This window comes from Solanum lycopersicum, chromosome 4 (genome assembly GCF_036512215.1).
Source record: "Solanum lycopersicum chromosome 4, SLM_r2.1".
Taxonomy (NCBI): Eukaryota; Viridiplantae; Streptophyta; class Magnoliopsida; order Solanales; family Solanaceae; genus Solanum; species Solanum lycopersicum.
In genome coordinates, this window is record NC_090803.1 from 4526697 (window position 1) to 4585116 (window position 58420).

General features: G+C 31.4%; 7 protein-coding genes, 1 long non-coding RNA gene and 1 other non-coding gene across 10 annotated transcripts in view; 8 read left to right on the top strand and 1 right to left on the bottom strand.

Moving 5' to 3' along the window:
* Positions 1-670: 670 nt before the first annotated feature.
* LOC101261218 (uncharacterized) lies at positions 671-5693 on the top strand. The gene is made up of 2 exons (XR_182625.5): positions 671-1087; positions 5356-5693. It is a non-coding gene; the product is annotated as an uncharacterized lncRNA (long non-coding RNA).
* A 640-nt stretch (positions 5694-6333) lies between these two features.
* Positions 6334-9981, top strand: actin. The gene is made up of 5 exons (NM_001330119.1): positions 6334-6469; positions 8235-8306; positions 8428-8821; positions 9026-9639; positions 9752-9981. The coding sequence occupies exons 2-5, from the start codon at positions 8247-8249 to the stop codon at positions 9815-9817; spliced, it is 1134 nt and encodes a 377-aa protein (NP_001317048.1). The 5' UTR covers positions 6334-6469; positions 8235-8246; the 3' UTR covers positions 9818-9981.
* Positions 9982-10398: 417 nt separating this feature from the next.
* TRNAK-CUU (transfer RNA lysine (anticodon CUU)) lies at positions 10399-10471 on the top strand. Its single transcript has one exon. It is a non-coding gene; the product is annotated as a tRNA-Lys (tRNA).
* A 3779-nt stretch (positions 10472-14250) lies between these two features.
* On the top strand, positions 14251-18927 carry LOC101260332 (triosephosphate isomerase, cytosolic). The gene is made up of 9 exons (XM_004236698.4): positions 14251-14479; positions 15223-15298; positions 15979-16102; positions 16386-16470; positions 16588-16720; positions 17474-17568; positions 17955-18033; positions 18474-18556; positions 18669-18927. The coding sequence occupies exons 1-9, from the start codon at positions 14441-14443 to the stop codon at positions 18717-18719; spliced, it is 765 nt and encodes a 254-aa protein (XP_004236746.1). The 5' UTR covers positions 14251-14440; the 3' UTR covers positions 18720-18927.
* A 7443-nt stretch (positions 18928-26370) lies between these two features.
* LOC101260038 (probable serine/threonine-protein kinase PBL9) lies at positions 26371-30139 on the top strand. The gene is made up of 6 exons (XM_004236697.5): positions 26371-26650; positions 27635-27933; positions 28101-28236; positions 28435-28577; positions 28667-28790; positions 29309-30139. The coding sequence occupies exons 1-6, from the start codon at positions 26599-26601 to the stop codon at positions 29737-29739; spliced, it is 1185 nt and encodes a 394-aa protein (XP_004236745.1). The 5' UTR covers positions 26371-26598; the 3' UTR covers positions 29740-30139.
* A 1239-nt stretch (positions 30140-31378) lies between these two features.
* Positions 31379-38470, top strand: LOC101260924 (uncharacterized). Its single transcript, XM_004236700.5, has 4 exons — positions 31379-31555; positions 32337-32474; positions 36792-36979; positions 37868-38470. Exons 1-4 carry the CDS (start codon positions 31509-31511, stop codon positions 38062-38064), a joined length of 570 nt encoding a protein of 189 aa, XP_004236748.1. The 5' UTR covers positions 31379-31508; the 3' UTR covers positions 38065-38470.
* Positions 38471-41728: 3258 nt separating this feature from the next.
* On the top strand, positions 41729-44640 carry LOC101259736 (16 kDa phloem protein 1). 2 transcript variants are annotated; one of them, XM_004236696.5, is made up of 5 exons: positions 41729-42012; positions 42564-42632; positions 43051-43189; positions 43566-43701; positions 44315-44640. In XM_004236696.5, the coding sequence occupies exons 1-5, from the start codon at positions 41940-41942 to the stop codon at positions 44375-44377; spliced, it is 480 nt and encodes a 159-aa protein (XP_004236744.1). In that variant the 5' UTR covers positions 41729-41939; the 3' UTR covers positions 44378-44640. The 2 variants fall into 2 exon arrangements, with proteins under 2 accessions (XP_004236744.1, XP_010319255.1); XM_010320953.4 differs by having other exon boundaries at positions 41743-42012; positions 43048-43189.
* Positions 44641-51530: 6890 nt separating this feature from the next.
* On the top strand, positions 51531-53908 carry LOC138347856 (uncharacterized). Its single transcript, XM_069296436.1, has 3 exons — positions 51531-51801; positions 52422-52590; positions 53326-53908. Exons 2-3 carry the CDS (start codon positions 52462-52464, stop codon positions 53728-53730), a joined length of 534 nt encoding a protein of 177 aa, XP_069152537.1. The 5' UTR covers positions 51531-51801; positions 52422-52461; the 3' UTR covers positions 53731-53908.
* Positions 53909-54311: 403 nt separating this feature from the next.
* LOC101258549 (UBP1-associated protein 2B-like) overlaps positions 54312-58420 on the bottom strand; it is a 4910-nt gene continuing 801 nt past the window's right edge. Inside the window, exons 1-2 of the mRNA XM_004236691.5 lie at positions 57643-58420; positions 54312-55666 (exon numbers count right to left, since the gene is read on the bottom strand). The exon at positions 57643-58420 is cut by the window's right edge and continues 801 nt beyond it. Coding sequence (XP_004236739.1) covers positions 55663-55666; positions 57643-58420 — 782 coding nt within the window. The 3' untranslated portion in view covers positions 54312-55662. The remainder of the gene's footprint in view (positions 55667-57642) is intronic.

Genomic DNA, 58420 nt, shown 5'->3' on the forward strand with positions numbered 1-58420 from the left:
AATAATATTAAGAATTAATTTAATAAGTGTTTGTTTATTACATTGGTTTGTGATTTCAATGTCAAATTTAAAATATGAAATTTGAAAACAATATATATAAGTTTTTGAGTGAAATGAGAACATGATATACGAGTTTTTAAGTGAGTGCTGAAATCTCAAATTATTTATGTGATTGTTATTTGGCCTAATTTATATAGTTTTAGAACAAAATCATCTCCATGAGTTAATTGGTGAGATTGAGTTACACCTAAAATTCATTTCTTTGCGAGTGTTAATATAGTCTTGCATAGTCTCTCTTCATAAGCTAAAATTTGAATAAGTTAGACTCAAGATCTATTGATTTATCAGTGTAAAGAAAACACATGACAACAATTTTTTTCTGATGTCTGATTTTGGACAATTCTCCACTCGTGAGCTAGTTTTCGAATAAATTAGACTCAACATCCATTTCTTTATCGATATAAAAGAAAAACATAACAACAATATTCTACACTCATGAGCTAGTTTCCGGATAAATTAGACTCAACATCCATTTCTTTATCGATATAAAAAAAAAAAAACATAACAACAATCCTCCTTTCGTAAATTAATTTTAGACAATTTTATTCTCTCCTCATGAACTAACTTCTGAAATTGAGTTAGACTCAACATCTATTTCTTCATCCATGTAAACAAAATCACAACAACTAATTTGAAACGAGCACAATTTTCTTAAAAGTCTCTAAATAGTTATTTACTTTAAAAAAAAAAGCTAAAATAGTAATTTCATTTTTTCATTAACGAGTAAAAAAAACTTTTAATAATTAATTTTGTTAAATAATTTTGTTCACTCAGATTTTTTATTATTATTATTTTGCTATCACTGTTGATTCTTCTTCTTCTATACACTCTATAGTTGCAGAACTCCATTTTCATCTTCGTTAACCGGAGAATTTTTGATTGATAAAAGAAAAAAAAAATGAACAGAAAATTCGGTGGTGGGAAGCCGCCAACAGGAACTCCATCAATGGCTTGGTCGACTGTAGTTGTTGTTGTTTCTCTCCTTGCTGGTGCCTCCGTTGTGCACAACTTTTTCAAACCTGATCTGGTAATCTCTGTTTCTCAATTTCGTTTTTACGTTTAGAAAATCCCCAAAAATTGATTGATTATTGAAGTGATATGGACTCAAATGAAGTGATTCGGTATTGAGAATTTGTACGGCTTGTAACAATCGTTGAAAACTTACATAGCTGATCCAGCTTGTTTGAATATAGATATGATAATATGCTCATGAGGTCAGCAAGTTTGTTATGTGGAGTGTTACCTGTTTGATAAAATGTCTCTATGAAATTACAGATATGTAATCACTGGTGCTAGTTTAACAACATATTTGTGCCATCTTTGAACTAGGCTTAGTTATAAAATTGGATTTATTATAACGTATAGTATGTATGAGTGTAGAAGTTTCCTATAGTTTAGAACTTTAGATGTATTAATTTGCATGTTTTCTAGCAAGTGTGAAAAGTCTGTGGTCTTTTTTCCTATGTCTTTTACTTGTTAGATATAATGTCCCTGTTGAGTTTATGGCCATCTTATTATCTATGTTGATCTGACTATTCAAAAATGTCACCAGGGTGTATCGAATCCTTCAAATGTAGTGTGAGCAACGTTTTTGTAGAGTGTGAGCAACTTAATTATAAATGATCCTAGTTGGGAAATGTTAAACTACTAATAAATGGGTTGCATCTCTAGATGCGCACAAGCTGACTTCCTTTGTAAAGCCAGCAAAGAACTTTTGGGTATATGATGTACAGCGTCCAGAACTTTTTCAAACCTGATCTGGTTACTCCCCCTTGACTTTTTCCCTTTACACTTTGGCTTCAGTTTTACAAACCCATAATTTGTCCTGCAAAAAGAAAAAAATGATATAAGAATGATATGGGCCCAAATGAAGTGGATTCAATATTGAGAATTCATATGGTTTGTACCAACTGGTGAGAATTTATTTAGCTGAATTATTTTGGTATTGAGACTTCGTAAGTGAAGATTTTGATGCTTATGCTGTCGAAAGTATGTTTAAGTTGGTGTTTGATGTATAACAACATTAGTATTTGGACATTTAGTCGTGTTATTAGTGATATGATTATCTGGCAAGGGTGGACGATCTGGCTGTTCTTCTATTTCACTTACCTGTTTGAGTGAATGCCCTTTTGAAAATCTGGTTATTCAATAAATGGTGCTGGTTTAAGACAAATTGTGCCATATCTGGACTATATTTAGCTATAAAAGTGAAAACTTTGTGGGGTATAGTATAATGTATGAGTACACATTTTTTCCTATGCTTGACTGCTCATTTGTAATTAAAATGTAAATGCAGGATGCAAAATGAGACTGGCATTGTAGTCAGCATTATTAAAGTACCTATTGAAATTTAGGTGTATTGCATGGTAGTATTTTCTACTAAGCGAGGAGTGTGGCCTTGTCCTGCGTCTTTTACCTGGATGATATAATGCTCCTTTGAATGTGGCTTTCTAATGAATAGTGCCAGTCGGGAAATGTTAACTATAAGAAGCGTGTTGCGTCTATAGATGTGCACAACCTGACCTCTTTCATAAGGCAACTAAAAGTTGAAAAATTCTTTGGGTATGTGATGTCTACGAACAAAACAAATTCTATGTGATACCGCAGTTTTACTTTCAAAATGGTCACCCTCCTCCAAATGAATTGAAGGAATGCTGCTTGTTTCGGATAAATCAGTTTTTCTTATGGTCACACAGATGGAATGCAAACGAACAATAAGTTGTAGTTTACAAATTGATTTCTACTAAGGAATTTGAGATGATTGTGGGTATGTTAGCGACCTTTTGATTTGAGGCTTCTTTGTTCTAGATTTTATCCACTTTAACTGTTTTCTTTTGCAAAAAAGAGAACAAGAAAAAGAGGGGGTGGGTGATCTGTGTTGGGATTTTATTCACTGAACAGCATCAACTAATTGCTAGTTCCATACAAAATTGGTAAAAATGACCTGTCTCCCTTTTAACTGAAGTTCATCATAGTATATAGTGCTTTGTGTTCCAAACTTTTTAGTATTTAGTGCTTCAATTCTTCCTTCAGAGCAGCTGTGAATCCTTTCTTTTTTTGAAGATTAGTAATGTTGTATTCTTCAGCATTGGGAATGCTGGCCACCTTCAGAAACAAGTTACAAAGGAAATAGACTCTAGCCTTGCAAAGCTCCTAGAAATTCTACTATACAGTTCTGTTTACACCAAAAAAATAAAGTCTCCAGGCAGTTCCATTTCACATCATGTACTGATCTGATTTTGTCTTCAAAACACCTTCCATTCCTCTCCCTCCATACTGACCACCATATGCAAGAGAGGCTTATCCTCCACCATTTTTTCTGACTTTTACTTCCCTCTCTTTTCATCCAACAACTCATTAGATCGGCTGTATGTTCAGGCATTGTCCACACCGTCTTTGTGAGACTGAAAAACATGTTCTGCAATTGGGCAGTGAATTTACAGTGTAGGAACAAGTGAATTCTTTCTTCCGTACCCTTCTACTAGATACACAATTTTATTCCAAAAGTTTTATGGACCTCCACAAGAATTAGTTGCAGCAACATTTGTGCTAGAAGATGTGGTAGACACATTCTATGGACCACCACCTTTGACAATCTTAAGCCAAAATTTCACTTGCATGTGGAGAAAATAAATAATTTCTGTTTAACATCCATTTAGAATAACAATAATGAAGTAAGAGAAGGAATAAAGTGCACCAGGCAGGGTTTTGGACTAGTACAGGATTATATAAAGCACTATGCATAGCATTATGATGAGATAAACAAACTCACCAATTAAGTACCTCTTTATACCTATATATTTATATTACTCCACCCTCAAAATACAAATTAACTTAAGTTGGAAAAAGTAAAAACGTGTGCCTTGTGGGTGGAATGAAAAAAAAAAGTATCCTTCCCACTAAGCTTATGAGGGTATCTTTCAATGTTCATAACCACTAAACTCCAAACAGGTTAAGAAATATGTTTCAGTGATGTGAAACATGAGGTAGGCGTAGAAGAGAGACTTGACATACAAGTTGTCCCCAAGAGAGATACATTTAAGAGACCCTTTGGGGTCTCTGATCCATGGAAATGGTGAGATTGATGATGATGTCACACATCGTATTAGCATGGATGAAGTGGAGGCTTGCATCCAGCGTGTTTTGTGACATGGATGTACCACCAAAACTAAATGTATGTTTTACCAAGTGGTGGTTAGACCGGCTTTGTAATATGGGATTACGTGTTAACTAGTCAAGAACTCACAGGTTTAGAAGATGCAAGTGGTAGGAATGAGGATGTTAAGATAGATATGCGGGCATACTAGGAGTGATAGGATTAAGAATGTGGGTATCCGAGATAAAGTAGGAGTGGCCTCCGTGGATGACAAGATGAGGAGGGGAGACTGAGGTGGTTTGAGCATATGATGAGGCGCGGATGCCCCGGTGAGGAGATGTGAGAGGTTGCGGTTGGCCGAAGAAGTATTGGGAGAGGTGATTAGAAAAGATATAGTGCTTTTTTTCAGCTTACCGAGGACATGACCTTGGATGGAAAGATATGGAGATCGTGGATAAGGGTAGACAGTTAGTAGGTAGTTAGGGGTTGTCGTATTACTAGCCTTTTCATATAGTCTTTGGTTTGTTGTACCTGTTATCACCTGGTATTATTGTAGTTCTTAATTTTGATATTTCGCAGCACCGTCAGTTGATTACTGTTTTCAATTATCGCACTATTTTATTGGTTCACCGTGGTCGTTCCTATATTTTCTATGCTATTTTCTTCTGCTTTATTCTTGGATTTACCGCGCACTCGATTGAGGGTTTTTCCAAAACAACCTCTCTATCTCTACGAGGTAGTGGTAAGATCTGGGTGCACACTATCCTCCCCAAACTCTAGTTGTGGGATTCCAGTGGATATGTTGTTGTAGTGTCACTGGGGTGGGCATGAAGGATGAATAGTTGATATTGACACTACAGTCTGCACTATATAGATATCTAGCCCTACATGAACTTGTTGAATCTTGGCAACGAATTGCAAGAAAAATACTCTCTAATACAAGGTGTTTGATGTTTTTTGGTGACATTATTCCAAATTGAAACATCGCTCATCCTTATTGCGAATATTGAGAGCATATCATTATTCGGAAGATTGGTTTGTTAGATGAATTGAGTGTTTTTCATTTGAAATATATTGGTTTTAGTTATACGTTTCTAGGAAATCTTCATCTTGTATTTATCTATATACCATCTATTTACAAGCTCATACTTCTTCCTCTTGGTTCATATTATAATATTTGCTCTATCGTTGAATTGCAGACTCTGCCTCCTATAGAAAGCATAGATGGAATCAAGCAGAAAGATGCAGAGAATCAATAATCTTTTATTTCCATTCAATTAAGTTTTGATAAATTTTATGAAATTGTTGTTCTTCCCTTTGTATTTGACAGATTTTTCTTTTGTAGCAGCAACACAGAAACCAAATTTAGTTTTTTATGTTTTATACTAGGTTGTGCTTTGTGCATGTACCCCTTCTATTTTGTCCATAGTCGATATTGATGCACTAAGCTTTTGCTATACGAAAGTCTATTTCAGAAAAGGTAGGACTACAAGGGTTAAGTGTACACAACTTTTAGTAAGAAGAAAGTTACTCATAATTATGATTATGTTTTCTATTGATGTTACTGCGAATGTCTTACAAGTTACAACTATAAAGTACACGATGTTGGATCCAAGTATCAAACTTAAGTGAGTCCAAAGGGCCCGAACCATCACCCATCTGGTGAACTTACAGACTTTCTATATGTTAAATTTCGATTGAGTGGTTCGTTCATTCTAATCTATCATTGCGTAAAAGGTTAATATGACTCATTTATTATACAAAATAAAATATTTTGTAACCTATTTATACTCAAACTACCTCATTTCTAAGATCATATCATTGATCAAAAACATAGTGTCAAATACTATTTAATCATTTCCCCTAATACTTTTTCGATCCACCTCTATCTTTTTTCAATACTTTTTTCCTTTTATTTCTGATTCTAAAAATTTCATTTTTTGATTTAATATTAGTACTTATTTAGCAAAATTTTTTTTAAAAAAAAAATGAAGGAAAAAGCGATAGAATAGGGAAATGCCAGTGTGTGACAACCACTAATGAGTAATGAGGTAATGATAGCTTCCCACGACGTGTTATGCTGACTGTCACTCATATCATTTCATCACAGATCCAACGGCTCACATTTCTTCTCAAATCTTCAATATATACTCTTCCTGTTTTCTCATTTTTCTCTTAGAGAAGGTTAGAATAGAGAAGAAGAAGAAGAAGAAAGAGAGCTTTTCCACATTTTGCATTCCCTGACTGTTTGCTAGTGTGTGCCCCCCCCTCTCTCTCTCCTCATCTCTCTACCAATTTTCTCTCCGAAAAAAGGTACGTTTCATCTGCATTTCATTACAATTTCAATCGATTTTTTTCGCATTTTTTTTCATATTGAGGTGTAATTGATCGATTTTCGTAGTAATTATTGTGTTTTCGATCCGTAGATCCGTTCATCGGTATTTTTCGCATTTTTATGGTAATAATGTTTGATATTGAGTTGTAATTGATCCATTTTTGTAGTAATTATAATGTTTTCGATCCATAGATCTGTTCATCGGAATATTTTGGTGTTAATTGTTTGTTGATATGTGGAAAATAGTATCAGAATTGAATGAGCTAGCATATTTATGGATTTTGTATATATGGCATAGATATTGTTTATCCATGGAAACTGAATTATTTTTCTCCTTTTTTTTTATATATTGAGGTGTGATTGATCGATTTTTGTAGTAATTATTATGTTTTTGATCCATAGATCTGTTAATCGGAATATTCAGGTATTGGTTGTTAGCTGATATATGGAAAATAGTATTAAAATTGAATTAGCTAGCACATATGGCATTAGATATTGTTATCCATGATAGGATAATTGTTTTTTTTCTTTCCTTTTTTTCTCTTAACACGGTTTTCTCTTTGATTCCTAGTTCCGAGAAAAAGTTATAATGCATCTGCATTTTACAATTTCAATAGCCTTTTCTCGCTTTTTTGATCTTTATATATATGATATTGAGGTGTAATTGATCCATTTTTGTAGTAATTATGTTTTTGATCCATAGATCCATTCGTATTAATCTTCCCTTGTTGATTATATGGAAAATAGTATCTAAGTTGGATGAGCTTAGAACATGATTTTGCAGTATGGCATAGATACAAGTATCCATGAAAACAGAGTTGTTCTTTCTTTTACTAGGATTTTGTTGGATCTGCTGAGTACTTTTTGAGAGTTTATGTACTATTGAATTAATGTGATGTAACTTTGTGTGTTAACTGATGATGTCGTAGAGTTCTGGAATTGCTCAGCAGAAGCAAATCTAATAGTGATATTTGTTTCAATTTGATCTGATGATCCTAGGGAAATAGAACATTACAGATGCCTTTGATGATTATCCCGTTTATTCTAATGATTATAACGCACTGGATTTGGGGGAATATGGAATCTGAATAATGTGGTTTATTTGAGTCTCATTGTAGCTTTTGTGTGAAATAGAAGCTATTGAGTTTTATGTGGGTAAATTTTATGAAACTTGAAGTGCATTATGTATTATGGATCGTGTGCAGTTATAAGGCTTGCAAAAAGCTGTACACTGTACCTATTCAACCTAATAAATGTAAAATCCACCAAAAACTGGTGATGGTTATATCAGTTATCCATTATCCATGGCAAACCAACTTTGTTAGTGTATCTCGTGAGCTGATTTAATATGCCCAAAATCTCTGATGCTGTGAAACATAATTCTACTTATTTGTTGATGCACTGATTTATCGATAGCTATAATAATATCTGTAATTGTTAACATACTATTATTCAATTTATGTGCGGAGCCTTTACTTTGTCATCCGTGCAAAGAGAGAATATATTTCTCGGAAGACTGAAAAAATAGAGGTTCGAAGTAATAGGAACCTTTGACTGAAGGAATAGTATATGAACATCTCATAAGGTGTATTCTAATATGTGGGACTTTCTGTGTTCAGCTTATTTAAACTTGTTTGTTATTTACAAATAGCGAAAACTCGTATAAGGAATAAAGATATCAGTATCAGATGATAATTTTTTGGACATATACATTTCTTACTGTGGTTTCGTTTTTCAATGCAGGAATAGCATAAGATGGCAGACGGAGAGGATATTCAGCCCCTTGTCTGTGACAATGGAACTGGAATGGTCAAGGTAAGCTCCAGTGTTTTGTACTACAGCAGAGTTGACCTGCCATTTTTTTACTGATGCTTATTACCTTTTGGCCCATTCTGTTTAGAAAATTAAGAGATTCTTATATTGGTTTATTATCTAGGCTGGGTTCGCAGGAGATGATGCTCCACGAGCTGTATTTCCTAGTATTGTTGGCCGCCCCCGCCATACTGGTGTGATGGTGGGTATGGGTCAAAAAGACGCCTATGTGGGAGATGAAGCTCAATCGAAGAGAGGTATTTTAACTCTTAAATACCCAATTGAGCACGGAATTGTCAGCAATTGGGATGATATGGAGAAGATATGGCATCATACTTTCTACAATGAGCTTCGTGTTGCCCCTGAGGAGCATCCTGTCCTCCTAACTGAAGCCCCTCTTAACCCAAAGGCTAATCGTGAAAAGATGACCCAGATTATGTTTGAGACTTTCAATACCCCAGCTATGTATGTTGCTATTCAGGCTGTACTCTCACTGTATGCCAGTGGTCGTACCACCGGTAAGAAAATTTTCATTCTTTATTAGCATAATTACTTTATATGACTGACATCTCTCAACTTTCTTGATGCTTCTACCTTGTAAAGATCTTGCACTTATATGATGCTTTGTGGATATATTTACTTATTATAAGTTACAACCTTCTAATTTTGACATGATTGTTATCAATTGAGTTATTACTTCTAATTCTTTTTCTTCTCCACAGGTATTGTGTTGGACTCTGGTGATGGTGTCAGCCACACTGTCCCAATTTATGAAGGGTATGCCCTTCCACATGCCATTCTCCGTCTTGACTTGGCAGGACGTGACCTCACTGATAGTTTGATGAAGATCCTGACCGAGCGTGGTTACTCGTTCACCACCTCAGCTGAGCGAGAAATTGTCAGGGACGTGAAAGAAAAGCTCGCTTACATAGCTCTTGACTATGAACAGGAACTCGAGACTTCAAAGACCAGCTCTTCTGTTGAGAAGAGCTATGAGCTCCCAGATGGGCAGGTGATCACCATTGGTGCTGAGCGTTTCCGGTGTCCTGAGGTCCTTTTCCAACCTTCAATGATTGGAATGGAAGCTGCAGGAATCCACGAGACTACATACAACTCTATCATGAAATGTGACGTGGATATTAGGAAAGATCTTTATGGAAACATTGTGCTCAGTGGTGGTACTACCATGTTCCCAGGTATTGCTGATAGAATGAGCAAAGAAATTACTGCATTGGCTCCTAGCAGCATGAAGATTAAGGTGGTCGCTCCACCAGAGAGGAAATACAGTGTCTGGATTGGAGGCTCTATCTTGGCTTCCCTCAGCACCTTCCAGCAGGTTTGCATTGTCCCTTCTGCCTATTATAACTTTGCTGTTATTTTGGGTGTCTATCCTACTTAGAAGTTTGACAGTTACTGACGGTGTTTTCTGCTTCTCTTATTTTCTGTAGATGTGGATTGCAAAGGCAGAGTATGACGAATCTGGTCCCTCTATTGTCCACAGGAAGTGCTTCTAATTTTTCCAAGATTGACAATGTTGGTGAAAGGAAAAGACTTCTTATTTCCTACTGGACCAGAGATGCAATTGTAGTGTTATATTCTGGCTTTATTTTCTGTATTTTTGTTCTCATGTTGGATTGATGATATTGAGAGGGCAAAGGAGTTAATTGTTGGGTTATGTTAATTCTTTTATTTCTAATGACTTTCTACTCTTTGTTATATTTCTTCCTTTTTGTGTTCCCCTCCCAAACCCCATTTTTGAGGTAATTGAAGGTTGGTAAAAACTTACTCACATCGTGTGTTTATATACATGATCATCAATTAATTTACGCATATTTACACTTCATTAAATCATTTCAGTATGATAAAAATAAATGTGTTGGGGTGTAGACACCAGTTGGTATAAGTATTTAAAACTGAAAATGCCCTGACTAGGCAAGAATCTTGTTAATGGTTTATTATATATCTGTTGACTAGTGGATCAATGCGTGTTAATTGTGATGGGTGCAAAGATTCATCATATGAAGTCACTTGATTCTTAACGAGCTCAAATTCTTTATTGGTTATAACAAATTGTACAAGATCATAAAAAACAAAAGCCCGTCTAGCTCAGTTGGTAGAGCGCAAGGCTCTTAACCTTGTGGTCGTGGGTTCGAGCCCCACGGTGGGCGGTTAATTTTGTTTTAATATTTTTTGTAGGTTTTTTAAGTGGCAAAAAATTACATTGTATATTTAAGGTATTTTAAAGAATTTTTATATTTATATATTGATTTTGAACCTCCTGAATATAAGATTAGTGGTTGGTTTAGAGGTTCAAATCACCACTGTTTCAACATCTCAAAATAATTAATATTTTTATGAAGTTATATATTTCAATTATTGATATATAAAAAAAGGAAAAACTATTTAGACATACTTTCGTACCATAGATACATATAATCCTACTGCTTCAAAAATATTACAAATACTACCATTTTTAACAAATATACCATATTTTTTTATAAAAAAATAGATACACAATCACATTAAATATGGTAATTAATAATCATTATGACATTATGTTTCCTTAATTATGAAGACTTTTTTTAATTCAAGTTAATTTATCTCTTTTCAACACCACCGTTTTCCTCCCAAATCACACGTTATTATCATTCATCTTCCATTACCACTTATTCTCAACGAACTCAATGCATATTTGGATATACAAATTTCATACTCAACTCTACAGAAACAACATTATATATATATAGGTGTAATTATTCATTTTTTTCGATTGATGTATTTTTATTTGATACCATTTTCATGTATCTATTCACAGACATAGAGAATTTTGATTTTTTTTAAAACTTTTTTTTGAATTAATGATAATACAAATACTCCACAATCGTGATTTGTTTCTAAACTCATTTGTTTCAATTACATTTCATATTTAGATATACATAATTATATGTGTGTTTATTATGTAACTGAAATACATGCTTTTGAATATAATATATAAAATTGATGTTTGATACATCGAATTAATAATAGATACATAAAATTAAAATTATATCATATAAAAAGATACATGAAATTAATATTATATCATATAAATATATACATGACATTAATAATAGATACTTTTATGGTACATATGAATCTATTTGTATGGTACTCATATATCTAAGTGTTCTGTTAGGCGGATACAACATATATTGTTAATAGATACATCAAAAATTAATAAATTTTATTATTTTAAAATTAATAAAATGAAATTCATAAAATTGCATGATCAAAATGTACATGTTTTTGTCTTTTATAAATAATATTAACGATTTTATTATTTCTTATAATAATAAAATGAAATTAATTAAACATAGATACACTCCTTGACTTCCGCCTTACATTAAGAAAATTGGTTACAATCAATTAATTTAAACAAATAAAATATGTATTTTGATTTTCAAATTCGACAGATACATGTATCTATTGAGTTTAAACTCATGTATCCTAAGTATGAAATATAATAAAGAAAATAGTATTTAAAACTATCGAAAATCTGAGTAATTAAGATTTATGCTATAGTGAAATTTATATAGTTTGCCCTATAAAAAATGTCTCAATTATTGTTGTATAAAAAAGGTAGAATGTTTATGTATATTGACTATGGTCGATATAACGTTTTATTCTCTCGAATGGTCAGAAGCAATTAATTAATGTCATAAAAGAATAAACAATGTGATTCACAATGCTTCATGCTTAGCTGCCGCCTGCTTGCAAAATTGTCAACTGTGGCACAAATCATAAGTTGTTAAATACTAGTAATAAATTGAATAATTAGACCACATATGCAAAATGAAATTAGTATAAAGATATACAAATTTAAAACAAAATAGATAAAATAAAATTAATACGATATAATTTTACATTTGTATAACTGATAAATAATCGAAGACATTACTAAGTTATATCAATTCGATATCATATATAAATAATTGAATCAGATAATAATATAAAATAAATGACGATACAAATTTATGCAAATCTAACATATTTTGCAAATAATACAACAAGATAGATAAGATGAAAATTTGATAGACTCGTATCGATACTAAATGATTTGTAAATAATATAACGAGATAGATAAAATGAAAATAGTAACAAATCATATTAGTCCGTAAACAACATAACTAAAAAAGGTGAAATAAAAATAGTATCTAATCATATGAATCCAACATGATATTTGATTTCGATCGTCAACTTTAGATATATCCAAATTAACACATAAAAAAAAAAAAAACAAGTGAAAGCAAAACATCTCAATATGATATAATATACATAGGACGCAATGTACAAGGCGAATTGTCACATAATGTTTACTTGTTCAATTCATAAAAAAATAAATATCTATTCATACAAACTCAAAGTTGAAATACAGAAAAATAAATTGAGTCTAAATTAAAAACACGTTTAAGTAAAATATCGTTTCAAATTGTAAGTTTTTTTTTTGGTTTCCTTATCCGGTACCCACATGAAACCTGACTAAATTTGAATTTGCATCGAAAAATCCCAGTAAAATACTCTCCAACAAAGCAATTTCATACTCAAGGGAACTCGAACTCGAACTCGAAATCTCTTGATTAAGGAGAAAAGTATGATTTTTTTAATTTAAAAAAAAAGCAATATTTGTAATAATAAAAATAAAATAAAAAACATAAAAAAAATCTTGTGGATGCAATCTGCTGGTGTCCACCCACTTTTTGTGATGCCTTAGGATTTCTGTGTACCCTAAAAACTATGAGCTCCTTTAGCACAAGGTTAGAAAAATAAAAAGGTTCACCAGATTTCGAAATGACTAATATAACCCTGGATAAATATATGCTTTTCGAATATTCACCTTTAATAATTTTGTTTCAAATACTTTTTCTTTGAAAATGTTCTATTATAAAATTTGTGTTTCAATGTTTTTTTTTTTTTTAAAGAAAACATAAAACGGAGGGATGAAAATACAAAGAGTGTAACTACTTATTGAGAAAAGTTAAAAAGATAAAAAAGAAAATTAAAAATAATATATATCCATAAAATATATTTTTTACCTTATTTAAGTAATGTAAACTTTTAGCAAAATAATAATTTTTAATTAGATAAGGGTGGCTCCACCACTATAATCATTTTCAAATGGTTCTTTGGTGTTTGGTTGAGTCACAAGTGAGTAGTCACTCTCTCAAATATTTATCATAATTATATTCGATATTTATACAAAATAAATAAGTATATATATATATATATATATTATTTACATGAAAAAGGGCAACTCAAATATATTTATTTAATGTGATGTTTTTTAAATTTATTAAAAGAAAATGACGTTATTTTATATTTATAATTTTTTTAAAAAAAAAATTATTGTTAATGTTTGCATTAGAATTTAATCATATACAAGATTTATTCAAGTGAAGTATTCTTTTATAATGATTTTTTAATACTAAAAGTCCGAATCTGAAATCTCTAGTCAATAAAGAAGTATCCCATCGACATATGTTGCATTGCATCCTTTGATGTTTCTCCTCCCTCGTACATATGTTTTGGACTTAAATACTGGATATAAAAAGAAAAAGGAAAAAAACACTCGTATTAAAAAAAAAATTATCAATTATTTTTTATTTTCATACTCCATATTGTTAACTACTAATTATATTACCGCTTAATATTATCGGAATATAAATACCATTAGAATATATATATATATATATATATATATATATATATATATATGTATGTATTCAGATGATATCAGTAGTGGTTCAATAAATAGAAAAGGAACAATAAGGTAAATAATTTGGAATGTGGGCCAATCAGATAAATATATTGAGTTAGATTTAATTCGAATATATATTTTGCCTAATAAAACCAATTTGTACAATTTTCCTAAAAAATTCTTAAATTTGAATTACTCGAACTGCAATAGTTTAGTCACACAAATTCGATTTAGGGTAGTTTAGTCATTACAATCACAAGCGTGAGTGACAACTCCAAGGCTGACATGCCCATTATATAAAATCCTAACTTTCCTCATCTCAGTACCACACACAAACAAGAGAAACTTTAGATCTCATTTCTTGTTGTACAATTCTCGTGAATCCTTCGTCTTCATCGTAAAAATGGGCAGAACTTTCTTCGTCGGCGGTAACTGGAAATGCGTAAGCTTCCGATTCTACCATATCTCCACTTAGTACTTTTGTTTCTCCGTCGTTCAATATTAATCGATCTATTTTCTGACTTTTTTTCTGAATAAATAGTATTTTCAAGCTTGAGAATCGGTTCTAATTGTTTTATATGCAATCAATTTAGTTAGTAGTACAGTTTTTTGGCTTACCGATCTGATTACAATTGTTAGTTTGATGATTTTGATCTCGATCTTATGATTTTCTCAATGAAAATGTGTACTGTGCTGGAAATGAGCTTCTTTGTTGTTGTTGTTTTTTGGATCTCAATTATTCTCTTACTCTATGGATTGTCGTAAAGTGGAGGAATAAGAGTATCGATCTGTATGGAATTGGATCCGTTTGTTTAGAGTATACTCTAAGAACTCACGAAAAAAGAGCAAAATAAAACAAATTAACAACTGAAAGGTCACTCGTTGTGTGTATAGTATAGTAATATATGGCTATATAGGTAGCTATGCCGGCCACGGCATGGAAGATTGGTTGTTCAAATTTTACTGTTCATATCCAAGTGTTATGTATTAGTCAAGCTTAGAGGTGTAGCTATGATTTTAAATTTTGTAATATACATATATATATATATATATATTACAAAAACTTTTTCAACTATGTTATTGTTCGTGAGTGGATCGACCAGTGATCAAGCGTCGCTTGGTAGAAGCCTTTATTATATTTGGTAATCGATAGATGATTTAGCTCTAATAATGAATGCAATGCAGAATGGAACCAGTGAAGAGATCAAGAAGATTGTAGCGACACTCAATGCTGGTCAAGTGCCATCACAAGATGTTGTTGGTAAGTAAATTTTCCGTATGAGTGATGTTTTTAATATATAATTTTGGGTGGATTGATTGGAAGCTGGTGTGTTAAAGTACCTGGATTATCATTTTAGGATGTCAATATCCATACCTCTAAGTCCACAAGACAAATAAATATAATTTATTTAAATTTCTGGTTGTAACATACCCTGATGTTTAAGTAAAATGATATCTGTATCAAATCTATAAAACTTGAAGGTATCTGATTTTCTAAACATTATATATATCAGACAGACAACTTGATCAGTGTGGACTGTAGAGATATGTTTACGCTTCCCATCTGATTAGTTAACTGACTGAAGGAACAAAAAATCATCTTTCTACTTTTTACATCATATATGTGGATAATTGGTGGAGAATATTGCATAGAGCTCTTTAACGTTGTCTCCTAATTTGAAGACTCAGTCACTATTTATTTTATGGAAAACAAATTAGGTCTTTCTGAAATATATAATCATTTGACAATGTATTATTGCTCTCAATTTCACTCAAACTTTACTTTGACAGCGGAGGAGAATGTTTAAACAGTTGAGAAACAACAGTGTAGTTGAATCATCCTTCAAGTTTTTAACTTGCTATTTGGGTTATTGGTAATTTGATATGGTTGCATAAGATCTTAGTGTGCTTAACACATTTGGCAACTTTCTTCTCTTGCAGAGGTTGTTGTGAGCCCTCCATTTGTATTTCTTCCTCTGGTCAAGAGTGAGCTGCGATCTGATTTTCATGTTGCTGCCCAAAATTGTTGGGTTAAGAATGGCGGTGCTTTCACCGGTGAAGTTAGGTACGTTACTATTCTATTTGTGTACCGTGTTGTACTTTGGGGAAGACGATATATCTAGCTGCTAAGTTTTTGAGACCTGCATCTTGAGGAAAGAGGTGATAGTTAGGTAATTATTGTGGTCTAGGCTCATGTATTGTTTCTTCAAGCTGCTAGTCTTGAATTTTTATTTTGACCATGGATGTGTTGCGCCATCTTTTTGCAGTCTGTTCATAGTTGGGAGGATCTAGTCTGTAGAATTTGAGTATCATAATTTATTCTAAGCTGATTGTTATTCTCTGTGCAGTGCTAATATGCTTGTTAATCTGAGCATTCCATGGGTTATTTTGGGTCATTCTGAAAGAAGAGCCATTTTAGGTGAATCAAATGAGGCAAGTTATTTCATATGAAGCTGCTGATTTTTGTTATATCCTCAATGTAGTTATTAATTACTGAGCTGAAAGAGGGCTAACTTTACACTTCTATTACTTGTTATCCATTGATTGCAGTTTGTTGGAGACAAGGTAGCATATGCTCTTTCTCAAGGTTTGAAGGTAATTGCATGTGTTGGGGAGACTCTTGAGCAAAGAGAATCAGGATCCACCATGGCTGTTGTTGCAGCACAAACAAAGGCTATTGCAGGTAGACCTATCAAAATGCTTTCTTAGTTAATGGGCTATTATTTTTTAGCTAGAATGTGACTCGATGATATTATGTTGATTAGTATTCCGTCCACTTAAATGTGATAATATCAGCATGAAAATGGGAAGCATGAAGAAATAAATGGATTGATGAGGTTTTTAAGAAACTAAAAGGTAAATTGAAAAAGACTAAAGTAAAGTGATTGAAGATAACAAGAAAAGAAACTGGAACTAGCAGATCTTCTTATTTGTATTTTGTGAGTGCTTATGGGGATTCCTAGTGTATGTCAGGAGTGACAACTTGGTATTGTCGTTTATGCATGGGATGTCAATTTGTACCGTTTGAAATTTACATAATGAACTTCCCCTTTTTGGACATTCCATAATGTTTAACATCATTCTATTTTTATGCAACTTTCACCGCAATGTTGTTAAAGGCTTTGCTTAAAAGCGTGCTTAAGCCTTGAAGCTCACAGAGCCCAGGTTGTGGACTGTCACGTAGGACTTGACCTTGAAGGGCCCAACAACATATATATAGCTTAATAGTATTTTTATTCTGTTATTGAAATAATTATATTTTGTGTTTATAGTTACAATTTTGTTTTTAGTTTTTTTTGGGGGGCTTTTCTTTGCTAAAAGCCCTCGCTTTAATTGCACCTAGAGCTCCAACAGACGCTGGCACTTTCTTTTTGCACCACTTTTGACCATCTTTCATAGTCCTTCATCTAATTGTTTCCAGTTCATCTTACTGCAGACCGAGTAAAAGATTGGTCAAATGTGGTGATAGCTTATGAGCCTGTTTGGGCTATTGGTACTGGAAAGGTTGCAACCCCTGCACAAGCCCAGGAAGTAAGTTAATATGACCAGCTTGTGTCATTTACATAGTCAAGTTCCTTGAGATCTATATTGAATTTCAACTAGACTTGGAATGTTAGTATCAGTGATTAAATAAAGATCTACTTTCATATTCTTTCTATGCTTTGTCCTAGGATCTCTTGCTGGTCTTTAAAAGGGTTGAAGTAGTCCCTGTGTTAAACAATTATCTTAACTGTTCTTTACTTCTACATCAACCTATTGAGTAGTAATTTCAAGATAGAATTGCAAGTTTCTTCTAGTCTCTTTCCAGTTAATAGACTATGTTATTACATAGATGTAGATAATGAAAGCACATTTCAGATCATTTATATGGTACGAATTTATGCACTTTTGCTTTAAGGTTGTTTTCTGCATTCCAGGTACATGCTGAATTGAGGAAATGGCTTCAAGCAAATGTTAGCGCTGAAGTTGCTGCTTCAACCAGGATCATCTATGGAGGTAATTTTGTTTGACCGCTATGCATTTTATCCAAATAATGTGATGCTTCTCTCTGCTTATCTTATCCTCCATGTGTCAGCATTAAAATTTTTGAGAAGTTCTTCCCAACATTCCACAAGTTTGTGGGAGATAAGATTAGCTCCATTTCTTGTTAGACGCCTTATACTGGCTTCTCAAGTAAAGTAACTTTGATAGATGTTTAACAGTAATGGATAGCAAGCATATAGCCAGAATTTAATGAAGCAGACTTGAAGTATTTGATGTATAGTCAAATACGTAAGTAAACACTAGCTTTTGTAACCATAACTTGGCTGCAAATGACTAAAATAGTCAGCTAGACACATGCTAAACTTGTTTGGCATATTTCAATTCCTCGTTAATTCATTTTATTCCCGTTTGCTTTTACCAAGTAACTGAATTGTACTATATGCTCCGTGCAGGATCTGTAAGCGGTGCCAACTGCAAGGAGTTGGCTGGACAGCCAGATGTTGACGGTTTTCTTGTAGGTGGAGCTTCGTTGAAGGTATGTGAAAAATACTCTGGTTCTTCACTTAATAAACAGTGAATAAGGGTCGATAATGGTTGATTTAAAAGAATAGTGAGTAGCTTATGATTTCCTTTTCTGTATTTTATAGCCGGAGTTCATTGACATCATCAAGGCTGCTGAGGTGAAGAAAAGCGCCTAAGGTCTTGCACGCTATTGGAATTTTGCAGTTTTTGATCTAGGACTTCCAATGCAGTAGACTTGTATCAAGTCAATGTCTTGTGTACTCTTTATTGCAGTTTGAAATTTAAGTAACATGTACAATAAAATTGACAAACATTGCACTACCCTACTTCTTTTTTGGCTGCAACAATATTGTTTAATAAAATTAAAATGTGCATCTAATGACATACCCACCCTTCTTTATGTGGAAGTCTTTTGTGATCTAGGTGTCCTTTATTTTTCTGCAAGTTAATGGAGTATTTGATCGAGAAAATACTATAGTATTGAAGTAAAATATTTATGGACAGTACTAAGCATTGACCTAGTGCAAAAGTTTTTTTATATGGATATGTTACCCTACGGGTATTCCTTTTATCAGCTATTTTCTTAGGATAAGATTAGACTTCTTGTCGTTTGGGCAGAGGATATGAGAGATGCAAATAATGATGAATTTGAATTTTGGGTTCCAACTTCCAACTTTAGTATTTTCACCATCATTATAATTTTTGATATCACGTGTTCAAATCTACTAGTTACTGTAATTTTCATGAACTTTTTATACAGAAAACTAAATTTTACGTAGAAAATAGTAGATTTAGATGAAGGTTAAGCTAAATAGCTTCATCCACCCCTAGAGCAGACATCCCAATATGAGGTGATTTAGAAGGAACTTAAAACTGAAGAGACTTAAAGTTGAATGTGATTCAATAATAATCTCGAAAAGGTGTAGAAAAATTGTTTCTGACAGATATTCAGCTTAAAAACATTTGCGACTTATGACTTTTCTTGTATTGCCATATTTTCTTTGAGCTAACGATTTAATTTAGACAACACATTTTTAAATTTTTGAAAGTGAAAGGTAAAATTTACGTTAACTATCTTTTATAGAATTACATTTGATATATTATGATGGCTGTTATGGAAATTTTCTATATTTATACTGACAGAACATATATATATATATCAAACCAAACATTATTATATATGTTCAATGAATGAATTAAATGCTATAGTTTGAAAATGAAGATTTCCAATATCTTGAAAAGTTGAATCCTCAAAAAACAAGGAACATGAGACCTGCAAGTCAATTGATGATGTTTCTATTTTCCATTACGACAAAGGTGTATGTATGTATTATCAATTCACATGGCAGTTGACTTCATTTTCCTTTCACAAACACATATATGGTCCTAAATTGGTGTTTTAAATATTTTGTCGTAGATTATGTGACATTAATTTTTATTAGTCTTAACTTAAAAAGAAAATAATGTAATTTTAAATTTTTTATTTTATTCTTAACGACATACTTTTTTATCTGACATGAAATTTTAAACATGTTTATAATGGTTATGATCCGATCCATATGATTGAGGAAATGAGTTATGGCCTTGAAGAGTCTTTTCCTCGTGAATTAGTTTTTAAAGGGTTGATTAAATTTAAATGTCTGAGTTTTTTTTCACATGATATTATAAGAATCATATATGTTCATCAATTCTTGTTATTATGTTATTAATATTGTGCTTCATATTATGTTATTTACGCTCCAGTTGATCACGATCTGTGGAAAAGTGTTATATTCTATGTGTATTGATGACGGGAGGCGATCTTATGACATGGTCTTGTACAATTTTTTCATGTGAGTTAGTTTTTTAAGTTGAACTCGATATTTATTTTTATTTAATATAAAGATAATAAATTCCAAAGAGCTTGCTTTATTTTTAAAAATTCTATCCATTTAAACTACATAAAAATTGAGACGGAAAGAGCAAATTTTTTGAGGTTTGCATGAATATCTCTGGAATGAACCTTAAATGATGTGATATAGTAGATGAGATTGTCAATTTCAACTTCTGAATATAAAATTATCTTCGATCAAAAATATTTTTCACGAATGAATTCTGTATAGCATAAATTTAAATTAATCGAATAAATAATATAAATACGAATATCTAGTGGAAAACAAGAATGTTTCTTGGATGCAAGAAAGTCAAATGAACTTGTTGTCTTGCTTAGTTTGCTATAGTAACAAAAAGGACCCTATTGTTAACAAGACTATTGTCCCTATTTAATTTAATTATTTTCTTATGAAAGTCAAAAGTTTCAAGTACGAAAATTTTTTATAGTTAGATATTGAATTGCTACTATCATTTAAGAGTAATTAATATTCCACATGTACAAAAAAGTATAATTAGATTAAGGTTAAATAACATTTTATACAATGTGGACGTTTACAACTTTTTCTTCTTATTAAAGTTACCTTTTTAGCTGCTATAATAAAGAGGTTCTCTTCCAATAAAATAAGAGTAGTTTTTTTTTTTTATAATGAATAAACAGACAAAAAAAAGATTGTCATTGCTTAGGCTGCCAATAGATAAAGTCATGTTTTTTTTTTAAAAAAAAAAAAAGATTGAAAACCAAATAAAATAAGAATACATTAATTTATAATATATAGTTTGATTGAAGTGTAGAGTAATTCACATGTCAAATCTAAAAATTGATTTGTTTGGCCTGTGAATCACATAAAGAGATTGTTAGGGTCAACTCCATATATTGTGAAATTGGTTGTAATTGTGTTCCAACACATCAAAAAGTTGTACTTCTTTTCGTTTTTAAAAAAATGACATTTTTTTTAATTTATTTAAAAAAATATAATTTTTTAATTTTAGCTTTTGTGACATATTTAAAATCACAAAATTATATGATAATTTTGTACATTTTTTACATAACTTTAATTTAGAATTACAAGATTCAAAAGTCTATCTGTTTTTCTTTAACTCTGTGTCAAGTCAAATTAGATTATTCTTTGTAAAACGAAGAATGTACCATATAAAACCAAATTTATAACCACCTCAAAAAAATTCTATCCATTTCTACTTGTTCAAAAAATCAACTTTGACATATCGTCTAAAGAGCAATAAATAAAATGTTAAATTTTATTACTTTATTATTTAAATATAACAAATTCAATTGAAAAAATGACTATAATTTATAATGGGAGTAAATTATAACTAATGAATTATTTTTAATTTTTAAAAATGAATCGAGTAAAACTAATATTTATATTTTTAATATAAAATAAAAATGAAGGAGAATATTTTTTAAAATTTCTTGTTAAATTAAAATCAGTCAAGCATATTAAAACCAATAATATATTTGTTTGGAGACTTGTAGTCCCATCAACCTAGTTATTTGAACTTTCGTTGTCTAGTTTGGCAAATTGGAGGTGAAATTTCCTCTTTTTTGTTTTGTTTTTGCCAGTTCAGTTTGACTGGCCTTTTCAAAAATTCATGCACATGGACATTTTTTATAGTAATAAATAATAATAATAATAATAAATAATATAATATATTTTTTAATTTTGTTATTTAGAGTTAGTATATATCTTCTTATAAAAATGATTCACGTAGATTCTATCGTTATAAAAACGATTCACATATAGAGGTATCATTATAAAAATGATTTACATATATCTTTTCATTTAATGAAAGTGAAAGATTAATTTTAAATTCACTATATTAAGTTTAATAGGTAAATATACGATCCTTTTTCACATAATTTTTTTTTGCATAATATATAAATATGTTTTTAACTTGTCTTCAAATTACAGTTATGTTTTTTAATTTTGGGTATGCATAAGTAGACACTTAAATTTATATAAATTAAACAAATAAGCACACATGTCCTACATGTTATTTTTTATCCTACGCAAGTCCTACATGTATTGTGTCACGTAAAACTCATGTGTTTATTTGCTCAATTTTATATAAGTTTAAGTGTCTACTTATACATATTCAAAGTTGAAGGATATTAATATAATTCTTTTTTTACTTGTTTAGTGTTACTAACCTTAATTTGAGGAGAGATTTATGAAATTATCTCTAAAATTTGATTATATTTGAATTGGTCCATTGCTTCATATAATTGCTTCATATAATTTCGAGGGTGACACTTTTAATTAAAAAGATCTTCTATTTTGAAAAACTTTTAATTTAAAATTTTCGATTAAGATAGAGAGATTTCAACTGTTTCATTGTATTTGAATTCTCGTCAAAAAGTTTTATTTGATTAAATTTTATCCATAATCATTCAATTTTATTTAAAGTTAATTACATGATATTCCTTATTTAAATAATTTTCGTAGCGATTATTTTAAACATTTTATTTCATATATTACGTTATCCTTATGTCAACACTTACGTATGGAAATAGATAAATGTGTTATCTGCTACTCCTTTTTTTCTTTTTTAAAAAATAATTTTAATTATAAAAAGGCCACCACATATAATTTATACAAATATTTTTTTTGCCTCCATTGAAAATTGTAAGCTTGACACATGGAGTGAAATAACATTAATTGTGCTACCTTACTTGCAACCAATTGTCTTTAAGCAGCTAATCAGACATCCAGCCCAAAAAAACTTAAATATAATAATACGTGTATTTCGCTTTTCGAGAATTAAATTATTTTGAATAATTTCTTATTTTTAATTATTTAAATTTATTTTAATAAATAAAAAAAGATTTTTTTTAACTGTTATTCAAGTTATGATGATATGAATTATTGTAAAATATTGGAATCAGGTGAGATATGTTATGATGAGATTATTTTTTATTAAATATTTGATTTATTATATTTAAAATAATAAATTTTAAGAAAAAAATATTTGTTTATAAAAATATCCTCTATGAATGTAAAAAGTAATGTAACAGAAGGATTGAAAGAGACATTTTTATCATTTACTTATTTTATTTCGAGATTAGTTATTTCGAAAGAATTATACCATTCGAGGAGAGAATAATTTATCTCGGTACTAATTATTAATCCCGAGATAAGTTATTCTGAACTTTTGAATCAAACAAAAAATTAGGTGATACTATAATTTAATCTCAGGACTATTTAGTATTGTTCTTTACACCAAACGCCCCTAAATTAATTAAAACTTTTTGACAATCTTATATTTTTAACTTATTCACTTTATAGTAAACGGTAAACTAACAATATCAATAATTATTTTTTAAATATATATATCAGTTCTAATGTATTTTAAATATGTTAATATGAGAAAGATTTATAACTTATTATATTTTAAATACAGTTTTCGATCATTTAAGCTTTAAAGAGTATAAAATTAATCTAACTTACTTTGACTCTAACGATGATTGAAATTGGCGCTCATAAAATAAAATGACAAGAAAATATAAATAAAAAGAAAGAATCTATAATATAATTAAGAAGTTGAATTTTTTATTCTGTATTTGATTAAAAAATTTAATTCATCTTAAATTTTTTTGTATACTATATATACTAATAACATCATGTATTGGTTATTTATACAATAAACTATGAAAATAACTAATCATGTAAAAATTACAATCCATTAAAATATTTTTTATCTATTTTATTCCCTTACCTAACAATACTTTAATTTTTTTATTAAGTGCTACATTTATTGTTAACCAGAAAATTTAGTAGTCCAATGCCTACAGGGACACAAAATATAAATAGTCTTCAATATCAATAGTTACACTTATGATCCCAAGTTTTTTTTTAATTTTTAATTTCGATATTTAATATTTATATTAAAACTCAATTAAATCTAAATTTTATCATATAGAGTCTCATTTATAAAAAAAATACTCCCTATTAAAAAAATTTATATTCAAAACTAAATTTCAAAACATTTAATCAAGAAAAAATCCATCTAATTTACTACACTACATACTTTAGTTGATTGATACCAAAGTGTTAATAAGTCAACTATAAAATCCTCATAATTAGGTAGCTTTGATTAAGTTTATCCCAAACTAATATTAGTATTAAAAAAACAACGAAGATGCCAACAAAAGCAACAATATATTAGAAAAAAAGAAGTGGTGTATATACTTGTCTTTATTCTTATTTTGTGAAAATAAAATCTAAAGAATACATTGTATCTTCATATTTTACTCTTAGCTACTATAATTTATAAGTAAGGTCCGGACGATAGTAAATATAAGTTTTTCGTAAAATTTTAAATTAAATCAAATATAATTATACAAATTAAACAGTAACATTTTCGTGAAGGATAGTGTATACATATTATTTCTTTTAAATTTTATATTACGTCAAATAATATCACATAAATTAAAAAAATTACGAGAGTATACTTTTAAGATTATTTTTTCTTAGTCTAATTATATTTTTTTTGGAAGTTAGATGATTAAATAAAAGTGGTGCACTAAATGCACACGTTTGTCTTGTTGTACAAGTTGGAGAGGCAGCAGCCAAAAGAAATAAAGAAACCTTTTATTTTACATCTAATAAAAAGAAGATAAGCTTTAAAGACTCTAAATAAAAGCTAAATTTAGTCCCTACACTCCATTCACTATTTGCCTTTAAAAAAAAAACAAAATACTAACCAAAAATACTTCTTTGGCCCTTGTATTTGGAGGTCAATTCAAAATGATAATTTATATAAAATTTTAATTAATTTTGGTTCATTGGGTTTCTTTGATCGTGATTAAATATTTTGTAGATTTTAAATGTTAGATTTAAATGGAAAAAAAAGAGTGTAGTTTGAATATTTAGTAGATTTAAATTGATATTTAGATATTTGTATTTGTATAAATTTATTATTTCAAGTTTATACAAAAAATAAATACAAATCAATTAATATAAATAAAGATGAAAATAACACAATCATTCGATTCACGCGTAATATACAAACACACACGAATTATACAAATGTACACGTGAGTTATACAAACGAGGTCGATCGTAACAATTTAAATTATAGCTACAATCTATAAATGTACAAACTATAACTAAAGAGCATAATTAAGTTCATTATACCAGATATTTGCAAAAAATTTCTTTCAAAAAAATAAAAACTAATATAGTGAGTTACTATTTTATCCTTATTAATTGATAAAATTTCAAAATTAATTAAATATTTTTCCTTTTTCTAAAACAGTAGCTCTCTAAATAAATTGATGATATAATAAATAAAAAAAATTATTATCTTTTGTTAATTTATAAAAAAATGACTTGTAAAAAGAAGAAAATAAAAAATTAAAATTGAACAAACAAAAGAGATGAGGTATATTTTAGGGACAATTTCATACACTTATATTTATATTACGCTTTCTCCGTCCTAATTTATATAACAAATCTCCCTTTTCCATTTATCAAAAAAAAAATATTTTTATATTTAATAGTAATTTAATTTTAAAAATATTCATTTTAAATTATAATTTTAGAATTTTTATATTCAATCAAACAATATCACATAAGTCTAAGATATAAGATAGAAATTAATATATGAAAAATAAATCATACTTTTTCGTCCGGAATTGTTTGTCATGCTGCGCTTATCGAAAGTCAATTTGATTAATTTTTAAACATAAATTAAATTCGATATTTTAAATAAAAAAATTAAATATTCTAAAACTATATGAAAAATATTATAAATTACAATTTTTTGCATGATGAGAAAATAATCTTAAAATATTAATTAAAGTTTTTATAATTTGACTATAAAAATAAAAATCATGACGAATAATACCGAACGAATTGAGCATCGACTAAGACAAAAAGGAAAGGTCAAAGTACACTTTTGTAGATTTTGGCCTTTGTGAATTTTTTTTTTCTCAAGAGATTCTTGTGAAAGACAACCCAACAAAGTGCTAATTTTTTTTTTCCAACACATATATATACTACATTTCTTTTTGTTCACACTTCACATTTTTGGCTATTATACATTTCACCCTTTTTTTGAGTTTATATATGTAAACCCAAAACAATCAATTCAATCACTATTCATTATTTTGATAAAAGTTTTCTTTCTTATAAAGATTGAAACTTTGGTTCATAAATTTTAATGGGTTCTTGTTTAAGTGTTCGAATTAAAGCAGAAAGTCCTCTTCATCATGGTAAATTTTTATTTTTTTTGTTTCAGTTCTTTAATTTACTGCTATGTGTGATCAGGAAGTTACGACGCCGTGAAAATCATTTAATACACTTTTGTGGTTTGGGTTTTGTTGGGTTATAGTCGGAGTTTAGTGTATCGAGACATGTGCTTACTTTTATGATTTGGGTTTTGTTGGGTTATAGCCGGAACTTAGTGCATCGAGATACGTGGTTACGGGTTTGAGCTGAAAACAGTAGAATAGACTTTTTGTGGTTTGGGTTTTGTTGGGTTATAATTTAATTTTTATTTTATGCTATTTGTGGAAACTTATGAGTAATCAGCTTGGATTTTCTTTCTATTTTTAGCTCCCGTTAGATTATAAATTTTGAAATCGAAACTCAAAACTTAAAAATTTGAGTTTTTGAAGTTGTGATTTTTGAGAATTTGAACTTGTGTGTGCATTTCTTTTTTAAATTTTTGTGAGCGGAAATTTCAGAAGTTAGAACACTCCTCTGTGACTGTTTTTGTTAACTTACGAATTTTCAAAATCTGATCCGAAATCTATGGTGAATTGTTGGCTAATTGTTTAGTAGTAAGTGTTTATTAGATTGATTGGAAGAAATTTTTTGCGAAGTTTATGGAACTATTTCTTAGTTACATCTGGATTTTTTGAGGTGTCTGAGATTACTCATGGTATCTGTGTCTGTGTTAGTGAGAGGTAGCAGGTATCTGGTGTCTATGTTAATGAGATTATTCGCGGTATCTGTGTTGATGAGAGATAGCAAGTATCTCGTAGAATTGAATTAGAGCACTCAAGCTGGCTTGAGTACCATGGTATAAAAAGATTGATGAAAAAAAAAGTAAAGCATTTTCCTTAGAGGCTGCTGTCATTATTCAACACTCTTGTAGATAATTACTATGTTCAAGATTCTAAAATTTTAATTAATGCGATAAATGAACATGATATTGTTGGATATAAGTAATAAGTTTTTTTGTTTTTTAACAGGAGCAAGTGATGGAAGAGAGTTGAGTAGTAGGCATTCATATTCATCAGCTCCGTTGACTCCTCGTAGTCAGAGTGAAATACTTGAATCGTCGAATCTGAAAAGTTTTAGTTTCAATGAACTCCGAGTAGCCACGAGGAACTTTCGTCCAGATAGTGTGTTGGGAGAAGGTGGTTTTGGTTGTGTATTTAAGGGTTGGATAGACGAGAATACGTTTAAAGCTGCAAGGCCAGGGACTGGATTGGTTATAGCTGTAAAGAGATTGAACCAAGAAGGCTTTCAAGGTCACAAGGAATGGCTGGTATACATACTCTTCCCTTCAAAATTTTCGATGATCGTTATATTATAGACGTAGGCATTGTTTAAGATAAGATCATTTTTCCGTAATGTAGTTAGCTGATCGTGTTTCCTATAATCCTTGATCATGATAAGTTGATTAATTGTTTGCTCATTAAACTTTAACTACAGGCGGAAATTACTTACCTGAGCCAGCTATCTCATCCTAATCTCGTGAAGTTGATTGGATATTGCTTAGAAGATGAACACAGGCTTCTGGTGTACGAATTCATGCCAAGAGGAAGTTTGGAAAATCATCTATTCAGAAGTAAGTATAGCTCGTCTAAAATCATAATTCTGTATTTGAGGCAGGGGCGGATCCACAGTATGATATGTGGATTCATGTGAACTTAGTTCGTTATAGGAACCCATAAACTTCAAATCTTGAGTTTGCATCTGATTTGAGGACATCCAGTAATATCGTCCATGTAATGTCATGACTTAACCTTTTGTACATCTTGAACAGGGAGTACTTATTTCCAACCACTATCATGGAATCTCCGAATGAAGGTTGCTCTCGAGGCAGCTAAGGGACTGACATATCTCCACAGTCCAGAAGCTAAAGTTATATATCGGGATTTCAAATCGTCGAACATTTTGCTTGATGCTGTATGTGAAACACCTTTCAAATTTAGTCTTTTAAAGGTTTAAGAATGTTTCTGGTCTTCTTACAATCTTTCCATGCTATGAATTGACAGAATTACAATGCAAAGCTTTCTGATTTTGGATTGGCGAAGGATGGGCCAATCGACGGTAAAAGCCATGTCTCTACTAGAGTAATGGGTACCTTTGGTTATGCTGCTCCCGAGTATATGGCCACAGGTAATATACAATTTCAATATACTCCTACTTGTTGTTATGCTTTACATGAGTCGAGGGTCTGTCGGAAACAACCTCTCTACCTTCATGTATGTTGTTGTTGTATTTTCAATTTACTCCTTCAACTGTTTCTTTCCAGACATGGCCCCATTCACCCACATTTGTTTTCGTCTGAATGATTGGCATTTATATATTTCGGTTATGTTTCTCTTGAGAGTTATCTCCTCTATTTAGTTCTTGATAGTCGTCTATTTATCTAATTTGCAAGTCTTTCATACTCGAGAATATCAATACTATGTGTTTTTAAAGAAATTGTAAGTGTAATGCTCTCTGTTTTGTTCTGTTATGTATCCCTAATCAACAAAAATCTAATCCCCTCGAGTTTATCGCTGTTCTTTATCCCTTATTTAATCATTTACGTCTTTCGGTTTACATGTTCTGGCTTTGAAAATTCCCCTTTCTGCTCTGATATCCTGGAGTAAATTTTTTTTCAGCTTCTGATTGTCACCTCACATGTGTAGGTCATATAACCACTAGAAGTGACGTATACAGTTTCGGGGTTGTTCTTCTAGAAATGCTGACAGGCCGTCGAGTGATGGACAAAAACCGACCCCACGGGGAACATAATCTGATTGAATGGGCTAAACCTTTCCTTACTAGTAAACGTAAAGTCCTCCATATTATGGATCACCGTATAGAAGGTCAGTACTCAGTGGAAGGAGCACTGAGAGCAGCACTTCTTGCAGTCAAATGCCTGGCATTAGAACCCAAATTCAGGCCTAAAATGCCCGAGGTAGTAAAGGCATTGGAGCAACTTCAGAACTTGAATGAATCAGGAAGTCTGAAACGCGAAACCACACAAAGGAAGCATCACAGAACCTCAACCGATGAAGCTTCAGGAAGAAAAACTACGTCTTATCCGAGGCCAGCTGCTTCTCCCCTTGTTACATGAATGGAGAATGAATGGTAACATCTTTAACCATATACACACTACCTGAACCGAAAGGAAACGATGAGACGACTTACTTGGTGAAGATATATCTATATCTGCTGATAGAGCACGAAGAGTAATTTGATCAAATTCGCGGACATTTTATGAGAAGGTATGCTTATGATACTAGACTGAATCTTGGAATCTAGGAACTATGTTGTAAATTTGTATCAATTATGTTAGCAATCTACAGTTCTTATTTTGATCTAGCTGGAAATTTAACATTGATGTTTTCCTCACACATCTATGCTAAATTGACTTTTGTTGATCATCTTTTGAGAGCCAAAGATGTGAAAAGGACTTGGTAACTTATTTGTACTGCTTTTTGAGTATCTTATACATATCTGTGATAGAATTTAAACGGAGTAATATGGTCGGTGAGAATTCATATCATCGATCCAAACTTGTTTGAGGCTGACGTATATGCGTTTTCAGAATCTTATAGCGTTACACCAATACAATGAGTATCTACAACTTACCTCCATTCTGTATTTACACCAACTCGATGAATACAATGATACATGTCTTCATATACATTCTTATCACTAGTTTATTATTACACATAAGATGATTGGAATATTATTCAAATCTTTTCTCACGTGTCGTATTTAATCGAAGTGCGCACAAACTATTTCCAATAAGATATATACAGTAAATATGGCGAAGTTTGGTATTAAAACTTTCATTTCGAATATTAGCAGAATCTGTCTGTTACATTTAGTTGTCTTAATTTTGGTTGTACTCTCGATATCCCAATTTTATATTATACTTTTGTGATTTGTGATGTATATAATTGATGCAAATACGGACAGATTCTGCTAATATTATAGTAAATACATATATTTTCGTCCTATACACTTATAATTATACAATATAAATATTTTTCCGCCCAGTTATGTTTTGCCTTTCTTTCTCTCTCCCTTTATACAAACACAAATTATACAAAATACAATGTATAATTTATGTTTGTATAAAGCGAGAGAGAGCGATATTTGATATGCAAATGTTTTATTTCAATTCAAATTCAAATTTTATACGGATATACACACATAAAATTGAATTGAGAGGTTGTCAACGATTTATACAAATGAGAGGTTGCCAACAATTTATACAAATGGTCTGCCAGCGCAATTATATAAATATGAAGTGGAGCCAATGAATTATACAATTGCTTCTTTTGTATATATGTATAGCGAAATAATTATAGCATGTTTGTTTTGAAGCGAATTATGCAAACTATAGCTATTGCATACATATATGAATTTCGTGTTTGATAGATGTGAAAGTTAATTTAATAGTTATTACCGTAGTATTTGAATATGATAGTGATTATTTTTTCAATCGGGAGAGCTAAAAAATATTTTTGAAATTTATTACATATTCATATTTATGTATGAAAATATGTAAATTTTTGGATTTTCAATGCTTGCAAGAAAGGGACGAAAATGGACAATCAATTTAAAGCGAGTAAATAAAATTTCATATATATATCATTTCATATTTTTTAAAGTTCATTTTATTTACCCAACTTATTATTATTATTTTTTTTAAAAAACTGAAATTGTTTATTTTCGTACAAAAATAAATTAATAATCATTCATTTTGGTTTTTGACCAAGCTACGACGTCGTTTCTAAACATGCTGCAGATAAACAATAGTTTTTACATTCAATTTGATTTTTGTGGGGTTTAAGGAAGGTTTTTCCAGCCGAAAAAACTCACAGAAGCAAAATGTTGGGGAGAAGATTTATCTCCTTCTTGCGTCGCTCTCCATCAGCGTACGATATTTTTTTTTAATTTTTTAATTTTTTTTATTGATGTAATTAATGCATTATAGTTAAATTTTCTGTTGTATATAGATGTTAATTATTGTGAATGGATATAGCAGGGGATTAAGGTCAATATGAAGAAAAAAAAAGTTGAATTTTTGTGGGGGAAATTGTAGTTTAATGAATTGTTTAGTGTTGGGATCAAATGGGTTTTCTTAGGTTTTAGAGGATTTATAGAGTTTATCCCAATTGATTTGGTGTTGAGGTGTTAGTTGACGGTGGAGGGCGGATCCAAGATTTGAACTTTATGGGTTCGGGTTGATGCTACTGAATCCAACTGAACATTTGAGTTACTGGGTTCGGAATTTAATATTTGTACATAGTTAATATGTATCTTAACATATGTATACAGAATTTTTTGAAGTAAACTAGAGCTACTGTTTGGTTGAATCTATAGTTTATATCGTGCATCTGCTCTTGGTTGACTGATTGATTGGTATGACGTAGTTCGGGAAAAGTGGAATAGGTATAGAGGATTTATATAGTCTTATCCCAATTGATTTGGAGTTGAGGTGTTAGTTGATTGCAAAGCCAGATCCAAGATTTGAACTTCATAGGTTCTGGATGATGCTAGTGAATCCAACTGACCGTTTGAGTTACTGGGTTCGGAATTAAGTATTTATACATACTTAATAGATTTCTTAACTAGAGCTACTGTATTTGGTTGAATCTCTAGTGTATATTGTGCATCAGCCCTTGGTTTACTTACTGATTGATTGATATGATGTAGTTCGGGAAAAGTGGTGGCCGAGGAAGGGAAGGCAAAGACATGGGGGCGAAGGATAGTGTCAGGGACCTTGATTTGCTTAACTGGAGGCGTTGCTCTAAGTGCTCTTGATGATCTCTCCATATATCATAGCTGCAGCAGGTTTGATTTTTTCGCTACCTCTTATCCTTGTGATTTTATAATATGAAAAGTGATTGTTAGGGAAGGCTCCTGCCTTTTTGATTCAGATTGACCTCGAGAACACCAAATGAATATTAGTTCTTGTTTTTTAGGATGTGGTTTATGATACTTCTATATTATTTATTTTTTAAAATTACTTCTATAATATGATATTGCGCTTCAAGGCTCTTCAAGTTGGAATTTTATTTTCTCTAGGTGTATTTTATCTGCTCTTATTGGCAAGATAGTGGTGAAATTAGGAATTCCCTGTAAGTGTTAACGAGGGAAGAGTTGTGAAGTTAAGGATTTAATTTGATTCTGTACTTCCATTCAGAATAGACCTTGCCAGTGATTCAGTTAAATTGCAAAGGCAGTACATAGCGCAATGTGTGGTAGGAGCACGTCAGTAGTTCGAATCCCAGTCTGTAAACCAAGTCTGGTACTTTAACTGGAGATGGGTAGAGGGACAACCCATTATCCACCGAGTTCAAAGGTGAATAGAGCAAAATTAAAGGTTTATCTTTTTGAGATGACACTCTCCTAGAATTATCCTCTTTTCATCTTTGAAATTCGGTGGATAATGGGTGTTCACTCTACCCTTCTCCAATTAAATACCAGAGTTTAAAGATTATATTTTGAATAGATATTATCTTCACATTTAGATCACACAAAGAACCTTGACTCAAGTGTGTTGAGCTTTTCTATGATATAGTTTAAATAGCTAGCTAATGTGATGGTTAAAGGTACGTCCAAGTACTTTTGAGATGCTCTCAACCCTCTACCGCAATCTGTCTCAGAGGGCACATTTTGTTGCTCCAAAATTTGTTTCCTCTCTCTACCTCTTGGTGCTGCTTGCTCTAGGTTAAAACAAAGGGGTGTACCTCTCAAAATGTTACTCAAATCTGGTAGACCTGAAAATATGTTGCTACTAGTTTTAGATACAATAGTTAAATACAATAGGGACTGCCGGAGTCAGTGATGCATTTTGAGTTTGTGGAGGCTGATGTTCCAAAAACAGCAACACAGCAAAGGATTCCCATAAACGGGTTCTAGGGAAGGTAGAATATACACATACCTTACCCCGTACCTTTGCAGGGTAGAGGGACTGTTTCCAATAGACCCTCGGAGACTGATTTTCCATTTTAAGAAATTCATCTTGAGTAACAAAATCAGATGAATCTACAAATTGCAATTAGTAAAATTCACATGGTTCCTTGCATCCCCAGTATGCATTCATTCCTTACACAAAGTTAGCAAGTCCCCAAATGAATGGTATGTAGTAGATTGCTTCCCGCATTTTAATGTGTTCAATTCTGTCCAATTTTTTTCATCAGCCTACTGTCTATTCCCTCAAAGATTCATTCATTTTGGCTTTAACATTTTCAATCATTGTATCAAAAGTCCCACAATGTACCTCACTGTTCCTGGATGCTCAAATGCTTGTCCTCTGTTTCTTTATAGTAGACCTGCTTCTCCAGTTTTCTTCCTTGGACCATCCGCTTCCATCAATGTCTCCGAAAGAGTTCTGTTGATTATCTTTTCTTACAATTATCGGTGGAATCATTGGTCCGGGTAGTTTTTTGCATTCCAAATCAACATTGCTACTGTTGATGGAAACCACATCTTCTTCTATTTTTTGGCTTAGAATGATAACCCCTGATATTCACATTGATCTGATTAGCCACATTTAGAAGTTACTTTGGGTAGATGACATGAACCAAGAAAATTTTGTTAGTATGATTCTAGACATATTGTTATTTGGGACCAATCTAGTACTAACAAAATTTAGAGTTGATCGAGCCTTGCACCACATATTTGTAGCCTTAGGGGTCGTTTGGTGTGAGGGATAAAAATATATAATGATGGGATAAAACTTTTGTATCTTGTTTGGTTGCCATGTTTGGGATAACTTATTCCACCATTTATATTATAGTGATAAAAAGTTGGGATAGATTATCCTAGGATAGCTAACCCCAGGATAACTTGTTCCCAACCAAACGACTCCTTAATTCTACATTTTAGCTAGTTTGCATCAAATGGGCAGTCTTTTTTCCATTAAATCCAGATTTGGAGTTTTGAGAAATGCTAAAGTTACCTCATCATCGACATCAGAAAGGGTGTAGAGTTCGTTGGTTTTTGCTGATGAGTAATCAATAATGTTGCCTATTATAGTGTATATATATTGGTGTTCTCATCTAGGTTGTTATAAAACTCGACTAAATCCCCATAAAAGTTAGCTCCTTGCAAACTCCTCCCATCTCTAATGGTTGAGACATTTTCTATGTCGTCTTCAGGGTCAAAATCCATTCCTTTTCCCTCAACTGGGGTTTTACTAGCGTGAGACCTTGTGTCATTAGAATGAAGTTGACTTAGATGAAGTAGAGTTTGTGCCATGGTAGAGGAGAGTAGAAGATTGTTAGCGAGAAAACAGAACTCTGGTTGGCGATATGTTGATTTCGATGGAGAATAGAGAATTTTGGTGATCTAAACGTTAAAAATCGCTTTGAACAAATTCCCCCCTCTTAAAGTCTTATATTGACATGTTTTCCCTAAAAATAATAGCTACAAATGCATCTAGGACAAACAAAGATGCATTGGTTCGTGGGTTAAGGAGCAAGAGGTGGAAAAATTCAATGAACTCTACAACCTTATGATGTCAATGATAAGGTAACTCTAGCATCTATCACAATTCCAAATATGAAAGGAACACTATGCCCATTTGGTGCAAACTGACTAAAAGGTAACATTAAGGGTACAAATATGTGTTATAAGACTTGACCGATTCTGAATTTTGTTAGAAGGAATTGGTCCCAAATACCAACATTTCTAGAATCTTTACCGACAGAATTTCCTTGATTTGTGCCAGCTAGTCAAAGAAACCTTTTAATGTGGATAACTAGAAAAAAAAAGGTATGGTCTTATCAACAATAACAAGGTTGGTTTTGAGTGGTGAGTTTTACCGGGACCAATAATACTTGACAATGTCAAAAAAAAAGTAATCAGTTAATCTCTTTGGAGGAAATAGATAGTCAGAGGGAGAAGAAGATCCACTATACAGAAATAGATGACAAGTATTTTTGTCTCTAAGGTACCAGCTAATGCCATTCCTTCAACTTATACACCTGCTCTTATATCCTCACAATGTGTTCTTTCCCACTGCAACATGCAACTACCTTGCAAATCCATGCTTGCCTTTGTATTCCTTGCCACTGGAGGATTTTGTTCCATACGGAAGCAGATATCTCACACTGATCTTCACTACACCGAAAACATATCAAATTATCTACCATACCCCAAAGAACTATTTTTACTCTTGTATATAACTTGCCATAAGCAACCAGCCTAAAGATGAATATCCACCTTGGACAGCCATGATTGTTACGTACTAATCTTTTCCTAGGCACCTTGAGGAAATCCCTCTCAGCTTTAGATGCATCTTTTTTTATGGAGAAAGCTTGCATCTGCAATAGATCACTGCCCAAGTAACCAACATCATCAAAGTGTTTCATGGCCTTTATGATATTTTTTGCACCATCAAGGAAGCCTGCTTAGTATTAATTTAGTCATGCCATCTTACCTGCCCCGTATTATATATGAACCTGAACTCAAAGTTTGTCCTTTGTACACAGCTTACACAATAGTTCGCATAATGCTGCTCTATACCAAGTTAGGATGTCAAAATATATAAGCCACCAGCTGATTTTTGGATCACAGAATTTGTCCCAAGCTAAAAAAGCAGATACTGCAGAACGTCCCGTCCATAAGAACCTCCTGCATACTGCTTTAATTTGTTGAACAATCTTCTTAGGTAGAATAAAATCTGAGGCCAAAACATTTGTATTGAGAACATAACACTTCGGATCGGTCCTTCTAAAAAAACAAACACTTCTGATCAGTTGTACTATGGCTGCATAAAACAAGAACTTCACTGTTTATCTTGTAATTCCACACACTTTTCTCTGAAATATTGGAGCTAATTATAACTTTCCTTTAATGGTTTCCGGAATCCTATATGTGAGGTCAGCTACCACGATCTTACTAATTTCCTTCTTGCTCAAGGCATATGAAAATATTTCAGTTGAGGAAAATTGTGATGCTTTACAGAACTCTGACTTTGTTTTCACGTTCACATACTTCTGTAGTAGTATGTGTGTAATACAAAAATATATTGCAGTCTATATTTTCTTGGGTGGCAATGAGGATAGGAGTAGCAAGGGTCTTGGGTAGGGGATAACTGTCTTTCGTGGCTATTGTTTTACCAGTTTTGCTTGTTTCATCCTTCATTGTTTGGTCTTGCAGCAAGGCCTTGGAAAGAGCCAGTAAGAACAAGCCGATTATAGATGCCATTGGCGAGCCCATTGTTAGAGGTCCTTGGTACAATGCATCACTAGCAGTAGCTCACCAAAGGCAATCTGTATCATGTACATTTCCTGTCTCTGGACCCCAAGGCACCGGAATTTTTCAGCTGAAGGCAGTTCGTAATGGAGGTTGGTTCTGTTCCTTAAATTCTACTTTGAGCAGACATTCTCCATCTTGTTTTTTGTTTCAGAAACATGTTCTGAAATTTGGACATCCTTTATTCTACTTTTTCAACTCCAGAGATATCAATTGTGAATATTTAAGCCGTAGTTGTTAGTCATGGTGGTGATAAGTTCAAAACGCTCCTGCAAAGATCCAAATCAATGCCATTATCAACAGAGAAATCTATTGAGTAAAACAGTTACTCCCTCCGTTTCAATTTGTTCGTCTTACTTAATATTTGAAGTCATTTAAAAAAGAATGTCTTTTTTCATTATTGACATCTTTTTGATTTCAACTTTCCATGTAGAATTTTTAAGACCACAACATTAAAGGACATTTTGATACATCGTACGTATCTTTTGTTTAAGATCACAAGAAATAAAAACCTTCTTTACTTCTTAAATTTCGTCATTCAAAACCAGGGAGTATATTTTTACGGTCGTCTGTCTTTTACTTGTAACACAAAACAGTGTCTTTAGATTGCTTAGCTTCCCATCGAGAAATGAGGATACTGGAGTGTGACTAGCTATTCCTTAATAATGAGGAGTTCCAAGAAGTGGTGTTTGTTAGTTTTTTTGTATGAAGTGTTGTCTAACATCATTCAAAAACGGAACTTCAGAATCAAATTTGAAAATCATTTATATTTTTGATCATTTCTTAGATTCCGTTGAATTGTATAGAATCCATTTCCAATTTTAAAGCGAACAATTGCCTTTAACTCATTAGCTCAACTTTACTGTAGAGAAAAGATTAAAAGAGAGAGATGGTTTATTGTGTGCATAAACTTGTTCATAATTGTCTCTACATACTTGTTCAACATATTTAACTAGTACTGCTGTTTATATTTGGAGCAGAGGACAAATGGTCATCATTTTTACGGGCAAGCGACTGGGAGATACTCATTATGGAAGCTCTCGTCCATGTCCCGGGGAATGAAGAGAAGCAGCAAACTTTTCGGATTAAAGTTTCAGATTACCTACCTCCACCAGCTAGTAATGCATGCACGGATTGCATACCTCAGGAATCATCGGGTAATGTGGATAAGAAATGACCTAGATTCGTTCTTCCATGGCTCCGAGGAGCTTTTTTCTTTCTCCATATTCACATCATAAGAAGCATGTATTTAGGACCCTTTGAAATTTTCCAGTTCCAAGGCACCAAATCTATATATTTCCACATTAGATCGCGTAATTGGTGATTCTTTTAAACGTTGAAGCTATGTTATTGTTAAAAGTCCCTTTCCAGAGTAGCTCCGGAACAATTAGGAGATTCTATACGGAGTTTTGCTTGGAGAGGAAGAAGAACACCATTATAGAGGGATCAACGTGTAAACTTGATCTGTATTTTGGTTTACTGGAATAAGCTCATCGTCAAACTGTAGATTTTGGCAAGAAAAGGTAAACGTTTCTGTGGATTTTAGCTTATACAATAAATGGTTTCAATGTTGTTCACTTGAAGATGAGTAAAGTTCATTTGCATTTTTTTTCTGCTTTCATTTAAAAGTCAATTCTTGATTATTATTTTGTACCATAGTATTCCTACGAGCGTGACTCGAACGCTCAACCTATCTGTTTATGGTGGTGAAGGTGTTCAATTATTTGAACAAGCCTGAATAATCATATGATTAGAGCAGTTAAATTAAGATAATTTTGAAAATGCTTAATAGTACTCAACTCGAATTTAATTTAAGTGTCTTATTTTTCTTTTTAGTGTATTTTCAAACAATGTAACTTTTAAATCCACATATTCAAATAGAAATTTGGTAGATAAAACACATTTTTAGCTTAAAACTATACTATTAAAAAGTTTTCACTTATTTTTATTATATCTTTATGTTTAGTCAAATTAACAAACATAAACCGAAACAAAGGAAGTAGTACGAGAAAATGATATGTTATGATCACTTGCGATTTTAAATAGAAGAAATCGATTTTTTGGATCTCTTATACATTATTTTTAAAATTTTCTTTGTGTTAAAAGACGATCTCTAATTAAAAAAAACATGAACTAGGCTGTGTAGTGGACTAGTGGTTGAATAAGTCATTAAATAAAAGCTAATTAGGTGTGAACTCTATTTCTTTGACTAAATTCAATTCAATTTTAATTCTAAACTTTATGCATATGAAGTTTCCTAAAAGTGACAAAATGATATGTTTACAAGCCAATCAATTTCTTCATAACAAGGTTTAGAATAGTAACGTTTCATTAATCATCTAAAAAATATTTCTTTTTTTATTTTTTGATATTCTATCTTATATTCTGTATTTTCATTTTGAATAAGTCAAATTTATATTCTATACGTTTATTTACAATAAAATTATTTTATCATAGAATTTAATTTTTCCAATTTTAAAATTTCGATCGAGAGTAGAAAAATTCTGTCTCAATATTTATTACTTTCCTGAGTCAATCGTCTTACTTGTAAATTATCAAGTTGATTGTCTACAAGATTAAGGCCAAATTATCTAAATCACATAATATCAAGACAAAAACTTGATTTTAAAAAATTCAAATATCATAGAGTATATTTTTCTTATTTGCTTTCCGTAATAATTATTTTTGAAAGTAATTAACTTTGAAAATCTAGCTGAAGAATACATCCACATATTTCAATATTATAATTACTTAAATTAACTCTTTTTTTTTTATTTATGAAAGAAAAATTTAAAAACTTATATAAACAAAAAATTACAAAAATCCAGCTTGAAAGCGTGAGATTCCCTGAAAAGAAAAAGATCATAGAATCAGTTGATGTATGATTTGACAATCTGTCAATTGCAAGTAATTTTTGTTTTTATTTTTACCCTCTACTCATTTTAGGGCTTTAATTAATTTGAATTTATGTGTTTATTTTAGAGTTTTTGGCCAAAATTATCCTTAAATTATAACTCAAACCTAAACTATATCAATAAAGTATCATTCTTAGCAAAAATCATCCTTTAAATATTTAAAAGTGAACAATTTTCATCATACTACATTAATTTATCATAAAACTATCAAATCTACAAAAATAAAGTCATTCCTTCCTAATTATTATTCTTAGATACGCCAAAATACTATCATGAACTTTTTTCGGTAATTGAGTTTAGCATTATGAAAAATCTTTTAACTTGACAGTTTTTTTCATTTATTCTTCATGTAGTTTGATATTAAAAATATTATTAGTTCAAATATGTTTCTTCTCTATTGAATATGGTAGAAACAACGTTTGTTGGAGACTTACGCTTCTAATAATATAGAATGAAACTCAAATGCGAAATATAATCAATATTTTGATTACTACAATATCAGATTGACCCAAAATTTATTGATCTAAAATATAATTTGGATGTGAAAAAGGTAAAGATAATTAAGCTCCAACTTCTTTCCGTTACTAAATTAGAAAGGAGCAGATTACTTACGTATTCTCATAATTTTCAACTATTTTTTATTTCCGTAAGCCATAATGTCTAAGATTTTTAATATTTTTTTAAAAACTTTTATATAAAGTAATGAAATTATGCAGGAAAACTTTTTTTGATAGTCACGTGAATTGCTCATGTTTTTTAGGATCCCGTAGCTTTTGATAATATCTAACAGAAGGTTGAAAATTGTTCATTTTTAAATTATTGAAAGATGTTTTTTGCTAAGAATAATATTTTTTAAGGATGAAGTTTAAGTTTAGGGTATAGTTGAAGGATGTTTTTGAGCAAAATCTCGTTCCTTTTGTTTCATTTTAATCATCGATTTAGCTTTTTTCATATTTATTACTTCCCCATTTTATATAATGGTCATTATACTAAATATGATTGTTTCAAATTAGTAGATATTAATTAATTTTTTAAAAAAGTGTTCACATTTGTTTGTAAAATTTGTAAGAAATTTTTTAAAAGGTGAATTAGTAAAATTATCGATATTGATGAAGTATAAGCCCTGGCGAAAGATGTTGACAGAAAATCAAAAGAAAATAGTATCATTTATTGAATTACTTAAAATTTCTTATATATCATGTAGAACATAAAATGATTCACTAATATATTCTTTCTGTTCCTAATTACTTGTCAATTTTTTCTTTTTTAGTTGTTCCTAATTACTTGTCCATTTGACAAATCAAGATAGGATAATTTTTTTACCTATTATATCCTCAATTAATTACTTTTTTTTAAAAAACTTTTCGAAACAGTTAAATTTTTTTAATTCACTCACGTTATAATTAGTAAAGGTAAAATGACAAAATCACTATATCAATTATTATTTTTTAAGGGAAAATAAACATGTACCCCCTCAACCTATGCCTGAAATCTCAGAGATACACTTATACTATACTAAGGTCCTATTATCCTCCTGAACTTATTTTATAAGTAATTTTCTACTCCTTTCTGGCCTACGTGACACTAGTTTGAAAAAAAATCAATCAGCGTTGGATCCACAAGATAGTGCCACGTAGGTCGAAAAGTAATAGAAAATTATTAATAAAATAAGTCCAAGGAGTAATAAGACCTTAGTATAGTATAAGTGTGTCTCTGAATTTTCAAGCATAGATTGAGAAATACTTGTGCATTATCTCTTTTTTTAATAAATGTCAATTTCAAAGTGAATAAATAACTACGAACATAAAAAGTAAATTGAAGGGAACATAAAAGAATTATAAATACAAAACATAACGTATAAACTTAAAACATTTAATTAAAATTGACATAATTTTATCTATCTTCGTAACAATCATAAATAAATACAAAGAATTAAAAGATGGTTCCCCACTATACCTGTCAACTCACTTATTGTCATAAAAGACTAACTAGAATCTCTTTGAATTCTTCCACCACCATTTTTGAATGTCAAATTCCATCAGCCATATAATCTCACACACAAACCTTATTATATAAATTTCTTCAAATAATATTTATTTGTTCTTCGATACGAGGAAAAATAAATTGAGATAGATCGATGACGACCGTCTTTGGAATAATGGAAGTTAATCTTGTTAGCGCTAGAGGTCTCAAAAACAATGAATTTTGGGGTATTTATTATTTTTTTTCTTATCTCTTTCACTTAAATTTATTTTTTAGTTTTGTTGATAGAGATGAATTCACGATTTGTAATTTATACGTCTTGATTATCATCATTATTTTTGCTTATTAGATTTAATCATCAAATGGAAAAAAAAAATTCCGAATTAACCTTTGAATTAAAGAAGAAAACAAGATTCATGTATCAAATATAATTAATTCTATCTGATTTTTGTTTTAATTTTATAACTAGAAAAATATAATGAATTTTTTTTTACCTGTCTGTCAAAAATGGTATATTTGAAGTTCTCAACTAAAATGTAATAATCTACTAACTAAATACTCGATCAATATTAAATCTAAACTCATAATTTTAATATTATAATGAATTAATACTAAAAGTCATAAAAAGTAAATTCATTAATTTTAAATTCTGAATCCGTCTCCGTTATTCTTTTATGTTTGATTACTTTCATTATACTTGTGTGCACATGATTTAGGTTTATTTATTTATTTATTTATTTTTTAAAAAATGTATGTGGTGTTGTTGTTAATTGTGTAGGTGGTGGAATAGATCCATATGTTTTGATCCAATATAGAGGTCAAGAACGCAAGAGCTCTACTATTCGAGGTATTCGTTGATAAATTATATATCTCCATCTTCCTTTTTGTATATTGTTATTAATTAAACATATATTTTTATAGCCGAATTCAAAATTTAAACGCTACAAGTTCAACTTAAATTATGAACTTAGACCTACTAATACTATTTGTTACAAATTTAATGAATTTGTATATGTATAGAAAAAATATGATTTTTATCAAAAATATTGAATTTAAATGAATCCAATGTCGCAACTCACATAACCGTGAAAGATGGAAATTAACTTTAATTGGACGTTGTAGCTCGCTCCACGCTGATAGTTTGTTTGATCAAATTTTTAAAAAGTCAAAATATTTATTTTATAATGTTAAAGTGTTTGATGAAACTTTTAAATTTAAACGACGTAATTGATTTTGTGTAATATTTTTTTCACTTATAAAAGCAGGGCAAGGTAGTAAACCAGAATGGAATGAGAAGTTCACATTCAAGATAGAATATCCCTCAGTAGATGGACAATACAAGCTTATACTTAAGCTCATGGATCATGATACATTTTCTTCTGATGACTATCTTGGTGAAGCCACGTGAGTAAATTTTATTAGTTGAAACTCGAATATTGATTAAAATATACATCGTAACATAGCAAGGGTTCTAATTTTAAGATCGAGTTGGTTAAACAGGAGATATGATTAAAATGAGCCCAAAATTTATGGTTGTTACATTCTTCTTTAAATGTGGGGTTGGGGGGTTGGGTTGTCTCATGCTCAAAACCTCCTGTATGTTTTTTGGTCAAGCTCGTTGCACAAGGTTGCTCAGTGAGACCATCTCTTTTATGTGGTGTTGAGCTATTATATTGAAATAGTTTTTATCTTGTGTGTATTTTTAAGGATAGTGACTGTGTGTTTCTTTATCGATAATTTCTCGAAGGAATTGATTGAATAAATATTGTACATATTGTAGTATCTACTTGAAGGAATTTCTTGAAGTGGGATTGGAGAATGGAAGAGCTGAAGTTCATCCTAAAAAATATAGTGTGGTGGGGAGTGATCAATCTTATTGTGGTGAAATTCAAGTTGGTATCACATTCACCCCAAAGGTATATATTCTTTTGATACATCTATCTTAATTTTTAAAAATTTATGATTACGTCATATCAAGAATTTAATTACTGGTCCGATTAATTCTAATAACTTGTGAAATAAAATTTAAAAATATAGCTATTTTTTAGTTTTTGTCATGGAATGTGAACCTCTATGTGAAGTTTCATATTGTGAAATTTGAAACTCTTTAACGATAGTTATTTTTCAAAATCGGACTCGAAATGTGGCCAGAGTATACGCTATTTCTATTGCTTTGTGCCACATAGAGCCCATTTCACATCTTCAAAACTCGAACGTAAGACCTCTACTTAAAATCAGTGTAGAAATCTTATTTATCACACTACACCCTTTGGTGGTGTCTATACTCTTTTCACATTGAGGGAAAAAAAAACTTTAACATGATGACAATTTTCAAATCTTGGACAACCAAGTTTTTATTTAATCGGAACTTTATTATATACTTTTTAAATATTATAAATTATTAATTATTTTAATTTATAGTACTTTCTTATATAATTTTAGATAAATTCATTGTCAAACTTTAGAAAAGGGATAATTTCACTTAACATGCTAATGTAATGTTCCATGGTATGTTTAATTATTTGACAGAAGGCAACTCATGATGTGGAAGAAGAATATGGTGGATGGAAGGAGAGTAATGATCACTCATGATTAACTATAAAGGAGAATGTGATTTCGCGAAGAGATCATAAATTCACGTACATTATAATTTACTCTATTAATTCGATATCGAGTAGATAGCTATCTTATTGTTATGTTTATGTATTATGTTTTAAGAGATTGTTTCTTACTAAATGAAACAATTAGGGATGACAAACATTGTGGGGCGGGTTAAGTTATAGCCCGTACAAATTTCAACCCGGTTTGCATTATGTATCATATTTTTTGTCTTTTATAAAACTTTATTATTTAAATATTCATAAGTTAAAATATTTTTGGATGGTGTTTAAGCAAACATGATCAGGATAATTTAAAATCTTTTTATGGTTATTGAGAGTAATGTTTTAATTATTTCTCAAATTTTCTGACTCACTCTTGCAAAATTAAAAAGAATAACTTTCACATATAGTTTGTATAATTGTGCTTCATAGCAAACTTTATGTTTGCTATGTCTATTAATATGTATATTTCGCTATACATATATACAGAAAGAAGCAATTGAACGATCTGTTTCGATATGCATATAAAAAAAATCAATTATAAAAATTATGTTTGTATAAAGCGATAAAAGAGAGAAAGACAAAACAAAACTGGCAGGGAAAATCTGTATATCTATAATCATAAGTATATAAGATGAAAATATATGTATTTATAATTGTATATACAATTTTTCTCTCGCTTTATATAAACGAAATGTATATATTTGTATTTGTATGAAGTGAGAAAGGCGAGTGAGAGTGGCGAGAGAGATCTGGGAGTGTGGTGAGCGAGCTTTGGGAGAGGGGAGCGAAGGGAACAAAAATATATGTATATATACAATTTTCTCTCGCTGTATACAAACACAACACATTTTATACATTCGTGTTTGTATAAAAACGAGAGAGGCAAGGGAGAGACTGCTGAGAGTGGCGAGCGAAATTCACCAGGGAGAGAGGCTAAATAACAACAGCTTGCTACGAGGTAGACTCAAATCAAACTGTTATTATGATATTTAATTTAAATTAGTAATTTGCTATTATATACAATTTTCCCACTAAAATTGCAAAAATTGAAAATCCCAATTTTTTAAAAAATATGTGAATTTTTTTATTGGCACAAAAATTTTTCATCTTTTTCTTTCTCTTTATTTTGTTGTCTTCCCCAATATTATTTCTTCTCCATTTTTTTTTGTTGTCTTCTCCAATATGTGAATTAATAGTTTCTCTTCCTCTTTCTTCATTTCAACTCTGTCCACTACTTTCATTTCACCAGTGTTTTAGTAATCTACATTCTACAGAATTTAACACTAACATTTTATTATTAACGTCAATTTCACAAATATAATTTTTCTTGAATTTTGAATAACTCGTTTGACTTATTAATTCTCACAAGGTATATTTGAAAGGTGGGAGGGGAGGGAAGGGATTCGAGAAAATAATGTGATATTATAGTGATTATTTGAATTGGAGGATATCTACATGTTCATATAATTAAAGTGTTATAATAAATTTTACTGTCAAATTCACAAGAGAATTTAATATATTTTCTTTATTAATAAATATAAAATAAAATTAACCGAGTCCTTTACCATGTAATTTCTCATTGGGTAATTGTGAGATATTTAATCAAATGTGTATCACATAAAAATAAATTGTCCAACCACTTGAAATTAGCCGAATTTATGCCACAACACTACTTAAGAATCCTCCTCCACACCTTTGACTCCACAAGGGTAAAAATCAAAAGAATCTATATTCTATAATTTCACTTTAAATTGCCCTTTTGCTTCAAATACTTTTGTCACACAAGTTAGCAAATTAACAATATATACCATGGAGTCTTCAAGAATTAGTTTGCCCCCATTTAGATTAACAAACATTGATGATATATTGTCGCGGGCAGGCGGAGTCAGAATTTTTTATAAAGAGGTTTAAAATCCGAAGGAGTAAACATATGAACTAGTCGAATGGGGATCGACATTTATTATATACATCTAAAAAATAATTTTAACCATGAATATATAGTATTATTTTCTGCCGAAGGAGTTTGGATGACCCCCCTAAAAATATGTTGGCTCCGCCCCTGCAGGCGATAAACCTTGGCATGTATCAGTATGTATCGATGATCGATCCATCCGATGGGATACTTTGTCCACAATTATATAAGGAAAAATTATATAAATTAATACATTTTAAAAAATAATTACTGATTTTAGCAATACTTTTTGTTTATTACCATTTATAACAATATTGTGATAAAGCTGTAATATGTATTAAAAGTGAATTATGTATACAATATATTTAAATTATAATTGTTTTTGAAATATATTATATTTGTTTGGTAAAAAAATTGTCGTGTTGTATTAGAAGTGTATTAAAATGTGTGATAAATATATTATCCATCATTAAAACTTGTATTATATGTGAATAATAAATTGTTCTTTGTAATATGTATTAAACTTGTATTATAAATGAATAAAAAGTGATCAAGTGGAAAAAAAAATATTATTGCTATAAATGGTAAAAATATTTTTATTATAGTATATTTATTTAAGTTTCCCATTATATAATGAGTCTTTTCACTTATTTACTACTATTTGTATACTACTCCCATGTAATACTCATTTTCCTGGAAGATAACTTTTTATTTTGGTAACTCTTCAATTTTAATTTTTCACGTAACATGTTTAGGATGTATGATTAAATAACATTTTAGCATATTCTACATACATTTAATTTCAAGTTTCTTTGATTTTAAACGATATGAACTAATTAGTTTTACAAAAAGATTCAAATAATTTTGAGTTTTAAAGTAATTTTTTAATAAAATTTTAAATAATAAATATATTTTATATAATTACGTCTATAATTAGTATAATTTTATAAACATTGGAAAATCATCTCAAAAAAATTTACATTAATTACTTTAGCTTAAATAATGGTTATATTTTTTTAAAATTATTTAGTTAATTATTTCATATCGCTAAGTTTATCGAATTAACCAATTGGAGTCAATTTAGCTTAAGTTTTAAACCCATATGGCTATTTTACTATTGCAATGCTAGCCACTTAATTCAATTTTGAGAAACCAGGCTGGGCCTATTTTTCAATTAGCCCAGCCAGCCTACCCAACTTTCCAGCAGCCCAACCAAACAGCAAATAACCAAATAGCCTAACAACAGCCCACCAACAATACAATATTAAAAAAATTGTATATAATAACGAACTATTAATTCAAATTAAATGCTATGAATACATTTTGATTTGATTGTATTCTATAATAAATTATTGCTATCTTTGCCTCTCTCCCTGGTGGAATCTCGCTTGCCACTCTCGTTTGGTGGTAGTCTCGCTCGCATCTCTCGCTTTTATACAAACACAAATATATAAAATGTGTTTGTATTTGTATAAAGCAAGCCGAAATTGTATATATACATATTTTTTAGTTATCATCCCTTTCATCTCCCAAATCTCTCTCGCCACTCTCCCAGATCTCGGTCGCCACCCTTGACTCTCTCGTTTATACAAACAGAAACGAAATATATAAATTGTGTTTCTGTTTGAATAAAGCGAGATAAAATTGTATATACATATGAGAATACATTTATCTTCATCCTATACACTTATAATTATAGAATACAAATATTTCCCTACCCATTTTTCTTTTGCTTTTCTCTCCTTCTCGTTTTATACATACATAGATTATACAATTGATCTTTTGTATACAACTGCTTTATTTTGTATATGTATAGCGAATTACACAACTGCTTTCTTTGTACGTGTATAGCGAATTACACAACTGCTTTCTTTGTACATGTATAGCGAATTATAAATATTAATATGTCTGCTATGGAACACAATTATGCAATCTATAGATATATCATACAAATATGATTTTTATGTTGCTAAATGTGAAAGTTACTCAACAATATTCACCCAAAACAACCCAGCCAAAGAAATATAGAGTCATTTAAAGAGCAACTTTCACATATAGGGTTTAGGGTTTAAGGTTTATGCTATAACTATAATTTGCATAATTGTGTTCCATAGCAAACATATTAATATATATATTTCGCTATATATATACAAAAGAGGCAATTGTATAATATGTTTCAGTATACATATACAAAAGAATCAATTGTATAATCTATGTTTGTATAAAGCGAGAAATAGAGAAAGACAAAAGAAAACTAAGCAGAGAAAGATCGTATTTGTATAATCATAAGTGTATAGGAGGAAAATATATGCATTTGTATTTGTATATACAATTTTCTCTCGTTTTATACAAATGCAAACGATATGTATATATTTGCGTTTGTATAAAGTGAGAGAGGCGAGCGAGATATGAGAGAGGGGAGTGAGGGAAACGAAAATATATGTATATATACAATTTTCTCTCGCTTTATACATTTGTGTTTGTATAAAAGCGAGAGAGATGAGGGAGACTGCTCAACGATAATGAGAGTGGCGAGCGAGACTCATTGCGAAATAGCAACAGTTTGCTATGTGTTAAAATTAATTCAAACTATGATTATAATATTTAATTTAAATTAATAGTTTGCTGTTATATATAATTTTCCTTTAAAAGAAACCGATTTATATAGTCAAGGTTCGAGTTTTAAGCTTTCCTCTTTGAAGCTTTCATATTCAAGCTTTTCCTCTTGATGCACAAGGACAAATTTTCATTTATACATGAAAATAAACGTTTTTATGTCTAATTATTCTACTCCACATGATAGTTTTGATCTTTGGTCCTCAAACAAGTTGGTAGGGGTTTGCTATTTTGTTTGGTTTAGAGGCATCATAATATTTGTTTCTCAAATTCAAAATGTCAAGGATATAAGATTGATTTATTAGTTTATTCTAATGACCCGGACCCAAAAATTACTTTTTTTAAGACAATGATTTGTTGTTCTTAGAATATGATCTCCTCAATTACAAAAATTGATGGATTTTCCGTTCGTACAAAAATATTATGATGAGCATAGCCATCTAAAATTGAAAATTTCGAACATGTTATTATGAAAATATTTGATAGACATTTCTTTTTCTGTTAATGTCACGTGAATCGAAGTCACATAATCATTGTGTTTCATTTTATTCACAATTGTATTTGGCCATTGATTGGGATGGTTTTTGTAAAATATGAAGTAACATTTGAAAATAAAATAATAGTAATAATCTTGAAGTGTTTTTCAAAATTCCAAATACAACTAAAAAATATTTCATGACCAAAGAAGAATTCTGGAATAAAGAATCATCATAGTCTAAATATAGCTCTTTCCCTTTCTTGAGTAATATTTAACTTGCTTAACTCCATCATACTAAACTCTATTGTATTCAATAAAACAACAATAATAAATATAATCTATTTTTGTCAATTATCATAACAAAAACTCAAGTAATTAAAAGGTTGTACATGTTCTCATACATGTTTGAGAATTTATTTTATATAATTTCAGATATATGGATTAACCATTAAGTTCAAAATATGGAATGAGAAAATTGACATAACTTGGATCACTAGTCGAATAGTCGCTGCTAATAGTGCATTTTATAGGCAACTAAAGTCACTAATAGTGTGGCAACTAAAGTTGCCACAAAAACCTGTCAATAGCCGCCACTAATAGTCACTTTAGTGGCAACAAAGCACCGCAAAAACATGTCAATAGTCGCCCTAATAGCTTCTTTCAGTCGCAACTAAAACCGCCGCAAAAACTTGTTAACTGTCGCAATAATAGTATCTTTTAGTGGCAACAAAAGTCGCCGCAAAAACCCATCAACAATCACTACTAACAGTACCTTTTAGTGGCAACTAAGCCGCCGCAAAAAACTGAGAATAGCCGCCACTATAGTGGCAACAAAAGTCGCCTCACACCTGTAAATAGTCGCCATTAATAATATCTTTTAGTGGCAACTGAAGTCGCTGCAAATCCTATTAATTGTAGCCATTAGTAGTTCTTTTAGTGGCAACCAAAACCGCCGCAAAAACCTGTCAATTGCCTCCAATTAATAGTGTCTTAGTGGCAACGAAATCGCCGCAAAGACCTGTCAACAGTCGCCACTAATAGCGTCTTTAGTGGCAACTAAAGTCGCCACAAAAACCTGTCAATAGTACTAATAATCTCTTTTAGTGGCATCAAAAGTCGCCGCAAATATTGTCAATAGCCGTCACTAATAGTATCTTAATAGAATCTTTTAGTGGCAACTTCTATCGTTGCAAGTAACTATTTATTGTTGCCACGAATACTATCTTTTAGTGTCAACTTAAGTCGCCGCGAAAACTAGCACTAAAAGTGTGTTTTCGTGGCAACACTTGTCGCTGCTAATATTTATAATAGTCGCCACTAATAGGTTATTTTTAATGGCAACCTTTGTTGCTGTTAAGACCTATACCACTAAAGCATGTTCAGTTGCAACTTGCAACACTTGTTGTAGCAAATACCTATAATTTTCTCTATGAAATATTTATGTGAATGACCCAACTTTAAACGATGGCCCAAGTACAAATCAATTATAGAAAAGTGATCATGCCCAGTTGGGCTATGTATCTGTGGTCTTTTTCACTATAAACCCAAGGCTCATAAAATTTCATATTCTCTCTTAACTACTATAGTTAGTGTGTTGTACACTTCGTTTTATATCATATTTGAGTTGGTACAAAATTTAAGAAAGAATTTTTTTTTTGAAATAAGTGGTCTAAAGTCAGCTATATATGTTCGTGTGATTATAAATCATTTCATTATGAATAAAATGATATTCCTAAAGTCAAATTATTATTAAATATAGAAGTTTGTCATTATTCGACGGACTAAAATGAAAAGTCAGTTATATAAATTGAGACACTGGGAATAGCTTAACTATAGTAATTCGTAAGTACAACTCCAACGCATCTTCCTCTACAAGGCTTCAAGAACAATATACAACCAAACCTACCATTATAATCTACGATATTAAATGAGAATCTTAATAGCTTAATTAGTCGATTATCTGAATTTTGACCTTGATGGTTTAAATTCTTCGTCTTGTAATGTCATTTACCCTCGTACCCCAATTATAATTTTGCTTAGTTACTTGATTGAATTCTAAAATTTAATTAATTACTCACTACTCACTAATTATTGCATCATAATTAACTAAAGTTACATACAAGTATACTAATGTTCGGGCAGCATCAGGATCAAGCAGCTGATATTTTTAGAGAAGAAAACGCTGCCCGGACTGCCCGTAACGGCTGTAGAGAGAGATTACGGGCAGCTTTCTCTCAGTAACCACTAAGGAAGAGTTCATTCTTCAAGCTGATTATATTTACCCCATTGTTTGGTCTATGTTGATCGGACGGTCCAGAATGAACGCTGCTTTTGATCTTAATTTCTCTACGATATAGCTCTGAAATTCCTCCGATCTGCTTCATCGGAGCACCGATCTGTCTTTCCGGTTAGTTTATCGGCTCCGATTTGCTGAATTTTAGCTACTTCTGGTTTTTCTTCTAGAAAATTCCGCCGTTCAGTTGAAATATTTTTAGGAAAGAGTTCTTCTCCTTGTTTTCTGTTTTCCGGCTCCGATAGATCAATTTTATCCACTTCAATATTTCCTTCTCGTTGTTTTCTGTTTTCCGGCTGCGATTAGCTGAATTTGGACGTTTGTTTTTTCCTTTGTGCGGTTCAGTTTATTTGACAATTGATGAAGTTTGTTGAGTTCTCCGACTGTGATTTGGCGAATTCTCTGCTCTGCTCCGTAACGAGATAAATTTTTCTGTTGTTTTCTGTTTTCCGGTTCCTATTAGCTGAATTTACTCTGCTTCAGTTTATTTTTCTTTCTAGAACCTTCTGAGGCTTAGTTTATTTCGAGTAATTTCTCTTGTTTACTTCGTTAAGTGATGAATTCTTCTCATTTTTTTCTGTTTTCCGGCAAAATATAAGTTCTCCGATGAACGGATGACATTTTTTCCGGCACAAAAGTAGTCGTCTTCTTCATTAGCAGCTTAGAATAGTCTTATCGTTTTCTGAAATTCTGTGTTTGGTCATAATCTAACGGCTGAGAATTGATGGATGCAGCGATCTGAGTTTGTTGGTGTGATTGTACCGTACCGTACTGATGGAGACAAGCAGAGGTTCAGTCTCTGTTGCCATGATTAGACAGAGTATGCTAACTTGCGCCGGTCAATCACTGGTAGCTTTATTTATTTCTTCACTGGTTAAAACTCACATTCTCACTCTCACCCAGGTACTTAAAATTTAACTCGATTGATTTTTTTATATTTTCATCACAATTTATTTTACACAGCTAAATTAATTCGATTGATTTTATATTTTCGTCTCAATTTATTTTGAGATGGCTAGAGTTGTTTGAATTTAAGAGTAGAATTTAAAATTCTGAATCTCAAACATTTACCTACATCACATATATATTTATATTAAAACAAATACAAATGTTTTTCATCAGTTTTGGCATATTTATTATTATAGAGTCAGTTGCTTTTCAAATTTTATTAAATTATTTTAGGCTAAATATAAATTTAGAAGCAAGTCATGCGCCGGAGCCTGGAATTTTTTCCTGGTTTGTAGTGATTCTTTACGTGTCATATATATATTTTTTTAATTTCTATCTTTATCCTCTTTATTTCATTTTCTTTTTAGAACATTTTTTCTCAATCTGTTAATTTTTCTACTATGAAAGATTGATATAATTTACATTAAACTTGTCTGACAATTTACATTTTTTTATATAATTTACAAGCTATTTCATTTAACATATCAAAAAAAATAGCAATGAATTTCCTTTGATTTAAAAAACGAAAAGAAAAATACAAAGAACTAGAATGTATTTTATGTGTTGGATATTTCCAATGGGGAGTGCAGTTAGCATAAATTCAACCAACATTATTCTGGTCCACTTGAATGTGAAATATCTACAATTTTATTGAGATTTTAATTTTAAATGTTCTGTTTTTATAATTAGGGGTACTTGAAGCTTCTTGAACAAAAGGCTAAAAAGGGAGATGAGCATCATGTATCTTCCCCAAGCAAGCCTCTTGATGCTGAGGAAGACGGCAATGAGACAGGGGATGAGGATGGAGACGGAGATGAAGGTGAAGACTTGTCATCTGAAGATGGAGAAAATGTGAACAATAATCCAAACACAAATGACAGCAACTCCAAAAAACATCCTAGAGAAGGGGCAGGAGGTGCTGAAGAGAACGGTGAAGATGATGATGACGGTCCAGATGATGAAGAAGATGACGAAGATGGGCCTGATGAAGGCGAGGAAGATACTGTGGAAGAAGAGGACGAGGACGGTGAAGATGAAGATGAAGAAGATGAGGAGGAAGAAGAAATTCAGCCACCAAAAAAGAGGAAGAAGTGAATTATCCACAACAGGCGATATCGTGGTCTGTTATGTTGACACTTGGTGTCTTAATGCACAACTAGAGTACTACTACTTAAAAAACTCCTAACTGCAGCAATGTTTAGAGGATGTTTTCTATTCATAAAAATCACTATGATTTGCTGCATATATGAGAATAGATCAATTTTGAAGTTAATACGACAACAGACGTATTCAACTGGATTAATTAGGCAAAAAGTATTATACATCAGGGAAAGCAGTCTAGCTTCTGATAAGAAAATGATCAAAATCTATGTAGTAAACTCTACATAACTACAACCAACCTAATCTAATGACAAGTGACAGACACTAAGACATAGGGTTCAAGAATAAGAACAAGTAAATCTTAAGATTATGTTGCTACGTTTCTTCAATAACAATATCAGAAACAGGTGTGTGTCGAGTCCCCCAAAACCAGGAACTGAGCAGCATAATCTTAAGGTAACAATATCATCAGTTCTATTTCGGGATCAGAATGCCAACATCTGTAGCATGAAGCGCTACCAACAGAATTGAATTTGTGAACATACTTGTTTCTGAGGATGAAAAGAAAGAGAAACTAATGCAAGATACTTTTAACACTTCATTTCTTCAAATTTAATAAGCTTTGTACAGGTGAATAAAATATATATACAAAGAGAAAACAGAAAGCTAATGGTACAAGCTGAACAATGAAAACCATACTCCAATGACAAAAATTCACTTAGAACAAAGATAACATCCACCTCAAAACTTCTAAATACGAGTCTTATCAAAGTGAGAAAGCATGAATTTTCATGCAAAAGGAAGTGACGGAATGATTTCTGAAAATCATTACTTAAAAATATAAAAAATGAAGGAAAAAAGGAATAAAATGAATCAATATATATTCTATAAGAAAAACAAGCCTAATTAAGCTCTTAGTTGCGCAAACTCTTCACTTTTTGATGCCAAATCCGTGTCGGGTTCTCCAAAAATATACTACTTTTGCCAAATCCGACACATACTATTGACATTTCTGAAGAGCTCGAGCAACATAGAATTCAATATCTATTCTAAAAGAAAAAACAAGCCTAATTAAGCTCTTTGTTGCACGGACTCTTCACTTTTTATGCCGCAACCGTGTCGAATTCTCCAAAAATACACTACTTTTGGCAAATCCGACACGCAACCATTGACATATCTGAAGAGTCTGATCAACAAAGAATTAGCTTGAACAAATTAAAACAACAGAAAAAATAAGACTTCTGTTTTTAAAAGAAAAAAATACGACTGCCTAAAATGGAGAAAAGAATCAAGATTGTGTATTAGTTAACAACAAAGAAAACCTAAGTCATCCTCGTAAAAAGTTGAATAAAGTTAGGAGTTATTAAAACAGAATAAAGATATGAATATGTAAATTTTTGAAAAAAAATATAAAAAATTTCTATTAGTAGTTAGCAATAAACATAGAAGAACCCCTACTCATCCTTGTTAATAGTTAAAATGATGTTTTAAAACTAAGCAAAAGAGAATCTATACACACACACACACAGAAATTTCAAGGTAATAATTTTTCATACTTAAAAAGCATATTTTCACGCAAAGAGAATATGGCATACGATAAGGCCTAATAACAATATCAAGAAAATACTTGGCCAAATAAGAATACTGGAGCAAATATAAGAGCAAGATTTTTTTTTCCCGACAAATCCACTTCAAAATAAGTCTAGACGGAATGTATCCATCAAAGAGAAGGGTAATGCAAACGGCATTATCCAGCAAGTTCTATAGGAACTTGACTTATCAGTAAGAAGTATGGATTGTATGAAAGTAAAGATATAAGAAACATATGGCTACAATTCTGATAAAATGCAAGCCACTGGCAAACACTGACCCTTAGACACTCATCAGATGCTTCAATGACTTCGTTTCATCATGGTCTGGCATTGTTCATCTGCAAGATCATACACAAGTAAGCACCAGATAATAGATTTAACACGGGAGAAGGGGCTGGGGCTATGTAAAAGGTGAAGCGAAATCAAAAGGTCATTTAACTGATATAAAAAGAGAAGGAAGAACGGGAAGCACAGACTTTTGTATATTCAAATCAAGAGGGATATAACTTCTTTTTAAAAAAAACAATTTATCAATTAATTAACTCGTGCTCTCGTCCTTGCTTTACCTGGGCTTCCTAATCTCATGAAGAAAGGTGGAAAGTATCATAAGAGACCTTTGTTTCTAGAACATGCTAGTTTTTTCCATGCATATTGAATATGATAACAAAGAATTTAATATGTAATATGATAACAAAGAATCAACATCACAGATAACAAATGTTGTAGTTAGACTGGTTAAACATACCTTAGTCTGAAAGGTTTCTGCAGATATATGTCACATATTCATAGCACAAGGGACAGGGGAGGATCACAGGTAGCAAAGGTAGCAGGATAAAGGTTAACTATTTTCCGTTTTTACTACAACACTTTACTCGTAATGACACTTTACTTTACTCCATATGACTACTTTCACCCCTCTTTTCAGCTGATATGTTACCCAGAGAGCTTCTGGTTGTAGTTTGCTTAGTGAACTTGAGATTCTTTATGATGAATGACCATGGCTGTAGAATCTACATGTCATATATAGACACTAACTACTTATCGATTTTAGCTTACAATAACTGAATAGGTTCTAAGACAATTCGTTGGTTTTTGAGATAGATCAATCAACTAAACCTCAATCCAAACTAGTTCGGTCGGCTATACGAGTTCTGTATGCCCATTCAATCAATTTACGACCATTTTACATCACTGATAACTAATCTAAAACAAATTCTAGGCGCTAGTTTGCAGAGGAAGCCCTGGGATTTGAAGACAACAAAGACACTACTAGACGCAGATGTGAGTTAGTTGAAGTACTGACACTTCATCAGAAAATATTGTCAAAGAAGTATAAAATGGAAGGTATCATAAATAGAACGAGAGTGTAACATGGTTCAATGTTTGGTTTTGATGGTTTTGACCCTGTATACTTTGAGGTTGCTAGTTCGAATCTGGCTTGAAGTTTTATTTATATGTTTTTTTTCTATTTTGAAAATATAACAACAAAAAATGTAAGTGACCAAGAAACGAACACAGGACACCTTGCTTGCAAAGAAGCGGAAAGATATGCATTGGACCAATGTACCAAATCAGCCTTTGTGTTTGATGGTGCACAATTAAATATATCATCCTTATTTAGGTATATACATGTATAATTCCAAATTTAACGCCCGCGCACCCCCTCCCTCAAATGTTGGTCCGCCTCTACTAATTAGTAAGATATGCCAATTATAGCTGAATATTTGTGGCAACAAAGTAGGGCACTCAGAGACGAGAAGATCTAAGAAAAAGTGAAGAACTTTACTTCTACTGCAAGCAAAACATGGAAATAAGAACAAAAATAACATTGATAACCTAGTCAGATTGCCTGTACAGATGTTCTAGCATACCAAATAAGCAAGTTTAGAAATAGTAATAATCACATGTAAGTAGAAGGAACAAATCAAGAAAATGCAGTTTATGGAAAGAATAATCTTAATAGTTAGCAGAAATGATGATAGAAGTTCAAATAGTGAGACACTGTATGCAAATGTCTCCAAAGTAAGAATTGAATTAACAAAAATACTCTCTTTCCGTTCACTTTTACCTGTCTACTCGACCAGATCAACAGGAGACAATCTTTCTTTCATGTCTTACCCTTAATATTAATCACTTCTTTCCCGAGAATTTTTTGAAATGTCATTAGTCATGGATGTTAAAACAAAATATGCACATCATTTATTACTACTACTACTTATTAAGGGGAGTGCAAAGTCTATCGTGGACAAGTAAGAAATGAACAAATGGAGTACAACTTTACACAAAACATAGTATCAAATAGAAGACCAAGTACCTGAAGTGCGGCGGGTAGCCACTGCTTCCCGGATACTTTGCAGACGAAGGTTGGCCAGCCTGGTTGTTTTGGTAGAGCTGCAATAAGCCGGGAGCCACTCCCCCAGTAGAACCACCTGTGCTGCCACCAACACCACCATATGGCCCTAAACCCCCAGTAGAACCACCTGTGCGGCTACCAACACCACCATATGCCCCTAGGCCCCCAGTGGAACCACCTGTGCTGCTAACAACACTGCCATATGCCCCTAACACCCCAGTAGAACCACCTGTGCTGCTACCAGCACCACCATATGCCCCTAAACCTGAAACACCCCCTCCTACACTATCTAACACCCCACCATATCCTGCTGCCATCCCCATTCCACCACCCATTTGCTGGCCGAAACCACCAACTCCTGCAAATGGATTCCCATATGCTCCATAAGGATTAGCAAGTGCTCCACCATAAAACGGATTCATCATTGGCACATCCGTGTTCTGACCCAACATCCCCATACTGTGACCAGCAGCAACTGGAGCATACACGCCTTGCCCTGGTGGCATTGCCAACAGCGGCTGTTGTACAGCCTCCGTGGTGATACTAGCCGCTCCACCACCAATCTTCCCCTCAGCCGCCTTCTTACAATGCAATTGCCTCCCCTCAAAAATCTTAGAGGATTTTTCCAGACATTTCTTGGCCGCCTCCACGGTTTTGTACACAAACAAAGCATACCCTTTTGATTTCCCAGTTGATGGATCAAATCCCATTGGACCAGCTTCAATTTCCCCAAACTTAG

Coding starts and splice junctions, on each gene's coding strand:
- actin (NM_001330119.1), top strand. CDS start 8,247: ATGGCAGACGGAGAGGATATTCAGCCCCTTGTCTGTGACAATGGAACT. Junction 8,822..9,025: donor TGCCAGTGGTCGTACCACCG/GTAAGAAAATTT, acceptor TCTTCTCCACAG/GTATTGTGTTGGACTCTGGT. Junction 9,640..9,751: donor CCCTCAGCACCTTCCAGCAG/GTTTGCATTGTC, acceptor TATTTTCTGTAG/ATGTGGATTGCAAAGGCAGA.
- LOC101260332 (XM_004236698.4), top strand. CDS start 14,441: ATGGGCAGAACTTTCTTCGTCGGCGGTAACTGGAAATGC. Junction 14,480..15,222: donor TCGGCGGTAACTGGAAATGC/GTAAGCTTCCGA, acceptor AATGCAATGCAG/AATGGAACCAGTGAAGAGAT. Junction 15,299..15,978: donor GCCATCACAAGATGTTGTTG/GTAAGTAAATTT, acceptor CTTCTCTTGCAG/AGGTTGTTGTGAGCCCTCCA.
- LOC101260038 (XM_004236697.5), top strand. CDS start 26,599: ATGGGTTCTTGTTTAAGTGTTCGAATTAAAGCAGAAAGTCCTCTTCAT. Junction 26,651..27,634: donor AGAAAGTCCTCTTCATCATG/GTAAATTTTTAT, acceptor GTTTTTTAACAG/GAGCAAGTGATGGAAGAGAG. Junction 28,237..28,434: donor GGAAAATCATCTATTCAGAA/GTAAGTATAGCT, acceptor CATCTTGAACAG/GGAGTACTTATTTCCAACCA.
- LOC101260924 (XM_004236700.5), top strand. CDS start 31,509: ATGTTGGGGAGAAGATTTATCTCCTTCTTGCGTCGCTCTCCATCAGC. Junction 31,556..32,336: donor TTGCGTCGCTCTCCATCAGC/GTACGATATTTT, acceptor GATATGATGTAG/TTCGGGAAAAGTGGTGGCCG. Junction 32,475..36,791: donor ATATATCATAGCTGCAGCAG/GTTTGATTTTTT, acceptor TTGGTCTTGCAG/CAAGGCCTTGGAAAGAGCCA.
- LOC101259736 (XM_010320953.4), top strand. CDS start 41,940: ATGACGACCGTCTTTGGAATAATGGAAGTTAATCTTGTTAGCGCTAGA. Junction 42,013..42,563: donor CAAAAACAATGAATTTTGGG/GTATTTATTATT, acceptor TTAATTGTGTAG/GTGGTGGAATAGATCCATAT. Junction 42,633..43,047: donor CAAGAGCTCTACTATTCGAG/GTATTCGTTGAT, acceptor CACTTATAAAAG/CAGGGCAAGGTAGTAAACCA.
- LOC138347856 (XM_069296436.1), top strand. CDS start 52,462: ATGGAGACAAGCAGAGGTTCAGTCTCTGTTGCCATGATTAGACAGAGT. Junction 52,591..53,325: donor ACATTCTCACTCTCACCCAG/GTACTTAAAATT, acceptor TTTTATAATTAG/GGGTACTTGAAGCTTCTTGA.